Source organism: Hylobates moloch, unplaced genomic scaffold, assembly GCF_009828535.3.
Source record: "Hylobates moloch isolate HMO894 unplaced genomic scaffold, HMol_V3 SCAFFOLD_1, whole genome shotgun sequence".
Lineage (NCBI taxonomy): Eukaryota > Metazoa > Chordata > Mammalia > Primates > Hylobatidae > Hylobates > Hylobates moloch.
In genome coordinates this window covers 124,081,615-124,151,460 of record NW_026652276.1, presented here as the reverse complement: position 1 = coordinate 124,151,460, position 69,846 = coordinate 124,081,615, and the positions used below count along the sequence as shown (strand labels likewise).

The window sequence follows — 69,846 nt, the reverse complement described above, 5'->3', positions numbered from 1 at the left end:
AAACACTGGCTTTTCTCCAGGGAAATAATTTGCTTTTGAGTCAGAGAAGCTCCAACCCCTAAACTGTTCTCTATCAAACCAACCTTGCAGTTTCTGGCAATGTGAAAATTTCTTAGGAATGCAACTGCTGCAATAAGCAGGAGTCCCTGCAGAGCGTTAGGCAGTGAACCACCACCTTTACCCTCCAGGGACGTGGCACCCAAGCATGCCAGACCCTCAACTGCCTGCAAAGGGAGGAGCACCCCGGGCACAAAGGTTTGCAGGAAAGCCTTTGACATATGGGTAAAAAGACCCCCGGTATCACTAAGCCCTGCCCACTCCCAAATGCAGAGGCCTCCTGGGGATGACCAAGCTGCTGCTGCTACCAACAGCACCTCTGAACAGGCTCTTACTAAATGCCAGGCACCCTTTTGTGTGCATACCCCTATGAGACACCAACATCCTGTGAGAACCATCAGCCCCACTGTACAGGTAAACAAAGGTGAACTTATTTCTACATAGTTCTGAGTCCGGAACCTGCACCACAGCCCGCCCTCTGTGCTGGTGCCTGCTTTGTTTCTGAAGAGGGTAACTGCTATTCAGGTACTGTGTCCACAGGGCCCACAGTGTCAACATGGGTGGCTCTAGAGCCCTTTGGCCCTGAATCCAGCCTCACAGAAGAGAGCAGATGGTAAAACAAGTATGGCTCGGTCCTTTCCTGGGCCAAGTCTCTCAACACTGAACCCTCAGGTTCAGTCTCTTCGCTTATGAATGAGAAGCAGAAACCACACCTTCAAGGAAGTGAGCTGGGAACAGAGAAGCTGCTGTCTGAAGGGCTGGGGAGAAGGGAGAAAGTACTGGAGTAAATTCTAATCTTACAGAAGATCTGGGTGTCTACCTTCTGGTTTCATGGACAGCAGGAAAATCTTTGAAAAGAAAGCCGTTATTACATTACAGATACTTGCCTTATAATTTTGTTACAATGTTCAGTCTTGTATAAGACTTTCTTAAATCACGTGTGAGTAAAAAGAGTCAATAAATAGCAATTAGAATTATAGCTAAATAACAAGGGGGCCTAACTAAGTTCATTTTATGAATTATATCCCCAGCAAGAAATAATTATGTACTGTAACCCTAGTCCACACAACACATGCATACATATACATACTTAACTAGAAGAAAAGTTCCATGAGACATTAGTGAATCCCCTTACTATATGTGATGAATTCTGGTATTTTTTATACTACTCTACCTCATTAAGAATCAGCTGGCCACATCCCACTACACTGATTTTATAACCTGCAGCTTGAAAAGCACTCAGTTAGTGCAACTCCTTCCTTGGATAGTGCCTTTCTCTCCATTACACCTGACAACTGGAAACATGGTTTCAGTGCCCCAGCACTTCCCTTCCAAAGCAGACCAGGGAGTTAGGGCCAGTTCAGCCACAGCAGGAGTCTGTACTCCTTTTTTTGTACATGGAGCCCAGGGGAAGACTTTCTAAGAAGGGAGTCCCTCACAGTGAGCAGGAACTGGCTTCTGTAGTCTGAGTTCTGCCCTGCTCAGTGCCACACAAATGGGTCTTGTTGCTTCTCTCCATGGTCATCCTTGGAGGGTCTGAACATGGCTAGATCATGCCCACATCTGTCTCAAGTTTCAAGGACCTTCCATCAGTCATGCTGCATCTCCTTTGGCTTCAAGAACAGTGCCTTGCCATCAGCCAGACACTGGCAGAGAGCAATACAAGTCAAGACTATATGGTGAGGGGGAAAGCACCCAAAGAACTGAGAAGAACCAGGCTCACTTCCCATGCTTCTCTCACTATGCGTCTTGGCTGTCTGTAAGACGAGCATAGCAGTATTTACCTAACAGGGCTCTTGTAAGGATAAACAAAGAGAAAGCACGATAGAGCACTTTGAAATTTATAAAAAAATAAAAAATATCACAAGACACGCAGGGCCCCATCTATGCTTGGTAAGCACTGGCTGCTGCGGACCCCAGCATTTCTGGCTGTTTTCCTCTTGTCTATGCTCTCTCAGACAACACTCTGGCACCCACCTGACTGTTGAGCAGACACAGAAGTTGCTGAAAGTGGGCATCCTGTATGAGCAAGGCTTTATCTTCTGGCTTCTCAGACAGCAAGTGAGAGAGCCGGATAAGTATCATTGCTGCTTGATTGCTGTCCAAGTGGTGATTGCCACCAAGTAGCTCCAGGAGCTCCTCTGGACTTGTGGCCTTCTTGATGAGGTATTCCACCTGGTTCTCTACGTAAGAAGTAAATGCTCGTTCCTTCTCCACCGGCTCCATCAAGGAACCTGGGAAGTGGGAAATGGGTGAGGTGGCTGAGGAAGTCAGAGTCTTATGGGCTACCCTGGCAAGTCTCAGTCGGCCAACTGGAGCCATGGCAGGGGCCTGACGAGCAGCTTCTCTCAGGAGGCACGTGCATCGCTTTACCAGGTGAGCTGCCATGATGTCCTGGGTGGACAAGATTCCTAGCAAGTGATTCCAAACCCTGAAGAGAAAAAGAAGAGAGAAGGGGCTACTACAGGGGCAGTTCCTGACTCACAAACTTGACAAATGAAATATTCAAAGCCACCCTATCTGTAAAATCAGACCAAGTCTTTCTTGACAATCCATAGGTACGTGATAGTATTTTCTGAAGCAAAAATCTCACAGGATTTTTGTTTCAGTACAGAATGCCATCAAATATCAAAACTCAGGAGCATTACAGCCTGGGTGGGAGGGCTTTCATCCTGCTTGTAATTTGAAATCACCTAGGATGTGGTTCAACAATTCAGATTCCCAGGTCCTGCCCAAGGCCTCCTAAATGATGGCATCTCTGCAGACAGGACCTAGACAGCATTAATTTTTATTTTTTTTATTTCAAGGGTAACCAGGATTAAAAATTACGGGCTTGGCCAGGCATGGTGGCTCATGCCTGTAAATCCAGCGCTTTGGGAGGCCTAGGCGGGTGGATCACTTGAGGTCAGGAGTTTGAGACCAGCCTGGCCAACATGGTGAAACCCCATCTCTACTAAAAATACAAAAATTAGCTGGGCATCATGGTGCATGCCTGTAATCCCAGCTATTTGCGAGGCTAAGGCATGAGAACTGCTTGAACCTGAGAGGCGGAGGTTGCAGTAAGCTGAGATTGCACCACTGCACTCCAGCCTGGGTGACAGAGACTCCATCTCAAAAAAAAAAAAAAAAAAAAAAAAAAAATTCACATTCCCAAAGCCTCTGTGGATATATTTTAACACTGTAGACATAGGTGTGAGCCTCTCGAAACCAAGGTAGATTACATCACTAGCCTACTAAAAACCCCCCAGCAAATTTCTAACAGCAAAAATTCTGAACCACTAATAAGAAGCACTTCATAACATGGCCCAGAATGATTTTCTCAGTCTTTGCCTTTTCTGCCTCCCAGCAACACAAGGCCCCATTTTAAACAGGTCTTGCACTTCCACTTCACCTTACAGGGCTTGTTATTCGGGTCTCCTCCTCCCGCTATAAGACCCTTTAAAATACATCTCAGCCTTCCAAGGCCAAACTCAATGTTGCCATCTCCAGCAATGTGTTACATATCGCCATGACGTTGCTTTTAACAATTCTATCGGCCAGGCGCCGTGGCTCACGCCTGTAATCCCAGTACTTTGGGAGGCTGAGGCGGGCAGATTACGAGGTCAAGAGATCGAGACCATCCTGGCTAACACAGTGAAACCCCGTCTCTACTAAAAATACAAAAAAATTAGCTGGACGTGGTGGCAGGCGCCTGTAGTCCCAGCTACTTAGGAGGCTGAGGCAGAGCTTGAAGTGAGCCGAGATCGCGCCACTGCATTCCAGCCTGGGTGGCAGAGTGAGACTGTCTCAAAAAAAAAAAAAAAAAAAAAAAAGAAAAGAAAAGAAAAGAAAAAAAACTCTATCGGCTAGTCTAGCTCCCTACGGTGATTAAATGACCCAGGGAAGACACGTGACAAGGGCAAGCTAAACCGTTCACCTGGGCCTCATTTCTGCCAAAGCAGAACGTACGTTTGATCTTTCTCCACTTCCTGGAACTTGGTATATGGCCAGCACATTTTCTTTTTATATGAGGGGATTACTGCAGCTGTAAAAAGCTTAGTCTAACTCCACTTAAAGAAAAAAAAAAGAGAGAGGTCAGAGAGTCGGAGTATTTGCCCAAACGCAACATCTACCACTTCCTGAGCCTAAGCACAGTGGAGAAATCTTTCCGACCTATTTTATTTTTTTGAGACGGAGTCTCGCTCTGTCGCCCAGGCTGGAGTGCAATGGCGCGATCTCGACTCACTACCACCTCAGCCTCCCGGATTCAAGCGATTCTCCTGCCTCAGCCTCCGAAGTAGCTGGGACTACAGGCCCGCGCCACCACACCTGACTAATTTTTGTATTTTTAGTAGAGACGGGGATTTCACCATGACCTAAAGTGATCCACCCGCCTCGGCCTCCCAAAGTGCTGGGATTACAAGCGTGAGCCACCGCGCCCAGCCTCCTTTCCAATTTTTTTTAAGAGCCCTAAGAGCAGTTTAGCCGAGTAAACGAAAGCCCAGGAGCCAGACTTGGGTTTAGGCAAACAGCAATCCAAAACTTTAGTTCTAAAATGCAGAGAGAAAACAACTTGCACTAAGTCACGAAAACTGGCTCGCTGGGGTCATGGACGGTCAACAGGCGCGGCGTCCTCCAGGCCTGGCCGCGCGGGCTAGACGAGAGGGGAAGCGTACGCACTGGCAAGCCAGCACGGAAGGAGCAGACGGCCAGGCCCACCGCATCCCACCGCGTCCCAGCCTGCTCCCCAGTTTCACCGCATCCCAGGACCTTCTCAGCCACGCCTGTGTTGTGCACTCGAAACCCACGATCAGCCGCCCCTTCTCCCCGTGCCACAAGACCTACGCCGCGAGCACCACCGCTGACCTCCATCCACCGCCCTAGCTGTCCCCGGAACCATGAGGTGAGCGGCGCGCTTCCCTACGTCACTCGGAGCGCCGGCGGAAACGAGACGAGCCTCGCACCACCCTTCCGGAAGCCACGCCTCCAGCTTCCGGCCACACCTTTCGGCGGGTGACGTCTTTGCTGAGGGCTCAAGCGGAGCGTTAGGTGATGGGAAACCTAGAAAAGATGAAGAACCTAGGAAGAAAGGCTTCGGTTGCCCCCCGACCAGTACCCCATCCTCATACGGAGGGCGGGAGACGACCCTTTGTTGTCGGTGCTGTCCCCCCATCCCTCCCGGCTTGCGTAGGCGTAGGAGAAGTTCCTAGGGCGGTGAAAGACTGGGCTGGTGGAGTGGGATAGGCGACGTTGAGGCCTGTGGGGGCTGGGAGGACGAGTGAGTGGAGACTGGGGAACTCCAGAGCGCCCACTTGGAACTGGATTTTTATGTGCAATTTTCCTGATTTTTAAATAGTGGTGTTTAATTACAAAATAAAGTGCGGGATAGCCCAAACGAAATGTATCTGAGGTCTATATATGGACTTGATTAATTTTACTTCCTGCACAGCCTTTTATTTTCTGTGGAATTAATAATTACTTTGGCTACGCACGGTGGCTCACGCCTGTAATCTCAGGCCTCGGTGGGCGGATCACTTGATTTCAGGAGTTCGAGACCAGCCTGGCCAACATGGCGAAACCCCGTCTCTACTAAAAATACAAAAAAATTAGCCGGGCGTGGTGGCGCGCACCTGTAGTCCCAGCTACTGGGGAGGCTGAGGCATGAGAATCGCTTGAATCCGGGAGGTGGAGGTTGCAGTGAGCAGTGATCTTGCCACTGCACTCCAGCCTGGTTGACAGAGCAAGACTCTGTCTCAAAAAACAAAACAAAACATAAAAATAAATAATTACTTTGGTTTGTGTTTGTAAACTAAAAATAGAATTGTAAGCCCCCCAGCCACTGAACGGACCTCCTCTTAGCCAAGGAGACCCCAGAGAAACCTTAAAAACTGAGTTCCCAGCCATTCTGGAAAGGGAGGTTGAACACCCCTTGTTATAGTCCCTCCCTTTTGGCATTTAGACAACTGACCAACATTAATATTAAAGTAGAGATCATAAGACTAACAGACTTTGTGGTAGTGAGATACCAAATTATAAACAAGACCTAAGGCCATGCAAGGCAAGGGTTAAGTCAAGCTTGCAGACCATCAATCTTGCTGAAGAGGTCTTTTTTGACCCAGTGTTTTGTGGCTGATTCTGGCATACTATCTTAAACATTATTTTCTGCTGACTCCAAGTTTTACACAGAGCCTTACTCTTTTAACCAATTGCAAATTAAAGAATCTCTTGGTCAAGCTGGCTGAGGTGGGAGGATCACTTGAGGCCAAGAGTTCAAGACTAGCCTGGGCAACATAGGGAGACCCTATCTATCCCTACCAAAAGGTCTATCTATCAATCAATCAATCATATATCGTGTATATATCTATGTATTTGAGTCCACATATAACTTGTAAACCCCCCACATCAAGACATCCTGTCTTTTGGAGCCAAACCAGTGTATACCTTCCACACATTGATTTATGTCTTTGCCTGTAACCCCTGGCTCCCTGAAATGTATAAAACCAAACTAATCTGACTGCCTCGGGAACACTTAAGGCTTTTTGGGTTTGTATTTTCCTGGGGCTGTGGTCACTCATTGGCTCCGAATAAACCTCTTTAAGAAATTTACAGAGTTTGATTTTTCTGTTAACAGTTAATTAAGATTCCATGTATTTATCACACATTCTACTCCAAATCCTTCACAAGTTGTCTGTCAAAAGACAACATTACAACAGATTTATAGATCTGTTAAAAGAAAAGCTTTAGACAAATTAATGGAGTTTTGTTGAGGAAAGAACCTTGAAAACATGCTAAGGGAAAGAAGTTAGACACATGAGGCCACATATTGTATAGTTCCATTTATATTTGCAATGTCCAGAATGGGTGAATTGATAGAGTCACTTATGTGATGTTGAGGTGGGGAGAATAGGGAGTGACTTCTGATGGGTTTGAGGTTTCTTTTTGGGATGGTAAAAGTGTCCTGGAATTAGATAATAGGGATGGTTGCACAACACTGAATATACTAAAAGCCACCTGTGACGTAGGAAATATATATGTGGTCTCTGCATAGAGCTTCTAAAACCCTTGTAACTCTTTTTTTAGGTTTTCATTAAGGCATTTTATAAAGACGACATCATTTGTTTTCATAAAATGTTTGCTACATATACATAATATATATAGTGTATATATAAATTTAAATATGCTCAAGTTACAAAGCAGAATTATAAAAAGAAACCCGTGAACCCATTACTCTACTTAAGAAATAGAATATTACCAATATTGTTGCAATTTTCTGAGAGTTTCCTCTTCTTTCTTATCCCTCCACCCCAGCTAATTGCTATCCTGATGTTTTTCATTTGTGTATGTGTTTTTAAATTTAATTTAATTTAAAGTTCCAGGATACATGTGCAGGACGTGCAGGTTTGTTATATAGGTAAACGTGTGCCGTGGTGGTTTGCTGCACCTATCAACTCATCACCTAGGTATTAAGCCCTGCATGCATTGGCTACTTATCCTGGTGCTCTCCCTTTCCCCCACCCCATGGACAGGCCCCAGTGTGTGTTGTACCCCTCCCTGTGTCCATGTGTTCTCATTGTTCAGCTCCCACCTATAAGTGAGAACATGCAGTGTTTGGTTTTCTGTTCCTGTGTTAGTTTGCCAAGGATAATGGCTTCCAGCTCCATCCATGTCCCTGCAAAGGACGTGATCTAGTTCCTTTTTATGGTTGCATAGTAGTCCATGGTGTATATGTACCACATTTTCTTTATCCAGGCTATCATTGATGGGCATTTGTAAAACCCTTATAACTTCTTGAGTGATAGTGACATCTTTTGTTATTCATCATAAGCCCCTTTTAACCATACCTGAGTTTATGCCACTAATGGAGTGGCTTTTGGAAGATGGGAGCTGGTTATCAGGGAAACCAACTATGTGATTAGAGGGCTGAAACTTTTAGCCCCATCTCTCAACCTCCAGAGAGAGGAGAGAGGCCGGAGATAGATTTGATTACAGTTTATCTAAAAGAAGAAACTGAGGCAGAATTAATAAAAGTAGAGAGTTTACATTTGAACCAAAATGAAGACAGCTGCCCAGAAGACTCACATGCAAGTAACCTGGGATATGAGCTTCATTAAGCCTTTGTTACAAGCAGGTTTTTAAAGGCGAAAAAGGGGACTAGGCATGGGGCTGATAAAAAGTTGTTTGTCAGGAATTCTCATTGGTTTACAGAAATGACATTGATTAGTGACGGCTATACATTGTTGAATGATAGGGTATGCGTTATGTTGTGCAGCATGCAGTATTGTTAGGTTAATTTATAGCTACTTGGGCAGTCAGTCTAGCGTCCACATAGCAAGCAGCTTCAAGAGATGATTATTTAGCAAGAGGGAGGAAGTGAGATGTGACTGCTGTCTCTTTCTCATGCATTTTTTTGGGCCTAATAATTTAGAGGAAGCTCATATTCCTCATATAAAAACGTTTCTTTTGACTGTCATTACTAATGGCCAATGATTTTATCAGTTATACCTAGGTAATGAAACTTCATAAAAACTTATTAAACAATGGGGTTCAGAGAGCTTCCAAGTTAGTGAATGCATCCATATGCTGGGAAGGTGTCACCTCCCAAACTCCATGGGAACAGAAGCTCTGATGCTTGAGAGTCTTCCAGAAGTGTTGTGATTAGAGGAACAGTTTCCTTTGGGACCTGGCCCTAAGACTTTTTTTTTTTTTTTTTTGAGATGGAGTCTCGCTCTGTCGCCCAGGCTGGAGTGCAGTGGCGAGATCTCGGCTCACTGCAAGCTCCGCTTCTTGGGTTCATGCCATCCTCCTGCCTCAGCCTCCTGAGTAGCTGGGACTACAGGCACACGCCGCCATGCCTGGCTAATTTTTTGTATTTTTAGTAGAGACAGGGTTTCACCGTGGTAGCCAGGATGGTCTCGATTTCCTCACCTCGTGATCCGCCCGCCTCGGCCTCCCAAAGTGCTGGGATTACAGGTGTGAGTCATCGTGCCCGGCCCCTAAGACCCTTTTAATCTAGATGTTCATTTATATCCTTTAAAATATGCTTTGTAATAAACTGGTAAACATAGATGCTATGATCTGATTGTGTCCCTCCAAAATTTGTATGTTCAAGTCTAATCCGCAAAGTGTTGATATTAAGAGGTGGGGCCTTTGGGAGGTAATTACGTCATGAAGATGGAGCCCTCGTGAATGGAATTAGTGCCCTTATAAAAGAGGCCCGAGGGAGCATGTTTTTCCCTTTCTCCTTCTGCCGTGCGAGGACACAGTAACAAGTTACCCTCTATGAGGGAGAGAGCCCTTACCAGACGCTGAAGCTGCTGGTGTCTTGATCTTGGACTTCCCAATCTCCAGAACTGTGAGCAATACATTTCTATGGTTTATAAATTACTCAGTCTGTGGTATTTTGTTCCAGCAGCCCAGATGGAATAAGGCAGTAGATAAGATGTTTCTCTGACTTCTGTGAGCTGTTATAGCAAATTACTAAACCTGAAGAGGAGGTCATGGGAAACCTTGCTTTGTAGCCAAGTCAAACAGAAGTGTGGATAGTCTGGGACCCACTACTTGTGACTGGCACCTGAAGTGAAGGCAGTGTTGTGGGACTGAGCCCTTAACCTGTGAGTTCTGTGCTGACTCTAAGTAGTTAGTGTCTGTTGTGGTTTGAATACTTGACCCCTCCAAAACACACGTTGAAACTTCTCCACTTGCCATCCTGGTTTTAGCACAGAAAGTCTCATGTCCTGGGAAGCTTCCCCACCCTTCCTCGCCCCAAGTCCCAGGCAAGCTGGGATGCTTGACCACCCTGTTTCTGTCCTCTCCTGTCTATTCACCTTCCCTCCAGTTGGAATCAAACCACAGTTGCTATGAGCTCTGGAGTGCAGAAGCTGATACAGCACCTGAGACTGGCTTCTGACTGGCATCTGGAAACTTGGCTGGCAAACAGTTTCTTATACTGAAAATAACTTCTTGTAAAGGGTAGGGGTCTTCCCTGCACCTAAACTGTTTGTACAACAACATGGCTCATGCGAAGCACCTGCCTTTCTTCTGGGAGTTTGGAATTTTGGTGTGTGCTAGGCAGACACCAGCTCCTGATAAAAACCTTGAGCACCAAGTCTCTATGAGCTTCCCTGGTAGACAGCATTCAACACGTGTCATCACAACTAATTGTTGAAGGAATCCAGTAGTGACTCCCTCTTGTTTCCGCTGGGAGAGAACTCTTGAAAGCTCATGCCTGGTTTCTTCCAACTTCACCTCACATACCTTTTCCCTTTGCAGATTTTGCTCTGTATCCTTTTCTTATAATTATAAGTCTTAGCCAAGGGTATGACTATGTACTGAGTCCTGTGAGTTCCTCTGGAAAGTCACAAAACCTTGGGGTGGTCTTGGGGACCCGTGACAAACCTGTTGAGGGACTTTCTCAGAGAAGGGCCCTTCTTCAGGGCCTGACAGAATTGATGTCTCTTCAGATTCCTGCATAAGAGGAGGAATCAGACCCAAAGGCTAGTCTAAGTTCAGCCTGGCTCCCTGCTCTGGCCATACACAACCTGTCCTACCCTGCTATCTATGTGGCAAACTGAGACCCAGGGAGGGCAGGACATGCCCAAGGACACATGGAGAGTGAGGGTCCAGCTCTTCTGCCACCAGCCCCAGGCCTCCCCCTGCTTCTGTGCCTGCCAGGGGCTCTGTCCCAGCTGGACTCAGAGTGGTGGGTCTTTTGCACCCCCAGCAGGAAACCCTCAGCAGGGCCAACAGTCCTGACCTCTGCCAACCCTTCCAGAAATCCACAGAACATCTCATCCATCCTTCCTTCTCATCCACCAAGAAGGCCACAGCACGCTCCTCATGCAATGTGGTGAGAGGTGTGGTACAGTGTGCAGAGTGGGTCATGACAGCCACAGCCCAGTGGACCCAGCCCTGTCCTGCACCAGTAGGGCCCAGTTCATAGCCGTTCCTGGCTTTCAGTCAACCTGGGCTCCTGCTCTGGAGGCCATTGACATTGAGTACCCGTGCTAACAGATGTGCAGGTGAGAAGGCCTCTGGGGGTACGGGTGATGGAGCTGGGAAGGGGCCAAGGTGGTCCACCTTATCAGAGTCCTGGGAGCTCTGGTGGCAGCTGCCATGAGAATGCAGTGGGAGATGGTGGAGTGGCCCCATGGATCTCTCTGGCATGGATGCTCAGCCTCTAAAGGGGGCTGTTTTACTAGCTTGTAAAATCTACCCAAGTAGGATACAGGCTGGGCTGTCTTGGGGGAAAAAAACATTAAAACTTAAAGCAGTGTTTTATATGGAAAAATATGAAAGGGATTTTTTTTTTTTTTGAGACAGAGTCTCACTCTGTTGCCCAGGCTGGAATGCAGTGGTGCGATCTTGGCTCACTGCAACCTCTGCCTCCCAGGTTCAGGTGATTCTCCTGCCTCAGCCTCCCAAGTAGCTGGTATTACAGGTGTGTGCCACCATGCCTGGCTCATTTTTTGTATTTTTAGTAGAGACAGGGTTTTGCCATGTTGGCCAGGCTGGTCTTGAACTCCTGACCTCAGGTGATCCACCCGCCTTGGCGGCCTCCCAAAGTATTGGGATTATAGGCGTAAGCCACTGTGCCCGGCTGGGACTATTTTAAAATATCATGTATTAATAAAAAATTTGAGGCTCATGAAGACTGATAGATCAGGAGATGATTGCCAGTGACAGGCTAGTTTATTACTCTCAGTTCTGGAGAGAAGGGCACGTGCCACACCACAGGGGCCACATGGGAAAACGCTGGGGTTGTCCCCGAGGCAGAGGAATGAGGCAGGGAGTGGTGGGCAAGAGCCTTTACTGTGGTTTCTGTGGGAAAGAACAGGTAAGGCAGGGCGAGCAGGTTTAGGATTGGGTGGTTTGAGTAACTTCAGGGCCTGGAGCAGCGGGGCTGTCCATCGTTGTCTGATACCTGGGCCTGGAGTGATTAGGACAAGTCCATAGTGGCCAGAGTGTGAGAGCCCCATAGAGGAGGTGGTTGAGGGTGTGAGCATTGGATTGGTTGGTTTGTATTTGAAAAGTGCCCCCTGCCCAGAAGGAGGACTCTTCCTGAGAGGTGAGGAGCCGATGAGGGAGGCAGAAGGCCAAGGCAAGGTGATTCAGGCCCATCATCAGGGTGCAGAACCAAGTATGTCCAGCATTTACATACAAGGCAGATGTTAAAGCATTGTTTGCAGAAGCTGGAAACATAGTCAATACAGGGGCCAGGGCAGGGCAGGACTTCTCTGTAGGGGAGGAGCCCCCAGCATCAGGGGATGGATGTGTCTCCTGCAGCCTCACTCTGAGCTGCAGGCTAGACAAGGCTGGGTGGTTCCAGCTGCCCAGGCTGGCCTCAGGGCCCCAGCGTGAGCAGCAGCACATGGAGGTGGTGCGCTCCATTTCAGCCCTGCCTCTCCCCAGCACCTGACCAGCATGGGAGGCTGAGTGCTGCGCCTTGGTGGGCAGGGACAGACGGGGATGGGGAAAGGGTATGTCCGCTGGCCTCCAGCCTGCAGGACCTCCTGGTAGCTTCTCCTTGAGATGGTGGGGGGCGGGCCTGGTGCAGCAGTATGCAGCGGTCCTGGCCTGGGAGAGCAGGCTGCTGGCTTCCCACCAACCCATTGACAGGGCCTCCACGGGACCTGTTGACCCACCTTTCCCACACCTGTGTCTCAGGCTGCTGGGCCAGGTGCCACAAGGTGACCATGTTACCTGCTGGTCCTCCTTCCACATAGATCTGGCCTCCTTGTGGGGCCCCCTCAGCCCACCCGAGTCATTCCTCTGATGAGAAGTTCCCTTCTGTGCTACACTCCCACCTTGTGCTTTACCAAATCCAGGGCCTGCCCCTCTCCCACCAATCCTGGTCCCGAAACACTCCCTGGCCTGGAGGGCCAGTCTACAGGCCCTTTCTGGTTCCCCTCTTTTTATTTAGAGAATTTGCAAATTTTTTGAAAAGCTAAGAGCATAGTACGGTGACTATCCATAAACCTAGATTCACCTAGAGTCACCTAGATTCAGCAAGAATTTGGCCACACTTCGTCTTCCTTCTTTATCCCTACCCCTGCCTCACACCCGCTTGTTCTCACTGTACATATGTGTGTATGTATTTGTGTGTATGTGTGCATGCATGTATATATGTGTGTTGTGCATACATGTACATGTATTATACATGTGTATACATGTGTGGGTATATGTATGTCTTGTGTGTACATGTATATATGTGCATGTGTGTGTGTGTATGTATATCACAGTCTGCTCAGGCTGACAGAATATTATAGACTGCATGGCTTAAATGACAGAAATTTACTTCTCACATTCCTAGAGGCTGGAAGTCCAAGATCAAGGTGGCAGTAGATATGGTGTCTGGTAGGGGCTGTCTGGGCTGTCTTCCTGGTGTGCATGTGACCATCTTCTTATTGTATTCTCACATGGCCAAGAGCAGAGAGAGAGCTCTCCGTGGTCCCTTTCCACTCGTGAGGGCTCCATTCTCATGATCTAATTATCCCCCAAAGGCCCCACCTCTGAATGTTATACCTTCACCTCACCTTAGTGGTGAAGATTTTTTTTTTTTTTTTTTGAGACGGAGTCTCGCTCTGTCACCCAGGCGGGAGTGCAGTGGCGCGATCTCGGCTCACTGCAAGCTCCGCCTCCTGGGTTCACGCCATTCTCCTGCCTCAGCCTCTCCAAGTAGCTGGGACTACAGGCGCCCGCCACCACGCCCGGCTAATTTTTTTGTATTTTTAGTAGAGACGGGGTTTCACCGTGGTCTCGATCTCTTGACCTCGTGATCCGCCCGCCTCGGCCTCCCAAAGTGCTAGGATTACAAGCGTGAGCCACCGCGCCCGGCCGTGAAGATTTTAACATATGAATTTTGGAAGAGGAAGGACAAACATTCAGACCATGTAATGTAAGTGTTTATATTTGTGTATGTTTATAAGCATATGAATACAGGCATGCGTATGTGTGTGTGTATGTACTGTATATATACAGTTCAAAAGTTTTCTTGGTTTGTTTGCTTGCTGAATCCTTTGAAAGTGAGCTGTAGGCTGGCCGGGCACAGTGGTTCACACCTGTAATTCCAGCACTTTGGGAGGCCGAGGCAGGCGGATCATTAGATCAGAAGATGAAGACCATCCTGGCTAACACGGTGAAACCCCATCTCTACTAAAATTACAAAAAAAAAAAAAATTAGTTGGGCATGGTGGTGCATGCCTGTAGTCCCAGCTACTCAGGAGGCTGAGGCAAGAGAATCACTTGAACCCAAGAGGCGGAGGTTGCAGTGAGCCAAGATAGTGCCCCTGAGCTGCAGCCTGGGCGGCAGAGGGAGACTCCATCTCAAAAAAAAAAAAGAAAGAAAGAAAGAAAGTGAGCTGTAGGCATCACAAACTTCTCTCTTAAGCACTTTAGCAGCAAACATTGTTCATGTGACCCCAATATAATTATCCTACTAGGGAAATTAACATTGATCCAATAAGGCCATCTGATTCAGGTCCATATTCGAATGTCCCCAATTGACCTTTGTCTCCTTAATCTCTATGACTTTTCCTTGTTGTTGTTGTTATTTGTTTGTTTGTTTTTGAGACAGGGTCTCGCTTGGTAGCCCAGGCTGAGTGCAGTGGTGCAAACACAGCTCACTGCAGCCTTGACCTCCTGGGCTCAAGCTATCCTCCCACCTCAGCCCCCCCAGGTAGCTGGGTCCACAGGCATGCACCACCACACCTGGCTAATTTTTGTATTTTTGATAGAGATGGGTTTTGCCATGTTGCCAAGACTGGTCTCAAACTCCTGAGCTCAAGGCCTGCCTCAGCCTCCAAAAGTGTTAAGATTACAGGTGTGAGCCACCGTGCCTGGCCTATTTTAAATTTTTTTCACATGTAAGCCTTCCTGCACCACCTTTCTTCCATGTCTTAATATCACTCTCAACTCTGGGGTTTTTAGAAATTCAGCGTGCTGTACTCTGTCCTCGTCAGTACCCTCACGGCGCTCATGTGTGGCAGGCTCCCGTGTCCCTCCAGCAGATCACCATTGGTCAGGCGGATGCCAGCACTCCCCTTGTGCCTTCTTTGCCCATCTATTTCTCCAAGGAATCCTGCTGCCTTTCAGTGGAGGATTGTTCATGAACAAAATCCAGGCACTAGCTGAACCCCTTTATGTGTGGGATGGTTCATCCTATCTCCCAAGCCCCTGACATGTCATGTGAACTCAAAGATGTATTGAGTTATTGAGTGAACACAGAGAGGCAATGGTGGAGACAGCAAAGCTGAAGATGATGCAAAGACCTAGTATCTCAAACAGTCCTTGCACTCCCGGTCCCTGGTCCCTGACACCAGTGTCTTCTGAGATGGCCCCTGGTGCCCCAGACTCCCCACTTCACTGGTTGGGCCCTGCCTTTATGGCAGCTCTGGGTGCTCTGTTTTAGGGGGACCCTTCTTGTCCTTCTGCACATGGCTCTGGGGAACTCTTTTTGGGGGCCTTCCTCTCTTCCTGTACAAACCAGCAGTGAGCAGGCTTTTTCTTCTGGGAGGCCCCTGTGCACCTCAAGGGCAGCAGCTTGGCCAGGACAGCCTGGTCCCTCCGTGTGCAACACCCAGGAAGGCCTGACACTTATGGGTTAAAGGTCAGTCCTGCCTTCCTCCCCCATTCACTGACAGCATGATGATGGAGAGGTCTCTGTGGGTACTGAAGTGACCTTACCAGGTCACATAACCAGTGAGCGTGGGTCTCATGGATGTGGGCTCCTCGTGAGTGTGGGCTCCCGGAGAATCTAGGCTTGCTGTGAGTGTGGCTTGCTTGGGCCGGCCCTGTTGTTCTCCCTTGCAAGCTCTGAGGAGGCAGGGATGGAGGAAGCTGAGCAATATCTCCAGGTCCCACCTTCATCTCAGCCAGCCTGATGGTATGGGTCATCTCCTTGACCTTATGTGCTGGGTCAGTGAGCCAAATGGGGCTGACCTCAGGTCAGGCCTGGGCCTGGGGCCCCTGGGCTCCTGCAGAAACCTAGGCAGGTGAGGTAGTGGACCCCTCCCTCTAGCTTGACCAGGGCCCAGCCTGCCTCCTATGTCCTGCCGGAGCACACACAGAGAGGACCCCCATTCAAAATGTCTCTGCTTTATCACGGACTCTCCCAAGGCTGTGGCCTCGTGTTTTCGAGGCTGTCATCTGGACTTGATCCAATTCGAGCCACTCCTCAAATGCAGCCACAGAACACGGGGAGGCTGGTGGGTTTTTTGAGTACCGCTCCTTTCTTCTTGCTGCTTAAGCTCAATCATTTGATTTTCTTCTTTCTGCTGAGACCCTTGGACCCTGGTGAGTTAACTGGATTCCTCTCGACCCCCAAGCCAGGAGCACAGCCAGGGTGTAGAAAGTGTTTGGAGAAAGAAAATCCCACTAGAGGCGTTTTAGACAAATTTTCTCAAACATGTGAAAAAGCAGCCTAGAGTCGAGGCGAATAAAACCCCTTCTTTCAAGTTGCCTTGTGTATCATGTTCAGCTTTTTTGTTGCTAAAAGATAATTTTCAAAAAAGGGAAAAATCACGACTCTTCTATACAATAGATACAAAGTGAACAAGGGACAAGAGATTTAATTTAACTCTAGAGGGATCAGGCTCAAACCAGAGAGCAGACATAGGTACAGGTTAGGACGATGAAAGCGCCATACTAATGGAGACAGAACCGTTTCCTCTGTGTGAGAGTAAGTGTGCATCCTGTGTGCGACAGAGGGGCTGGAGCTGGGTGCCGACAGGCACTGGCCATTGGCGCTCCTCCCAGCCACTCAACAGGCCTGTGTCACTGCACAAGCCAAGTGCAGTTCCCTGGGGCCGCAGGGATCTGGCCAGGTGTGAGTTCCCACACAGCCATCTTCTTGGGTGCCTGATGGCCAACATTGTGGACCCTGAAATGACCAGCAGAGCTGCATGTCCTATTGTGTGAGGCAGCCGTGTGTGGACACAGCTCACTGCCTCTGTGGGGTGGCGACTGTCTTCCAGGGACATAATATTCTAAACACCCCTGACCTACAGCAGCATCCACACTTGCCCCACCCCTTCCTCTCACTTCCTTTGCACTTCCTGTAACCACACGTTTGCCCTTGCCACGCCACCAAAACTGGCCCAGGCCTAGGCAACCTCTGAGCTACCAGACCCCCACAGGCTCAGCTCCTGATCTTGTCCCCATGAGCAGGGCTAGCAACACCTCTGAAGGGGGTCAGCCCCAGGATATCTGGCCGGTGTCCCCGGAACCTAGTGGAGAGGCCTTTCCTGGCCCAGAGATGCCACCATGGCTGTGTATTCTCACCAGAGATCAGCCTCCTGTTGAGTGCACCTGGCTGGACTCCCCAACCCACCTGGACATGCTTATCGCCACGGGGTTTCCCTGTTCCCAGGAAGCTGCCTTGTCTGCCTGGAGCACCCAGGGATGAGGCCTGCGTTTGCTTCGTTCCACCCTCAGGAGCCCGGGACAGATACACAGAAAGACAGACACATGAAGCTGAGCGGATTTTTAAATTAGCAGCCGTAGAAGGCATCATGCACTCTCTGGATCCAAGAGAGATGGTTTCTGTCGAGGAGACTTGGGTGGGTCACTCCTGGCAGCAGGGGCTCCCAGGGGAAGGTCTCTCACTGAGGGGTGTTCTCTGCAGGGGGGCACGGGGAACTCAGATGCAGTACAGAGCCCGGCCAGGGCGGTGGTGGGGAGGAGGGAGGTCACCTGCTGTCCATTGTTCATGTGCTAATGTGTTCACACCCATAGGCCCAGGGACCTGAGCTGCTGGCCCCTTTCCTATTGTGCAGGGGAGCAAGCAGAGCCTTGCACCCCACTGGCTTTCCCCCAGCCCTCACCTCGCTTGCAGACAGGTGGATGAGGCCACCCTAATCTGCCAGAAAGGGAGTCCAGGTCATAGGTAGGCTTGGACGGTTAGCTCAGAACCCGTGTTTGGGACCCCTGACCTAGAGCTCTCCCAATATTTGGGAGACAAGCTGCTCTCTGCAGTGAAGTGGGAGAGGCACAGCTTTGCACACAGGTCGAGCAGCACTGGGCCTGCCAGTCATTTGCCTCCCTGGGCCACCTCACTCACTGACACTCACTCCCAGCCTGAGTGGCTTCCTTGAGTGCCTGGGGGCCTGCAGCTGGCATAGTCTGGGTTGGTGTGCCGAGCCCCATCTGCCCCCAGGGCCTGCTAATGGACTGCACCGACTTTCAAGGCCCCACTGAAGGCCCAAGCTGGCCAGGGGAAGCTCAGAGAGAAAGGGAACACATACCTATGACAGGGGCCAGGCACTTCATGGCACAGCGGCTGAAGCAGCACTTCTTTTCTCCCTAACACTTGCCGTCCATGGAGCACTCCCTCTGCTCCTTGCAGAGCTCTGGGCTCACTGCGGGCTGCACCCAGGGGCAGCTGCCAATCTTTGGGGCTGATACTAGGGGAGAGATGGGCCAGCCCTTCATCACCCAAAGCCCTTTTATACTTCCCAGCCTTGCTGGGTCCACCTCCCAGGGCCCCCGATGCCAAAAATACCCATTTTATAAATGAGGAAGTTGAGCTGGGCGCCGTGGCTCACGCCTGTAATCACAGCACTTTGGGAAGCCAAGGCGGGAGGATCACGAGGTCAGGAGTTCGAGACCAGCCTGGCCAACACGGTGAAACCCCGTCTCTACTAAAAAAAAAAAAATACAAAATTAGCTGGGTGTGGCAGATACTTGGGAGGCTGAGGCACAAGCATTGCTTGAACCTGGATGGCAGAGGTTGCAGTAAGCCGAGATCACTCCACTGCACTCCAGCCTGGGCAGCACAGCAAGACTCAGTCTCAAAAAGATAAAAAAAAAATAATAAAATAAAATAAAAAATAAATGGGGAAGTTGAGCCTCCGTTCTGCTCTGGGGTCAGATGTGTCCCTGGGGCCTCCTTTCTGCTGATCTCATGGCAGGAACCTCCACACCATCCTTGGAGGCCTGGACCACAGAACAGAGGTGGATGAGGGTGGGTCAGCCTCAGGCAGGTTCCGGCAGATGAAGGGGGCTCACATGTAGGGCTGAGTGTGTGGGGCAGTTGTGTGGGCACTAAGAGGGTGGTCCCAAGTGTCCAGCTCAGGAAGATCCTTGGGAAAGCTGGTTCCTCCCTCACCCAACAGATGGGAGCCAGGCTGTCACCATGGGGCACAGGGCCAGGTGGAGTGTTACCAATGGTGGGGGTTTTGCAGGAGCGGCCACAGGCGCTGGGGCAGCACTTGCTGTTGCCAAGACAGTCGTTGTTGGTGAGGCAGGTTTTGACTCAGGGCACCTCCTCGGAGGAGCTGGCCTCGGGGCACACGGCCTGCTCTGCACATAGGATGGGCAGGTGGGTGGGGGTCCAGGCCCCATCCCCAGGCTCCTCAAGGGAAAGCAAGGTAGGGGCAATGAGGAACGCAGCCCTTAACAGCTCAACACGCTGTTTCTTAGAAGGCCGAACTAATCTACCAGGAATGTGACAGCATTGACAAAAGCATGGGAAGTCAGCTGAGAAAATTAGGAAGCAAGACCACAGGCCCACTGCAGGTGGTGGGACGTTAAGACCCTGACCAGACTGGCTAGGGCCTGAGGACAGCCCCCATCCTCCGCTGCCACTTCCCCATCTCCCAGCTGCACTGCTTGCTCTCAGGCCCAGGCACTTCTCATCTGGGGACAGCTGCCTCCGCGTGGAAATACAGCCCTGCTTTTCTGCCATCCCTGGACTCCCCAGCACCCACCCCCAGGAGTGAGTCTCCTCCGTTTCTCTCTTCCCCATTCCTGTCACCAAACCATCAGGACCTGCGTTGCCTTGGGTCCCACCAGAAGCAGAGATCAGGCGGGAGGACCCTCCTGGGAGTGTCCCCTAGAGAGGTTACCTGGCGAGATGAACGCTGGGGCCACAGCGAGGGTCACTTCCAGAGCAAGCAGGGCCAGGGCCAGGCTGAGGAGACAGCGTATGGTGGCAGGTGGCAGGCAGGCGGCAGATGGTGGCCTGAGGACATGGGGTACATTTAAAGGACCTGGGTGGGAGGAGGGCCTTGGGGCGGGGGGCAGGGGGCAGGCTGGCAATGGTCCCAAGTGGACAGAGGCACTTCCTCCTTGGATGCCTGGAGAGGCCAGGCCCAGTCCTGGGGAAATGGCTGAGAGGCCTGGGGCGGCTGCTAGAATCAGGGTCAGGTTTCAAAACAAAAAAAAGTCCATAGTTAGGTTGACCAGTTTTTCCCCATTTTGAAAGTAATGCATGTTTATTACGAGAATTGATAAAATTAAGGACAGGGGAAGGAAGAAATAGGACCTATCCCAAACATGTGCTATAGCAGCTATTTTAAAATGGTTGCATAGGGGCCCCTCAGGGACAAAAGAAATGATGTGTCCCAAAGTTGTACGTTACCTAGGAAACAAAATAGGAGAGAGGTAGCAGATGCAGGGGCTCTCTCAGAGGGTGTTTTGCTTCTTTTTTTTTTTTTTTTTTGTAGTTTTCTGGGCTTTCGACAAGAAGGAGCTGCCTTCTGCTTATGAGCTGCAAGCTCCCTGTGGAGAATGCCGGGCACTGGATGAGGGACGAGCCAGGCTCTATGTTAGGGGCTGTCCATGCAGGGCAAACACCAGGAAGGCCTCTTCCCAGAAGGGACCCTTCTGTGCCAAGTGAGTGGGTGCCATGGAGCAGGGGTGGGTGCTGCCAGTGCACTGTGCCCCTTCTGCTCTGGAGCATTTCCTTGATCCTCTTGCCTGGAGGGCTTGGACAGGGAAGGGGCCCTGGGGACTGTGGAACCTGGACATCTGCCTTGAAGACCCCGCGGTGACCATGTGCTGGCTGACAGCTGGTGCTTAGTCCCCGGTCCAGGCTGCACTCCTGTCCAGCTGGGGACCCTCACTGCAGGCCTATGGCCTCTGGGCTTTGGACACAGAGTCCCTTAAAGCTTCCCCTGGGACCCTCTGCTACTGAACATCGGGATGTTCCAGCCCAGAATGTCCTGCTACTTCAGTGGAGCAGTAATGTGCCTCCTCTGTGTGCCCATGGCCTGACATGGCTCCATCACGGCCTTTATAGCCCCTCTGCAGAGCAATGGGCCTCAACCCAGGCCCCTTCTGGGGTGGCCAGCATGGACACACTGGCCATGGTGACTTGCCACCTCTTGTGCCTCTCCATGGCTTGAAGTTTACCCAATGCTTCACGTAGGCTCTTCCACCTTCCTGGGAAGGGAGCTATGCACAGACCGGAGACCTGGTGGGGTCCAGGGCTTGGGGAAGTAAAGGTGGTAAGGCCATGATCGCTTACTGGCAGGCCCTGGTGGCCCTTTTCTCTGTCTCTGTCCCTTCCTACCTACATCATGAGTGGATTTGGCTAGAAGATCTGAACCCTTCTGTCTCTGATGCTGGGTCTGAGGTGAGAGCTGACCCATCCATCCCAAGAACTCAGATCCCTGGCCACAGACTCACACTCTGAACGCCCTCCCCCTGCCCACCACCCCACACCTAGTCCCTTCTTCCTTGACAGCACAGAGGGGCACTTCCTTCACCAGCATCTCCCATCTCCACAGGGTGCCCTCAGAGCTAGCTATGCCATTTTCAGGGCACCTTGTTCAACAAATGGGAAAAAAGTACTGGTAAAGGTACCAGAATAAAAAAGTAGTTTTCTCTTCCACAGTCTCTCTGTACTTGTCATGATGCTTTTCACAATGTGTCAAGTTAAGTAAATAAAAATAAAAATTTCTTATTGTGAACATGAGTATCACCAGTCATTTTTATGTTGTGCAATGCCAATTCAAAGGCAAACACAAGAGCATTGAGCTCTTAGGCAGAATCACCCAATCGCACAATTCTTACCTCGTAGCTCACATGGGCACACGTACACAACAGTGCAAACGCTGCAGAAAACGAACTCAACTGGTTTTGTTCCACTGATTTTTTTCTCTTATTTCTTTTTATTTAATATTTTTGGATCCATCTCTTGTTCTGAGGAAGCAGCTTCCTCTTAAGCAGTTTTACTCTTCTGACACAAGGAACTGGTTGACTGAATGTGTCAGATTGAACTTTCCCTCCATTACATCAAAACTGCTGTAACCAATGTTGCGGCCAGACACTCTTAGCACCCCAGGTCTGCTTTGCTTCTTATGGCCATTCATATCTATATGAACTCGTATATTAATGAGGATAAAAAGTTGCATTCTTTATTTTATCTTATTTTAATAAGATAAAAATATTTTATTTTACTTAATTTTTTTTTTTGAGACAGAGTCTCGCTCTGTCACCCAGGCTGGAGTGCTGTGGCACGACTCCGGCTCACTGCAACCTCCACCTGCAGAGGCGTCCGGCCTCTGCAGTCCTCCTTCAAACTGCCCCTGCATCCCAGCTCCCCCAGCCTCCCTCCTCTTTCTCGTCCGTCTATAGTCCTCACTCCTCAGGGAATGTCTATGGCACCGCCACTGTCCCCTTTCTCTGCTCTCCCCTCCCCTCATCCTGTGGGAAGCATCTGCCCACGCTCCCTGAGCCCCCTGCCCTGGCCCCCACCCTGCACCCCCCGCAGCAGCTCCCAGGCACACCCTGCCTGGTCCCGAGCACGCCCATCTGTTCAACCTTCAGAAGCCTTGGACCCACATCTGCCCACTGTTGCCAATGCAGAACTTGGCCTCCTCCCACATCTCCTTTCCCTGGGAATGGTTCCCACAGCCAGAGACCTGGAGGGCCTCCCTTTTGTGCCTCTCCATCCAATCAGTCACCAAGAGGTTGGGCCATTGGTGGATGCCACTCCAAAACCCTCTTCAGTTTGTTCCTGTCAGCTATTCGGGGCTGCGGCCCCGGGATGGGCTGTCGTGGCACCGGCCACTGCAACAACCGCCTTAACACACTTGTCTGACTACAGACGATCTGGTTTGTTCATGAGATGTCCTGTTTACTGTCCTCCTCCAGAGCACAGGACCCCTCTCATCTTCTTGTTGAGCAGCACATTCCCAGGGATCTGGGTCATTAGCCTGTAATGGGAAAGAAGGGAGGGAAGAAAGGAGGAAGGGAGGCAGGAAGGAGGTGAGGGAGGGAGGGAAGGAGAGAGGGGAGGAGGGAGGGAGGAAGTGGGAGAGGGAGGGAAGGAAGGAGGGATGGAGGCAGAGATAGAGGGAGGGAAGACTATATTAGGCCTCCCCACTTTTCAGTTAGTTGTCAATGCTCTGTCCAGCGTGGCCTTTCATGCCTGGGCATGATCCTATCACAACCCCATCTGAAACTCTTTAGTGGTTTCCCATTACCTGGGGGGCGAAGTCCAAATGCTGGGGTGTGGCATTCATGCCCTTCATGACCCTGAATGAAGTGGCCTAGAGGAAGCGTTTGAGTGCATGCCTGTGTGAGTCTAATCTTGGCTGTGCTAGTTGTGTGACCTTGAGCAGCTTACTCCTTCCTCATTTGTAAAATGGGGTAATAATGAGACCTATTCCAACTACCAGAGGGAGCTGGGGCCCGGGGGGCCAGGAGGGAACACATGTTCTGAGTGGCTGGTGGGGGGCAGTGGGGAGGAGTGAGAGGTGTTGGCAGGACAAGGAGTTTGGGGTAGGTGCACAGCTGCCCTTAGAGCCCTGAGGGCCAAATGGAGAAGCCAGAGGGTTCCAGGAATGCTGTTCCTCCAGGCTTGCCAGCCCCGGAGGCAAGGAGTGTAGGCTTCTTCTTGTGCCCAGGGGAAGGCTGTTTGCCCCTGGCTTGCCTGGCTCCAGCCTATCATCTTCTAAGATGCACAAGCTCTTTCACTCTCCAGCAGCTTCTGTGTGCCCAGGATTGATGGGGAACTGAGGCCCCGGGTTGTGGTCATCTGGAGCACACTGTCCCCACTCCCGGTCCTATGGGGTCAGCTGGGTCAGGGTTTTCTCCAAAACTCTGAGTAGAGACAGGGATGGAGGAGGCCATGCTATTCCACAGGTGTGTCCTGGTCTTGTGACTGCCACAGGCCCTGGGTACATGACCTGCCTTCAGCCCTTGCAATCAGGGTCACGGCCTCTGATCACGTGAAGGTCTCATGCTTGTCATCAGGGTCACAACCCTGGTGCAAGTCCTCAGCCCTTGTCATCAGAGTCAGGACTCCTGGGTGAATGTCCTGTTCTTGTCATTGGGGTCATGACCCCTCGGTGAAGGTCCCACTCTCATCATAGAGGTCACGACCCTGGGAGTGGGTCCTGCCCTCAGCCCTCTGCCGTCATCATGGTCTGTCTGCTCTGACACCCTTCCCACATCTCCTGTCTCACCAAGTCATGTCCCTGCACACAGTGGCTGCACCTTCTGCCTCTAGCTCCTGCCTAGAAAGTTCTCTCCTCCCATCTTTCAAAGCTCTACTGCCACCTCCTACTCCAGGGCTGCAAGGCTGTGAGGCTGCAGTGGGCCCTCTGCCCCTTCTCCTGTACCCAGCAGAACCGTGGGCCTCATGGGCCGGTGGTCATTGGCAGGTGGGTTGGATGCCCCACTGGCTCTGCTTCTGCCCTGGACCACAGCAGGTAGAGCAGGGCTGCAGAGGATGCTGGGCGCAGCCCTGGTGGCTAAGGCCTCATGGTGTCATCTCTGTCCAGCTTGTTCACTTGTGGTCCATTTGCTAACACTTGTGTGTGGCCAGGGGCACAGGTGCATGAAATGCAGACCCCAGGTGCGCACCCACAGAGGCTCCTCCTCAGCTGCGAGGCTTCTGACAGGGAGTCGCCCCTGAGCTTTCAGAAGAGTCCAGTGCTGCACAAGGACGCAAGGAGCATGGATGGTCCTAGGCTGAGACATCATGTAGCCTGGCAGGTGCAGAGAAACAGGGTCCTTTTGGGGAGTCAATTTCCCCGACACTGAGGTGGGAGAGGGCTGGGGAGGCTGGCAGGGCTGTACCATGGAGAGCCATGGGGGCCAGGCCAGGCCAGGGGTCAGGGTGGCAAGGCAGGATCAGACATGTTTTAGAAAGGCCCTTTGCCAGCTGACAGGGAGGTGGGAGGAGAGGAGAGGGGGGCCTGGAAAAAGGTAGGCACTGGGCCTGGGAGGAAGGTATGTGGGACCGGGGCCTGGGTCTCCTGGGCTGAGAAGGGAAAGTCCAGCAAGGGTGAGGTTGTAGAAGGGAGGGCAGCAGGCCTGGCCTCTACATCTCCATAAACTCTTGATTCCCAGCTGACGCCCCTACTCTGCAGAAACACTGCCCCTGGGGAGATTCTGAGGCTCAGGTCAATGCCTTGGGTAGAGAATGAGGAGATAATGAGCTCTGAACGGAGTGGCTTTTCACCGTTCCAGCCGAGGGGCCCCCTCCTTTATAGCTGGGGGCCTTGAAGCCCAGCTTGGTCGGGGACTTGCCAGTATCACACTGGGATTGGGGAGTGGCCCTGGGACAACCTTGGCCTCTGGAGCCCTAGGGCCAGGCTGGGGGTCAGCGCACCACCCTGCTCCGTCTTCTTAGAAAAGTGGCCCAGACTGCTGTCCCACACTACTCATGTCGTACAGGGTCAGAGACCCACAGCGGGCCTAAGGCCCTACTGAGGCCTGGTTCTGAGATGAGGTGTCTGGGAGAAGCCCCTTGGACGTCCTTTCTCTAGCAGACGCAGATCTGGGGTGCTCTAGCCTACTAGAAAGATTTCAGTGGCTCCCACCATACTCAGCAGACATGGCGGTCCTTCAGCCTACTTACCCCCATGACATTTTACAATTTTATTTTCTTTGCTAACATTAGAGGACCATTAAAAGCTAGCTTTCTGGTGTGGGAATACAGAAAGACCACCCACATGAGAATAGGCAGAACCTCTTCATCTAGAGCTGCTCTAGCGAGGGGGCTGGCTGCCATCCTGCATTTGGCCAAGACTCACAGGCAGGCAGAGGGAAAGGGAGGGAAAGCTTCACAGTGGAAAAGGGAGGCTCAGGTGAGCCCTGAAGGAGGCAGCCGGCCTGGGGAAGCTGGGGCAGCTCACTAGAAAGGGGGCTGCCTATGTGATTGGTTAGAAGAGCATATTTGTTTTTTTCTGGCTGGTCCTAAGTTGGAAGCAGGGACAAAAATTAGGGAAGCTGCCAGTTATTAATCAAGTCCTGGCCATTTGGGGCCAACTGTTAGAGGTGTTGTTGTTTGGCCTCCCAGGATCGTTGCTAGAGAGAGTGGTCTGACTTCCTATGCATTTGGCTGCATAGGAATAGCAGGCTGGCATCCCGGCTGTTTGCTGCAGTCTATGGGTCAAGTTCTACTCATATGTATGGCCTGGCCATTGTCCCATTTGATATTCCAGTCTCTCTCTGGCTTCTCCTGAGGAATCAGAAGAAAGACCTTTGGCAGCTAGGCAATCCAGATCAACCTTCCCTCTGAGGTTGACTCAAGAAGCTGAACAATAACAGCCCCCAAAGTCTTACTGAAAGCATCAAAAAGCTAGCAAGATCTGGAAGAAGACAAGAACCCGGGGGGTGGGTGGGGGGCGGTGAGCCTAGACGTTCCAAACTGCTTTTGCTCTGGAGGCATTTCCAGTTCCAGGGAATTAGCCTGAAGATGACCTTTATTTCTGGCCCTGTCCTTGGACTGGAGGACTAGATGCCAAAGCCCAGTAAGATGTAAGAGGACATTTCACCCAATTTTTAATGCAGCTCTGCCAGTTTTCTTTTGGCAATATGTCTTCTTATTGCTGATATTAATCTTGATAAATTTTTGCCGAGTGTCTCCACTGTTCAGAAAGAGACAAGCAGCCCTGACATCCAGGTGCCATGCCTTGGGGTGCTCCTGCTAAACACGAACAATTACCCAAAACATCGACCTCAGAGAAGCCTGCTCCATAATCAAGTGCGACTCAGGAGACCATCAACTAACCCCAAAATGGCCCAACAGCTCCCTCTCCTGGGTCATGTGAGCAATTGCTGCTTCTTTACCAACCATGACTTTAGCTGAAGATACTTCATCACAGAATTACTCCTGCTGCCTGACAGCCTCCCACCCAGAAAGAAACCCTGTTTTCTTAAACCCTCCCCCAAAATCAAGGCCCAATCTCATGAGGCCTTTATAACACCCTCTCCCCAAGTCGCCTTATGGTTCTCCAAAGCCTATGTTCTCCCTTGTTACTGCAGCAAGAAATAAACCCAACTTGTTCAACCTGGTGGCCTTCGCCTGGAGGTCTTAACACTGAAGAGTGACTGTGTATCTCTCCCTTTGTAGTTAATAAATATCTTGCGGGGTGAATTTGAGATTATACTAATAACTTGTTCTTTTCAAACTCGTGCCCGCTAATTTTAACATTCGTTGGTGGATCTTGTCTGTACCACTTATTACTGTGGTGTTTGCCTGATGGTAGTTTTCTTTGTTCTCGTTCTTCTACATTTATTAACTGGAATTATTCTGTAAGGAAGGGCTGCCCTTTGCCCCATCATTTATTAGATTACTTAGCACTTTGTTCCAGCTTTGGCCATTGGGAATGCCTTGAGATTGGCTCCCATGTTCTTTTGACAACTGTTCTTTTTTTTGGGCACTTTCTCACTTTCTGGCATGAGAAGATGCTCCAAACTCGTCTTGTAGCCTCCCTGACTCAACCTGGGAATGAGCCATTTTTGTAAGGATCCTGGTGCCTTTTTACTGGAGAATGGTGCTTAGAAGCCGAGATTCTAGCAGAGCTGTCCATGCTCCTGGGGTGTCCCTTGTCGAGGCTGTCTCATCAGCAGACAGGCTAGGAAATATACGCATGTCTGCTAACCCATGCGTGGACATGCATGTGTATTTCTGTGTCTATCTGTTTGTATGCAGATTAAAGTCCTGAGTTTATACTGATACCTCTGATTCCAAACCAACACAATGGGGCTCACTTTAGCCTTTCCTCACTTGTAACTTCTTTTTCCAACAGTGAGAAACCCAGTTGTCATTATTATGATATTCTTACTAATTTTTTCAGTTCTAGTCCGTGCCTAAAGTAGTTTCAGAATTGCTTGCCACACCCTTGGAGGAAACACATTCACCAACTACATTACAGCATTTCTGTTTTTTTTTTTTTTGAGCTCTGTCACCCAGGCTGGAGTGCAGTGGCACGATTTCGGCTCACTGCAACCTCCGCCTCCTGGGTTCAAGTGATTCTCCCGCCTCAGCCTTCTGAGTAGCTGGGATTACAGGCACGCACCACCATACACAGCTAATTTTTGTATTTTTAGTAGAGACAGGGCTTCACTACGTTGGTCAGGCTCGTCTTGAACTCCTGACCTCAGGTGATCCACCCGTGTCAGCCTCCCAAAGTGCTGGGATTACAGGCGTGAGGCACCGTGCCTGGTCCATTGCAGGATTTCTGTGCGGTTCTTTTTGCCTTTAGCCATGCAGGATCCAGTCCCGGTACTGTTTTCCACAACGACTTAGGTGAGCTCTTTTCCTCCCTGCTCCCTTCAATGCAGCTGTGCTGTTCATTTGCAGTGCTGTTAAGCTCAGGTGCTATTGTCTGCATTCCATTTTGGGTTTTGCTTGTTTTTTGAGTGTGTGAACTCTACTTTAATTCTAAGAGTCACACAAAAGGCTAAAGATGCAGAGTGTACCCCTCCCCATCCTATCACTTTGTTCTCATCCCCCTGGGCACCCCTTTTCCACCCTTCTCTTAGGTGACCAATCTCTTTAGCTCCTCATTTATCCTTTTCTATATTTCTTTGGCACAAACGAGCACGTACATGTCTATTTTCTTTTCTCTTTTTGAGACAGAGTTTTGCTCTTGTCACCCAGGCTGGAGTGCAATGGCACTATCTTGGCTCACTGCAATCTCCACCTCCTGGGTTCAATGATTCTCCTGCCTCAGCCTCTCAAGTAGCTGGGACTACAGGCATGCGCCACCATGCCCAGCTAATTTTTGTATCTTTAGTAGATACGAGGTTTCACCATGTTGGCCAGGCTGGTCTGGAACTCCTGACCTCAGGTGATCCGCCCGCCTCGGCCTCCCAAAGTGCTGGGATTACAGGCCTGAGCCACCACACTGGCCCATAATCCACAAGTTTAATATGTGGTAGTTTCATTATTTTTCAGTTCAAATATTTTATCATTTCCATTTTTATTTCTTCTTTTGCTCATGGTTTATTAGAAGCATATTTCTTTAGCTGTTAAAAAGGAGGAAGAGCTCCACAATTGAGGTGAGGATATTTCTTTTTTTTTTTTTTGGTTTCAAAAAATATTTTATTTTCTGCAATAGCCATAATATCTCAGCTCTGTCTTTATGCCCTCTCTCCACACGGAGGAGGTAGAAGCTATCACGACACTGAGGTGCCACACATCACACCTGCAAAACAGAATAATGGTAGCATTTAGGAGACTGTAGAAAATGCTCACCAGGGTGCATACAGACAGGATGGGGGCTGGGCGTCTCTGGGCTGCTACTGTCTGTCAAGGACATTCAGAGAGATACACATGTCTCCTGGTGCGGGGCCCACCTCGATCTTCATCTCTTCACTCTCGTGTTAAATGAAGCAGAGGGAAAAGCAGCAGAGAGTCCTTCGCAGCTGCTGGACTAGGCAAGGCAACGCACAAGTGATGAGATTGAGAATGTGCCTTACACATCCCGTAGAGTCCGGTGGTCACGAATGCGAGATTTGCTTCTAGAAATTTCTGGGACTCTTGTTTCATGTGCAAAGTGTCTAGTCTGTATCTGTAGGGCGATGCTGTTCTTCCAAGACATGATTTTTCCTTTTTACAACAGACAGGATAGGAATATTTGGGGTCACTTGGCAACAATGATGATGGGGAATCCTCTGTGTCTCTTCTCTGGAGCATTTGCTCTGCACACAGAAGGAAGCCATTTGCACTGGATGGAGTCTGTATGAAGCTGGCAGCATGGATTGCATTGGAGAGTTAAGTAGGGCAAGCCCCCCAGTTGCACCTACTCTAACAACAATATAATCTGAAGCTGATTTGTCCTCTGGACGTCTCTAGCCAGTAATAAGAGTAAGCAGTTCCACTGGGCTTCCCTTGGGCATTGGAACCCCTGTGAATTCCGACTCTGCACAAGAGCAAGGCGGACGAAAGCTTCACAACAGAATGGGCCAGGCAAGGGGGCAGAGATGGCTGAGTGGGACCACAAGGATGGATGGAGGTTACAGATGCCAGCATGGCCCCGGAGGTGACACTGCCCGTGAGTCCTGGTTGCCCAGTGATGGCTTGGCAGAATGAGTGACGGGCGGGGAAGATGGCCTTTATCCTTAGTGACAGTCATCTCACCCTGAGGTAAGGGTATTTCTAAGACATACGTTAAGTGAAAAAGGCAAAACACAAACAAGTGTCCATAAAATATTATACTTCAGGTAGGAAAGAAGGGGATGTAAGAAAATAGACACGTCGGCTGGGTGTGGAGGAGGAGCATTTCTTCATTTGCTCTTTCCAGCGGCCATATGAGCAGTGTCATCTACGTTCTGCGGATAAGGAAATGGACTGGGAATTCATTTGCTCTTTCCAGCAGCCCCATGAACAGAGTCATCTATGTTCTGCAGATGAGGAAATGCACTGAGAACTTAGGCAGGGAGTGTGTCTTCTTTCTCTTTGCACCCCGGTGCCTGAAAATGTTGACTGGAAAACACCTAGGGCTGCAAGCCTGTGAGGGAAGTCAGGGGGTCCCAAGGGCTGCCTGCGGCCACCCTGACTTGGATCTGGAACACCTGCTCCTCCTTACTCATTGCTGCCTGGCGTGGCTCCACACTTACCCACTCCTCCAAAAAATGGCTCTGGCTAGGTTGGGTTTACAGTGGATTATTAATGCTTTGATAACTCTGCCTGCCCTCTCCCTCCACCCTCTCTCTGTCTCCCCAGCCTCCTGCTCCTCCTCTGGTCTTCCTGTCCAGTCATGCAGCCACTGTCCTGCCGCCACTGTCCTGCCTTTATTCTGTAGGCTGAAACATTCCTGCCTCCTGCTTCTAGTCTTCAAGTAAACTTTCAAGTAGCGTATGTTCCTCAAACATGGCTCTCAGTGGGCACATCTTACCAGGAGTGGAAAAGGCTTCCCACTGCCTGCCATGTGGTATATACACTTCTAGAAAGCCCTCCATAAATCCATTTCAGTAAAAGGGACATTTATCACTGCTAAGAAGGGATGGCTGAGCACACTAGTTCTTCACTTAACAATCAGAGTTATTTACAGAATCTCCTTCCTACACATGCTTTTGGGATTTCAAGTTTGAATTGTGACTTGAGTCTTACTCTGTCACCCAGACTGGAGTACAGTGGCCCAATCATGGTGCACTGCAGCCTCAACCTCCTGGGCTCAAGCAATTCCCTTAGTTCAGCCTCCCAAATAGCTGGGACTACAGGTGCACATGACCATGTCCATCTAATTTCTAAAACTTTTTTTCCTAGGGATAGGGTCTCACTATGTTGCCCAGGCTGGTCTTGAATTCCTGGCCTCCCAGATGAACTCTGACAATTTTTTATTTGTATTTTTTATTTTTTTATAGAGACAGGGTCTCACTAGGTTGCCCAGGCTGGTCTCGAACTCTTGGCCTCAAGTGATGCTCCTGCCTTGGCCTCTCAAAGTGTTGGGATTACAGGTGTGAGCTACCATACGTGGCTTCACTTAATTTTTAATGAAATGTGTGTTTCAGTAGGGTTTTCTCTGTCCTGCATGGCTAATTATTGTACTGAGCCACGTCTTCCCTGCCCAGGGGACATCTGTGTTCCCATCAATGGACCCCATTGCTCCCCATCCTTGCCCACAGGTGCTCAGGCTGCTCCTCCTCTCAAGCTCTTAGATTCATGCATCAAAACATCCAAACAAGGTCCCTCTGTTTTCCCGACATCTACCTCTTCTCCTACAGTGTCTCTTCCTGCCTGAGTTCACCCTGCCTCACTCTGTCCTCTGCTTGCCCGTGTGTATAAACCATACTCCTCAGAAGCATGAAAAGCTGCAGGCTGAGACCTTATTAGGCTGGGCCAACGTGGAGCGCACTGGGGCTGCCCTGCAGTAGCAGGAGTCATGGGGTGGCCACTGCTCCTGCCAGCTCAGGGGTGGAAGAGGAACATTTCTTCATTTGCTCTTTCCAGCAGCCCTATGAGCAGGTCATCTACGTTCTGCAGATAAGGAATGGGCTGAGAACTTTAGAAAAGTACCTGGGAGCCAGGGTCTGAAACAAAGTCTGTTTGACACCAGAGTGAGGACAATCATTCTGCCCCGGCCTTGATTATATTTTATGGTGAGGCTCAAAAGAGAAAATGGGAAAACTTCCTGTGGGCTGTGACATGCTCTATAATGTTGGGCATAGTGCTTACTAGAAGTCCTTGTAAGCACTGTGAGCCAAGGAGGCCAGGGGGGTTCAGTGCTACTAGAAGGTCAACAGGCTGTCTTCTAAGAGGCCTCACGAGGTGGGGATACCTCAGTGGTACTGTAGTATTGCCACAGCATCCAGGCATAGGTCCTTAACCTCACGGGCCCAGAAATGCACAGATAACTTCATTCACAAGGAAGGGCTGTGTATTAGTTTGTTCTCACACTGCTATAAAGAACTACCTGAGACTGGATAATTTATGAAGAAAAGAGGTTTAATTGACTCACAGTTCCACAGGCTGTTCAGGAGGCATGGTTGGGGAGGCCTCAGGAAACCTACAATCATACCGGAAGGGGAAGTGAGCACCTTCTTCTCATAGTGGCAGGAAAGAAGAGCTCTCAAGAGAGCATGAGAGAAGGGGGAGGTGCTACAGACTTTTAAATGATCAAGTCTTATGAAAGCTCACTCACTATCACGAGAACAACAAGGGGAGAAATCTGCCCCCGTGACCCAATCACCTTCTACCAGGCCCCTCCTCTGACACATGTAATCTCAGGTGTGAACATACGCCTCTGGCCTCCCAGGCTTTCTCGTTCCACCTATCTTCTGTTTCACCCAGAGTATGGCCATTCTCCAGGTCCTATGTCTGTCCTGATTGCTACACAGGTGACTCTTTAGCCATTTTAGGTGCTACTTGGGTCATGGGAACAGATGATCCAAGGGAAGTTTGGGAAAGGCAGTGCTATGGGATGAAAAGAGCCAACAGTTGACTGAGTCAACAAACTGGACCCCATGCTAGCTCTTTTGTGTGTGTGTGTGTTTCTTTTTTTTTTATTATTATACTTTAAGTTCTAGGGTACATGTGCACAACGTGCAGGTTTGTTACATATGTATACATGTGCCATGTTGGTGTGCTGCACCCATTAACTCGTCATTTACATTAGGTATTTCTCTTAATGCGATTCCTCCCCCCTCCCCCAACCTCACAACAGGCCCTGGTGTGTGATGTTCCTCACCCTGTGTCCAAGTGTTCTCATTGTTCAGTTCCCACCTATGAGTGAGAACATGTGGTGTTTGGTTTTCTGTCCTTGGGATAGTTTGTTCAGAATGATGGTTTCCAGCTTCATCCATGTCCCTAGAAAGGACATGAACTCATCCTTTTTTATGGCTGCATAGTATTCCATGGTGTATATGTGCCACGTTTTCTTAATCCAGTCTATCATTGATGGACATTTGGGTTGGTTCCAAGTCTTTGCTATTGTGAATAGTGCCGCAATAAACATACGTGTGCATGTGTCTTTATAGTAGCATGATTTATAAACCTTTGGGTATATACCCAGTAATGGGATCACTGGACATGAGTGCCCAGCATGGACAGAAACTTTCTCTCCATCCTTCTTGCCAGCTAACAGAGAGGATCTCACCTCGTCCTCCTCTGTAACAGTGGGGTGTGGAGAAAGATGGTGCCGAGTGGAGAGTGGTAGCAGGAGAAGTCACTGGCAGTAGTTTTAGGCTGACAGCATCTCTTTGAGTAGAATTACTCAAAAATGAAAAAGGGGTTTCCACCTAGAAAAAGGTGACTTGGGGCTTTTGTTGTGTGACTCCTTTGCAACCAGAGGGATTCTCTTCTCTCCTGACTTTGAAGGTTTTACACCTTAAGTCTGGGCTCCATAGACCTTTTGAAATTTGAAAATCACAGAGCCTGATTGTCGGCTGACAACGGCCAGCACCATCCATTGTTGCACTGCCTTCCCGTCCCCTGCGGCTTCCGTGTGGCTTTGTGGGAACCAAGCTGTTTGTGGAGAAAGCACACAGTTGAGCGTTCTTTTTTTTTTTTTTTTTTTTTTTTTGAGACAGAGTCTCGCTGTCGCCCAGGCTGGAGTGCAGTGGTGCGATCTCGGCTCACTGCAGGCTCCGCCCCCCGGGTTCACGCCATTCTCCTGCCTCAGCCTCCGGAGTAGCTGGGACTACAGGCGCCCGCCACCTCGCCCGGCTAATTTTTTGTGTTTTTTAGTAGAGACGGGGTTTCACTGTGTTAGCCAGGATGGTCTCCATCTCCTGACCTCGTGATCCGCCCGCCTCGGCCTCCCAAAGTGCTGGGATTACAGGCGTGAGCCACCGCGCCCGGCCAGTTGAGCGTTCTTTGGAGAGGGACTTGGCGGGTGGGTGATTGTCATCCAAGACCCAGGCATGAATAAAGGGTGACCAATGAGAATAAATAATAGCGCACATGAGGGGAGGATGGACTTGAGGACTGTCCGGCCGGGTTCCCTGGGGCAAAGCCTTCTCTCTGAGCCTCCATTTCCTTGGTATTACACACTGAAGTCCTGAGTCCTGGGGATGGGTTTTGAGGTTTGGAATTCAACATGAAGTGACTCAGGCAATAATTTAAATTCTTTTTCCATTATTGAGTATCCATCTCCTCTTTTAAGATACATTCTAATCCGATCCGTCATTCGCTAGATGATGCCATTATCATCCCCCTTTAATCGGGTTTGAGGCTGGATGGTAAACTGAGTGTCTGAAGTAGTCACACATTAAGACCAGTGAGGCCTAATTTCAAGGATGCAGTGCAGCAGAACAAGAGGAGTTTCGGGCTGTTCTAAGGGAGCTGATGGTTTCAGAATGTGTCCTTCGTAGTGGGGCATGCAGGACCCAGGGAGAGGATTCTATTGGCCTCTTTCCTGGGGAAGCTCAGAAGAGGAAGACCGTGGGGTCATCTACAGCTCTCACCACTGCTCTCACATCATTGCCCTCTACTCTCCCTCCTGGGTTCCCCTGACTCTTGGCTAGCATGTTGGACAGTCTCTCCCTGGTCTCACCAGCCCCTCCCAGGCCGTAGCTGCAGCACTTGCACATTTACTGTCAAAGCACAGCCAGTAAGGGCCCGGAGACCCCTAAGTGGACTGACTGCCTGGGTTTTCCATCTTCCTTCCTGGCCCCGGTGTGAAGCCGCAGCCCTTCCTTCCCCAATGATCAGGGTCAGCTCCTCCTATCAAAGTGGTCACTCCTGTTCTCCCCCTGGTGGGATCAGGACGTCCAAACTGCAGAGCCAGAGTTATGGGCATGGGCAACACGACTTCCCCACGTGGGCCACTGGAGTGATGGCGAGGGGCCTCCTGCTTCTTTGATATCCAGCCCTGTGGAGTCTGCACAGCAACATGGCAAATGTACACTACATTCTGGAGGATGGGACCTCACTCTCACAGGGCATCATCTCCAAGCTGGCTTTTCAACAGGGTGACCCGGTGCTCCAGCAGGAGGGCAGCTTCCAGGTGGAGCCGTGTGTGATGCGAGCACGGCTGCTGGTGCTGGGTGTTCCTCCCACACTGCGGGATTTGCCTGTGTGCTTTTTCCACCTCCCTTCCCGGTGTCAGGGGTTGCTCTGGGGGAGGCCCAACTAAGACGTGAAGTGTGTTAGTTGTATGAGTTTTAGGTTATATTAGGTGGTACGGTTTTCTAGGGCTGCCATAACATTTTATCACAAACTTAGCAGCTTAAGCTACACGAATGTATTATCCTACAGTTCTGACTTGGGTCTCCCGGGCTAAAGTCAAGGTTTTGGCAGGCTGTGTTCCTTCCTGGGGGCTCCAGGGCAGAGTCTGTGTTCTTGCTTTTTCAGGCAGTTGGCGGAGAGCGATTCTCTGTGGCTGTAGGCCCTGGGCCCCTGCTTCCTTGCTGGCCATCAGTGGGGGCTGTTCCCAGCTCTAGAGGCCACCCCGTTTCTTGACTGGTGACTCCTTCCTCCATCTTCAAAGCCAGCCATGGCAGGTCGAATCCTGTGACATCTCACCTCTCCTCCCCAGTCTCATCTCTCTGATCCAGCCAGGAAATGTTCTCTGATTTGAAGGGCTCATGTGATTAAATTGGCCTTCCCCCACCCCCCACCAGATAATCCAGGATCATCTCTTTGCCTCAAGGTCTGTGCACTTCATCACCTCTGTGTTCATATCAGTCAGGGTTCTCTAAAACAGAGCCAACAGGATGTGTGGATATACAGAAAGAGATTTATTTTAAGGAACTGGCTCATGGGTTTATGCAGGCTGGCAAGTCCAAAATCTGCAGGGCTGGCTGGCGGGCTGGGGACACAGGGGAGAGTCCACGCTTAAGTCCAGTGCCCATCTGTGGGGGGACTCCTTCCTTGGGGGAGGTCAGTCTTTTCATTACCTTCATGTCTTTACCTGACTGGATGAGGCTCACCCATATTAAAGAGGGCAATCTGCTTTGCTCAGAGGCCACCGATTTAAGTGTTAATCTCATCCAAAATACCCTCACAGCACACCCAGCATAGTGTCTGAGCACGTGTGTGGGCACCGTGGCCCAGCCAAGTTGACACATGAAATTAACTAATCCATCCACAAAGAACCTTTGACCACGTAAGGTGACAAAGGTTCTGGAGATTAGGTAAGCACATCTTTGGGGGCCATTATTCTGTGAACCATACTGATCTTTCCCTTTCTCTCTTCTACTAAAATCCAGAGCTTCATCTTTTCCTCAGGGATTCATGACACACAACCAAACCAATGGAGTGCGTGGCCCTGAGCTTTCCAAATCAACAGGGAGCACGTGGTACTGAGCTCCCTGGGGTAAGTGCTTCCTTAGGCCTTACCCTGAGACAGTCATCTTGGGCAGAGGAGCTGGCACCTTGGGGCCTCATGGTTTCTTGCTTCACCATGTCACGTAGGAAGGGGCTTCCTGCCTCCCTCCCTCTGTCACTGTGCTGTACTCCCTCAGAGGAGACGGCAAACATGTTCTTAAGAGAATGACCCTTAACATGTACTGTGCTCTCCAGTCTCCAAAGTACTTTTCCTTCTTAGCAGCCCAGGAACCCCCCTCCTAAATGACATTGTTTTTATTGTTGTGTGCAGACAATAAAACTCATAACTCACACCCCAAATAATCATAACAGGTGTTTTAAATTGTTGCAGTTAACTTTGAGCTCCCTGAGGTTCAAAGAAGCCAAGAGGTATGCTCAGGGCCCCAAACTTGCCCTGGCACCAGCTCTGAGTCTTTGCTCATGTCACCTGGTGGGAGCAGGGCAGAGGGGGATGGGGTCAGCATGCTTAGGGTCAGATGATGTGGTGGGAGAGGGGAGGTTGCGCTCCAGGAAATGACTGCGCTTATTTTGTCCAGCAGAGGCCAACAATGTTCTGCCTGAATACACTCCCACATTCCTCACGTGCGCACACACTTATGCCCCACACCACAGTCACAATCATGAGACACATAGATTCATATATGCTCCACACACAACACACATGAACACCCATTCACACACCACACACACACATACCATCACCGCACAGCATGTACACACACATCCCATACACACATGCCACACATTCGTGAACTGCACAACATACCCACACAGGTACATATACTCATCAGTGCACACACATAAACTCTCACAACACATGGATTATATAAAACCCACCACATGCCACAAAAAGCACTGCAGGAAAATGAGATAGCAGAGACCAGCAGAAGAGAATGTAAATTAAACACCACTTCAAATCTTTCCAGAGCCAGAAATGACCACAGATAACATTTTAATGTATTTTCCTCAAGACATTTTCTGATGGGTTTTTCAAAAATAAAATAAAATGAAAGTAAACTTGCTTCATTGACTTAAAAAAGGAAATGAATGGCAGATGAATGGATAAATGAAATGTAGTCTATCCATACAACAGAATATTATTCAGCCTTAAGAAGGAAGGAGGCCGGGCGCGGTGGTTCATACCTGTAATCCCAGCACTTCGGGAGGCTGAGGTGGGCGCATCACCTGAGGTCAGGAGTTCGAGACCAGCCTGGCAAACATGGTGAAAACCCATCTCTACTAAAAAGACAAAATTTAGCTGGGTGTGGTGGCAGGGCCTGTAATCCCAGCTACTTGTGAGGCTGGGGCAGAAGAATCGCTTGAATCCAGGAGGCGGAGGTTGCAGTGAGCCGAGATGGCACCATTGCACTCCTGGGTGACAAGAGCAAAACTATGTCTCAAAAAAAAAAAAAGAAAAAAAAAGGAAATTCATCTCAGCCTCCACAATATCTGGGACTACAGGCGCGCATCACCACACACGGCTAATTTTTGTATTTTTTTTTGTAGAGGTGGGGTTTCTCCATGTTGCCCAGGCTGGTTTAGAACTCCTAAGCTCAAGCAATTAGCCCACCTTGGCATCTCAAAGTGCTGGGATTACAGGCATAAGTCACCACACCCATCCTAAAATGCTTGATTTGATGTTAAGTGTTTTTTGTTGCAATTAAACAAATGAGCAAACAAACACAACAGGAGATGGAAGGCTGTGTCTTGATCCGTGGGAAGGTGGGAAACAGCTGAAGGTCAGAGGCATCCCTTCCTGGAATCTCCTTCATCACCCTTCTTTGAAGATAGGTCCTCTGCTTTGAAGACAGGTCCTCTGTGTCCCTGGAGAGGGGTCACCGAGGTGTTGCTGCTGTCTCAGGGACAGAGGCGCCTCATCGACGATGATACTGTTATTACAGTATCTGTCCAGCAGAGGGAGCCAGGTGTCCGGGAATGGCTCCCCTTGGTTCCTTCTCAACCCCGACCCTCCTGAAGTCTAGCCCCAGAACAAGCAGAACCAGATCCCAAACCTCACCTGGTTCTGTGCTCAGGCCCTCGCCTGGATACGTGGACACTGGGCAGAAGCATTACTTCCAGGGAGAGTGAAGGCCCAGTGGCCATGTGTTCCTCTGATCTGGTAGAAACACCAGGATGTTATTTCTTCCTCTTAGAAGAGACCACTTGAGTGTCAAGAAAATGTTCTCTTACAACTATTTAACAGTAAGAAGAATCACAGAATAAATATCAGGATAATGGTGAATCAGGGCTTGATCAGGAGAGAGACTACACCGCAATCTGAATGGGGAAGTTTGGTATAAAGAATTATGAACCGGCCGGGCGTGGTGACTCATGCCTGCAATCCCAGTACTGTGGGAGGCCCAGGCAGGAGGATCACCTGAGGTTGGGAGTTCGCGACCAGCCTGACCAACATGGAAAAACCCTGTCTCTACTGAAAATACAAAAATTAGCCGAGCGTAGTGGCACAAGCCTGTAATCCCAGCTACTCGGGAGGCTGAGGCAAGAGAATTTCTTGAGCCCCGGAGGCGGAGGTTGCAGTGGGCCAAGATCATGCCATTGCACTCCAGCCTGGGCAATAAGAACGAAATTCCTTCTCAAAAATAAATAAATAAATAAATAAATAAACTAAATAATTATGCACCATTAGAGGGGATTCCTGAGAGGACCCCAGGACACAGAGGATTGCAGACATAGGGAATGGCGCCTGGGCCAGCACCCACTGAGGGACAAGCAGGGAGTCAGGTGCTGTCCAGGGCACACCCCATGGTCAATCTCTTTTATGGCAGCAGCCCATCCACACGCAGGGTCGGGGGGATGCACCGTGGAAGGGGCAGGCCCCTCTCTCCCATGGCTCAGCTCCTCACAGCCTGTGTTAAACTCACCTGCCCTGCAGAGGCCATGGGCAGCACTGGGCACAGAGAGGAGAAGTGAGGGCCCTTCCTTAGAGGGACATAGGGGACAGTAGACACAAGTCCCCAGGAGTTTGTCGGGGCATGGTTGGTTCCATGGAGGGGAGGTGTTGGAAGCCAACTCTGTGGGATGGCCAGGGCTTCCCCACTGCAGATCCAGGGTGGGGTGTCCAGGAAAGGGAGCATTGCTCCCTGGTGCAGGCTTGGGGGAACTGGCTGCCTCCCTCTCGCCTGACAACCCCATCCTACTGCTCCAGCCTGCAAGCTGTGTGCAACCACCTCTGGGGCTGTGGGACTGAGTGGAGACTAAGACTCTCCTAGAGAGAGCTGTAGGGCCGAGTCTGTGCGGGATGTGGGTGGACACTTGGGCCTGGACCATCTTGTTGGTTTGTCTTGGCTGGTGTAGGGTGTGTGTGTGTGTGTGAGCCAGCCCCCTGCTGCCCTGGTCAGCTTGTTTTATGACCCCTGGTCGGTGGGCAGAAGACCTGGCTGTGGGCACCATCAGTCTCACTGGAGGCTCTGTGGCCACCCCTGCACCTGCTGCCCACCCCTCAGGCAGAAGGCAGGACAAATGATCAATTTTAATTAGTTTTGACTCCTTTGAATTAATTCTGGCTGTAATCAGAATTTCTTCAGTAAAAAAGCACAGAAAGTTCTGCTCTCGAATAAGGGTCTTGTTAAATAAAGTGGGTCTTTCTAAGCCAGGAGAAGGTCAGCTCAGCTCCTGGGAAGGTAGCAGTACCTACGGCTCAGAGGAGTGGAGGGCCCATCCATGTAGAAGCCTGGGCCTGTGCCCCAACCTCAGACCAGCATGTGCCCCCAGGGGTGGTGGGTGGGCCCTGGAGGGCAGAGAGGTGCCTCTAGTTGGCTCTCGGAAGTCCTGACCAGTGACAATTCTGAAGACACCATCAAGTGTCCACTGCAGCCAGGGCCTGTGCTAGGGGCTGAGGGTGACAGAGGCAACCCATCTGGCCAAGTGACGTGTGGCTGGAGAAACTGAGGCCCTCCTTCCCCTCAGGGACCCTGACACTCTTCAAGGCCAGGTCTTTGGTGGTGCCAGATACTCTCCTGTCCCTCGGTTTGCTTGTGGCTTGGTCCTTGGTGTGTGATATGTCTCTGTGTGTGTAGTTGCCACACCCTCCAGTCTCTCTCATACACACTGTTTCCCAAGCATACACTCACCAACACACCTTGTCTCAGACTCAAACACACACATGCCACACAAACACCATACATCACACATTCCATGCACACACATGCATCTACACATACCCCACATGCACATCACACACACATACTCGATGAACACTACACACACACACACACACACACACACACACTCCAACCTCCTTCATGCACTTTCCTGACCCTTGGAGACCTGACTCCTAGATGTGTCTCTGCTCAAAGGTCCTCTCCCTGCCTGGGGGCAGCTCTGGACTCTGGTCTACTTTCGGCCAGGGCACACCTAGCCCACCCCCAGGTCAACCTTCCTTCAGTCTACCCCCAGCCTCCTCTAGGCCATCATTAGCCCGCGCTTCATCCTCACCTCAGCTCCCTCCCCGGTCTACCCCCACCCTCTGCCCCCCAGCCTGGACAGAAGTTCCCCAAGTCCCTCCAGCCTGCATCCCAGCCCACCATCAGCCTGCCCCCACCCTCATCCCAGCTCATCTCCCAGTCTGCCCCTACAATCTGCTCCAAAAACGCTCCTTTGCAGCTCAGCACCCCAGCCCCGCCCTCAGAGCCCATTATCAGTCGGCACCCCACCTTACCCCAGCTCGTCCCCAGCTCGAAACCCAGCCCGCGCGCCACTCTCACCCCGCTGAGATTCCAGCCCAGACTCCAGCCGCCCCGGTCCCTCCCACCTGGCGCGCCTGCAGGGCCTGCACCCCACATTTGGAGGCAACGGGGCACGGCCGGAGGCGTGGTCTGGGGGGCGCGGCCTGAGGGAGGACCCCCTGAGGCCCCGCCCCACCCCAACCCCATCCGGGCGTCCCCCAGCCGCGCCCCCAGCGGGACGGAGCGTGACCCAGCTGCGGCGGGCCAGCCATGGAGACTGGAGCGCGGCGGCGCCCGCAACTTCTCCCGCTGCTGCTGCTGCTCTGCGGTAAGGGGGCGTCGGCCCGCACCCGGGGAGCCCCCACTCCTCGGGGTTCACAGGACCCGCGTGGACCCGCGCCTTCCCGCACCTGCGACGGGGTCCTTCCCTTGCCCCGGAGCTCGGGAGGGGCGCACAGTGACCCTGGCGGGATCTGCGGGAGGGTTCCACCCGAGAGAAGCTGAAGGCGAAGGACTCTGGCGGGCAAGGGAGGCACAGGGCCCCCTCCGGGGTCTTCCGACGGCGGGGTCCGGCAGCCCCCGCTCCTCCCAGTTGTGATGTCCCCCCACGCCCCGGTTCTGGGGTCGCCTCAGGGTGGGCGAGAGGAGGCGGACCAAGTCTGGCTCCTTCCTCCTTACCCCCCAGGGTGGTCTGTCTGTAAGGTAGTGAGCTCCCTGTCCTGGCATTGAGTGCCTGCCCACCACTCACAGGGGTGTGGGCGGGTGGACTCCGGACTGGGTAGCTGGTCCTCCCAGGGCCCTTCAGTGTGTGGACGCCTGTGTGTGTCCTGGAACTGGCTGAGAGGGAAGCGGGGCGACTCTCTGAGCCATCCTCTCCTAATGCCTTCTTCGGCAAGGAATCAGGACTCTAGGAAGAACCATTGCTCACAAAATGGAAATAGATTAAACTAAAAGCTTGTTTTGAAGTACCTTGCTAAAGAAATTATCCAAGAAAAAGTAAAAGATAGAGAGAGAGAGAATGTGTGTAAGGGCTGTTGGGGAAGAGTGCTTGCTGAGGGCTGGGGTCCACTAAGCGATGACTGAGCCTGGCCAGTTCTGGGGGGCCACTGGTGATGGAGGGCCCTGGCCTGGTGGTCCCCAGCTTCCCTGGCTGTAAGATGCAGAGTTGGGCCTGTTTTGATGATTGGGGATTTGGTAAGGGAGGTGGGAAAAGGGTGGACCAAACTCAGTGGTCATTTTCCTTCCATTGAAGAGGTCTTGGTATGCAGAACACGTGTGGCTGCATTTGGTGTTCCAGGGCTGGAGCCTAGGATGTGGTGGATTTTGTGTTGAAGTGCAAAGGTGCATGGCAGCTTCTGAAATCAGGAGCATGCTGATTTGGGGTTTCAGCAAAATCCCAGTGAGCGCCCCTTAGGTGGAGATCTTGGTCGCTATAGTGGAAGGAAGGTCCTCTGAATTCATTCTGGGAGAAGCTGAGGCTTTCCTGACCATCTCCAGTATCGAACTGAGAAGGACCACAGGCTTCCGCCTGCACAGAATCCCCCCTCTTAATAATCCTGTCTCTCGTGGACCCGGTTCCTGAGGGCCACTTCTTTGTCCTGTTGTGTTGGTCCTGACTGTCCCCCTCCAATGGGACATGGGTTCATGCTCCCTTGTCAGAATAGGGACCAGGCCCAGCTTCTCAGCAGACCCTCCCAGTGTTCGACTGGCCAGAGTGAGATTCAGAGAGAGGTAAAACTTGCTCATGGTCCCAGGCTGATGTGTCAGAGGTATCCAGGACTGGAGCCCACATCTGCCCTGGATGCTGCCGTGTCTGGAAGGAAGGAGCTGGGTGGGTTCCTCTTGAGTGAGGACTGGCTCAGGAGGACCAGCAGGGAGGGTGCTGGCCTCTGGGGCTTCTTTGAGAATTCCAGGCCTTTTTCCAGAAAGCATTTGATGCTGTGTGGGGCTGTGGGGATGCGAAGTCCAGCAGGTGTCTACTCAGCAGGACGCTTTGCTGTGGTGCCCAGCTCTTGACTGGACTCTTCTGGTCTGGGTGAAAATCCTGGCATGATCCCAAGATCATAAGGCACTCACTGGCCTCAGTTTCCCAGCTGCAATGTAGATGTAATAATAGCAACCTGTAAAGGGCTGCTGAGACTGTCAGTTTGATTCCATTCAGTTTAGTCCGTATCGCCTTGTGTTGGGCATGGGATTGTGGGGTGGAAGGGTTCATGCTTAAACAAGGGGAGGTATGGGAAGGCACCCACCAGTGACTGCACTGGGCCTCATGAGGCTCACTCACAGCACCCAAAGATGGAGCACCATAGTGTGTGTGTCTGTGTGTGCAAGCATATGAACATGGTACCACCATTTTTATCATTAAATGATGTCCTGCTTCCATGTTACCTGTGGTCACATTGATTCTACTGAATCAAGTGGGCCCAAAGGCCGTGGTTGGATAGCAGTAACTCTGGTGAATTAAAGACTTGGAGGTGGCTGGCCGGGCTCGGTGGCTCACGCCTGTAATCCCAGCACTTTGGGAGGCCAAGGCAGGCAGATCTTGAGGTCAGGAGATCTAGACCATCCTGGCCAACATGGTGAAACTCCGTCTCTCCTAAAAATACAAAAAATTAGCCGGGTGTGGTGGGGCATACCTGTAGTCTCAGCTACTCGGGAGGCTGAGGCAGGGGAATCGCTTGAACCTGGGAGGCGGAGATTGCAGTGAGCCGAGATCCGCGCCATTGTACTCCAGCCTGGTGACAAAGCGAGACTGCCTAAAAAAAAAAAAAAAAAAAGACTTGAAGGTGGTGATTGGCCAAGAAGAGGCCCATCGATTTTTGGCCCTGGAGGTTCCTTGGAGGTTATCTGACCTCCATGCTCTTACCTACTCTTCATAAGGAAACAGAAGTCTGGAGGGTAGAGAGGAAGTTGCCCAACCATAGAGACCAGGGGCAGAACCGCCCAGAATCCACAGCCTCCCAAGGTCGACTGACCGTGGCCCATGGCAGCCACTTGCCAGTCTGGTCGATGCTCTTTCTGTCAAGGAGAGGGAGAGTGCCTGTGTTTCATTTCCAAATGACTAGCCACAAAAGCCCTTTCTTGCGGAAATGCATCTGTTTGGCTGTTTATCATCTCTCGGTGGCGTCTGGAAGTCCCTGAGACAAAAGAAACACAGGCCGGCATGTTCTTTGTTTCCCAATGAAACCAACCAAAATGGATTTCTATTTTGATTCAGTTCCTGCGTCCTTTACTAATGCAGCCAGTAGCTTGATTGGCAATGGCCCTCTTTTGTGCTGTTGCCAGGAATCTGTCTTTACACCATTGTTCTAACATTGGGTGGGTTGTCAGGTTTTGCTGGGAGCCGCTCAAGCCTCATGTGCACTAGCAGTGAGCTCCCTGGGGAGGGCACTTGGTTTCTCAGGGTGCCTGCCTTGTGCAGGCCCAGGGCTGGTGCTGTCACAGGCATCCTCATAGCACCTCCGTGGACAGAGAAGTTATCCCAGAACACCTGCCTGAGGATGGCATGTGGTCCTCAAAGGCACATTTACAATCTGCCTGGGCCAGGTCCTTGCGATGGGGCATATGGAGATTCTGGAGTATGTAGAGATTTGGGGCATGCAGAGATTCAGGGAGGGGCATGTTGTCAGGGACCCCTCCTCTTTAGATAGCTGTGCCACCTGGGTGGGTATTTGTAGAGCCGTGGGGGAGGGGCTGGGCAATGCCCTGGCACTGGGGGTGGTGGGGAATTGATGCTATCTTTGCCTGGCTCAGTGAGAGAGATCAGGGGCTCAGGGAGAATAATAGTTGCCTGAGGGTAACGGATACTTATCAGGACCTTGTCCCAGAGCTGTGTTTCAGAGCATCATGGTTAATGTGAAAATGTGGCAGACACAGGGCCTGTGTAGGAAGGTGGGCTGTAGGAACAGCCATGACTTGGGCTGGCTGTGGCAAACACCTCCTAGGAATGGGCTGGGGAGGAGAAGGCAGTGGTTCAGATTCATTCTGACTTCCAGGACTAGGAGAAAGGAAGGAGAGGAGAGGAAACAGGGGAGGGGGATGAGGGTAAAGAGGGACAGGGGAAGGAGGAAGAGAGGAAGAAGGGGAAGGAGGGGGAGGCGGAGGAGGAAGAAGAACTGGGCTGGGTCTCGGTGGTCTGATAGGTGACAGAGCAGGCTTAGGGGGCACCAGGCCAAGGGGTCCAGGTCTAGGGGTTCAGATTTAGACCTAGGAGTCCAGGTGGACCAGGCTGCAGGTGTGGGCACTGGCCAGGAGGGACAGGGTGGGGCTAGCCTGGCTCGTGTCCATTGGGATGGTGGGCAGAGCTCAGGAGACCCACCCAAGGGTGCTGAGAGAATCTGTTAGGGAATGATGCCAGACCCAGGGTTGAGGACAGGAGCTGGATGAGGAGAGCAGCTAGGTGAACCTTCAGAGTCCAAGGCAGGGGCAGCTTCAGGGTGAAGGTGCACAGGCCGCCTTAGTCTTCGTGTGGCTGCATGTGGTCCCTGGGGCTGGCACCCCTTGGTCACTTATGCCAGGGCTGTCTTTTCGCCTGCAGGCAGGTGCAGTTGAGCAGGGTGGCGGAGGGAGGCCTTAGGAAAGTTGCTTTCTTTTGGGCCTCCATCGCCCCATCTCTAAACTGAGGGAGGTGGTGAAGGAGGCATGATGTTTTTCAGGCCCTTCCCAGGATCAATGCCGACCTGTACTCCAGAATCTTTTGCAGAGCCCAGGCTTGGCATGGGGCTTGGAAGTGCCCACTGGGAGAGAAGGAAAGGAAGGTGGGGATCGGGGACCTGGGCTAAGTGGGGCCACTCCAGCCAGGAGCCCTCAGGGCAAGGAAGTGAGCCTTGGATGCAGCCCTGCTTGGCAGACCAAGGGTGGGAATTGGAGTGAGGGTGTCAGTCTGAGGCAATGGTGACATGCCACCTGGAGACAGCTCTGTGGGCAGGTGGCCTGGCTTTGAACCTTGACTCCCCTGACTCGTCTAATTGAGCAGGCAGCTGACCCACCCTGCCACAGGGTTTCAGTCTTTAAGTACCTGCCCTGTCTGGCTGTTGTAGGGCTTGGTGGGTTGGGCCACACTTAGAACAGGGCATTCAGGGAGCACTGGTCAGTACTGAGGGAGGTGGAGAGCCTGGCTGAAGGGAAAGAGAAATGGGGCAAGGGTCTGCCAGGTAGGTGCCACTGGTTCTGTTTCTGAATGGGGACATTGAGGCTCAGAGGGGCAAGTGAGTGAGTGTCAGGGTCGGGGCAAAGCCGAGGTGAGCACCTAGAGCCTTCTGGCTCCTGCTTGCTGCTCTTCCATCCCCCATGCCCTTACTCCTTGGAGTGTGGTCCTCGGACCTGCAGAAGGGGCTTGCCTGGAGCTTGCAGAGATGAGTGCTTTGGACTCCAAGCCTGCTGAACTGGAATCTACATTGCTTGAGGTCTTCAGGTGATGGCCTGCACATCTGAGTGGAGACACGTTGCTTTCCATCTCTCAGTCTCAGCCTTGATCCCACGTCCAAATCACTTGGAGGTTTTAACAAACATGAATTCTTGGTTTCACACCCCAGAGGCTCCCATGCAATAGGCCTGGGCTGTGGCCTGGGTGAGCCTATTGTGCAGTTGACTCTGCTGGGTCTGTCCTATCTCTGGTGGCTGCCCTGAAAGATGACAGTGCCCAGAGGAACTAGGGATAGAGCCCCCAAGCCTCAGGGCTTTCTGGGTGGGTTCATGAATGGTGGTCCCTACCAGCCTTATAGAAGAATGGCTTCACTTTTGAGTCTCTTATTGCTTATTGGTTCCTTCAAAGCACTTCAGAGTCTAGAGCTGCGCTACAAGAGAACCTGGGGTCAACAACTTGGGACACACAGAAATGGGAGCTGCTGGTGTCCAGGAAGGAGGCTGTGGTGATGGGGGACAGTCTGATTGTGGAGGAGGAGGGGCAGGTGCTGCCAGCAGCCAGAGGGTCCTGGAGCAGCAGCTCATGGGTGGGGCAAGCTGGAGGCTGGGGTCAGCAGTGGTGGCAATAGGAAGTTGGGGCCCGATGGAGGCTAACCTTCACAGAGATTTTGTAGGTACACAATTATTAACCAATGAAAACACACAGATTCAGAATCACTCTTTTTTACAGACGGGGAGACAAAGGCCCAGAAAGGTGAAGGGCCCTGCTTGGAGTCACACAGCAAATCAGGAACCAAATGGGATGAGGTCTCTGCCTTCTGGCTGCATGCCAGTGGGGCATCTGGAGGGTGGCACGGTCAAGCTTCAGAAGGACATGGGCTTCCCTTCCTGCAGTGATGGTACAGGCTTCTCTTGAAGGGATGCCAGCTTCAGTCCTGGCTGGTGCTTGCCCAGGATTCCATGATGTGAAAGCTCAGAGGGCCTATTTGAGTTAAGTGGGAGAGTACTGTGGCTGAAAACCCACTTCTGCCTTTCTATTAGACTTTAAATAAACTCTGAAGACCTGTACATCCTGCTCCAACCTTGCCCTGGGTCTACCTTTCCAAAGTCACTTCTTCTTTCCTTTGTGCCCACAATGGTGTGTACCCCACCCCTCCACACACAGTATACCCAGCTCCACTGTGCTCCTCTCTGTGCCCTGGACACCTCTGTTCCTCCTCTGTTCATGTTTTCTAATAGCTTCCTGATGTTTATCTACTTGTTCTGTGAATTATTGAGAGAGGAGTATTCTCCAATTATCTGCTGGGTGTGGTGGCTCATGCCTGTAATTCCAGCACTTTGGGAGGCCAAGGCGAGAGGATCGCTGGAGTCTAGCCTGGGTGATATGAGATCTTGTCTCTACAAATAACAAAAAAAACTAGCTGAGTGTGGTGGCACCTGCCTGTGGTCCCAGCTACTCGGGAGGCTGGGGTGGGAGGATTGCTCAAGCCCAGGCAGTGAAGGCTGCAGTGAGTCATGATCGCACCACTGTGCTTCAGCCTCGGTGACAGAGTGAGACCTTGTCTCGAAAGAAAAAAGAAAAAAAAGAATTCTCCAATTGTAATTGAGAAATTGTGGATTTGTCATTTTCTTCTTGTAGTTCTGTTTTTGCCTTGTGTGTTCTGATGCTGTTATTAGGTGCATACATATTTAGGATTGCTATGTCATCTTGATGAACTGAGTCCTTTATTGTATTGAAAAGACCCTCTTTATCTCTAGTAATATTTTTTGCTCCAAAACATACTTTGTCTGATATTAATATAGCCACTCCATCTTTCTTTTGATTAGTGGTAGCAAGATGTGTCTTTTCCCACTCTTTTATTTTGAACCTATTTGAGTCTTCATTTAAAGTTGGATTCCTGTTGGCAGCCTACTGTTGGACCTTACTTTTTGTTCTTATTTGACAATCTTTGCTTCTTAGTTGAAGTGCTTAGACCATTTACTTTCAATCTGATTATTGATATGGTTAGATTTAAATCTACCATTGTACCATCAATTCTTTTCCTCCCTTTTCTCCTTTCCTGCCTTCTTTTGGACTTAGTATTTATTATTATTACTCCATTTCTTCTTCCTCTTGCCCTTCTCCTCCTCCTCCATCCTTGTTAATTGGATGTAATTCTTTTTTTGTTTTGTTTTGTTACTCCAGTGGTTGGTTCAGGGTTTATGGTATACATCTTTAACTTATCAATCTGTCTTCAGGTGACATTACACTGATTCATAGATAGCCTAAGAACCTTCCATTTCTCCTCTCCTGAACTTTATGCCATTGCTGTCATACATTTTACTTAAACCAAAGTTATAAATATCACAACACATGATTATTATCTTTTACAGAATTTAAACATTGAGAAAAATTCTATATATTTACTTACATAGTTAAAATTTCTGATGTCCTCCATTCCTTTGCATAGGCCCATATTGGCTTCTGATAGGCTTTCCTAAACATTTCTTATGGTTTGGGTGTGTAGGTGATATTTCCTTTCACCTTTTGTATGTTTGAAAAAGTTTTTATTATGCCTTAAAAAGCCAGCATTATTGAGATATAATTCACACGCCACACAATTCACCCATTTTAAGTATACATCAATATTTTTTAGTACATTCCTAGAATTTTGCAACCATCACCATAATCAATTATGGAACGTTGTTGTCACCACAAAAATAAACCTCCTACCCATTAGCAGTCACTCCCTATTTCCTCCAACCCCCTTAGCCTTAAGGAATCACTAATATGTTTTCTGTCTCTAGATTTGCTTATTCTGCACATTTAGTGTAAATGGCATCATATAATATGTGAGATTTTGTGACTGGCTTCTCTCACAGCAGAATGTTTTTAAGGTTCATTCATATAGTGGTATGTTTTAGCACTTCACTCTTTTATGTACAAATAATATTCTATTGCATGGATATACCACATTCTAGCCATTCATCAGCTGATGGACAGTGTTTTGTCTTTTGGCTATTATGAATAATGCCTTTATGAACCTTCTTGTAAAAATTTGTGTGTGAACATGTGCGGTATAAATTTAGGAGTGGAACTGTGTAGTCATATGGTAACTCTATGTTTAACATTTTGAGAAACTGCTAGACTAGTTTCCAACGTGGCTGCTTCATTTTACATTCCAATCAGCAGTAGTATATAAAGGTTCCAATTTCTGCATGTCCTCACTAACACTTTTTTTTTTTTTTTTCGAGACAGGGTCTCATTCTGTTGCCCAGTCTGGAGTGCAGTGGTGCAATCATAGCTCACTGCAACCCCAGACTCCTCAAGCCATCCTCCCACTTCAACCTCCCAAATGTGTGGGGTTACAAGTGTGTGCTATCACGTCTGACTGCCTTTTTGATGATAGCCATTCTGGTGGGTGTGAGTGGTATCTGATTGTGGTTTGATTTGCATTTCCCTGATGGTTGATGATGTTGATTGTCTTTTCATGTGCTTATTGATCATTTATATATATTTTTGTAGAAATGACTATTCATATCCTTTGCCCATTTTTAATTGGTTTTTCCCTTTATTATGGAGTTGTAAGAATTCTTTGTGTAACCTGGATACAAGTCTTTTATTAGATATACGTCTTGCATATATTTTCTTTCACTCTGTGGGTTGTCTTTTCACTCTCTTGATGCTATCCTTTGAAGTACAGAAGTTTTAAAATTTGATGTGTCTAGTTTATCTATTTTTCTTTTGTTTCTTGGGTTTTTGGTGTCATGTATAAGAAGGCTTTTTCTCACACAAGGGCACAAAGATTTTCTCCTGTATTTTTCTTAAAGTTTTATTTATTTATATTTTTATTTATTTATTTTTTGAGACAGAGGCTTGCTTTGTTGCCCAGACTGGAGTGCAGTGGCACAATCTCAGCTCACTGCAACCTTGGCCTCCCAGGTTCAAGCGATTCTTGTGCCTCAGCCTCCCCAATAGCTGGGTAATCTAAGAGTTTCATAATTTAGCTTTATAATAAAGCTAATTTAGTTTTATAATAAAGGGATAATGTAGGTCTGTGTTCCATTTTTTTTTTTTTTGAGACAGAGTCTTGCATTGTTGCCCAGGCTGGAGTGCAGTGGTACGGATCTCGGCTCACTGCAAGCTCTGCCTCCTGGGTTCACGCCATTCTCCTGCCTCAGCCTCCCGAGTAGCTGGGACTACAGGTGCCCGCTACCACGCCCGGCTAATTTTTTGTACTTTTAGTAGAGACGGGGTTTCACCGTGTTAGCCAGGAAGGTCTCGATCTCCTGACCTCGTGATCCGCCTGCCACGGCCTCCCAAAGTGCTGGGATTACAGGCGTGAGCCACGGCACCCGGCCTGTGATCCATTTTGAGTTAATTTTCGTGTATGAGGTGAGAAGGGTCCGACTATTCTTTTGCAAGTGTATATCCAGTTGTCCCAGTACCATTTGTTGAAAAGAGTATTCTTTCTCTGGTGAATTGTCTTGGTACTTTTGTAGAAAATCAATTTATCATAAGCGTGAGGGTGTATTCCTGGACCCTGAATTCTATTCCATTGGTCTATTTATCTAAACTTATGCCAGTACCATGCTATCTTGATTACTGTTGCCACGTTGTAAGTTGTAAGATTGGGATGTGTGAGTCCTACAACTTTGTTCTTTTTTTTTTTTGAGACGGAGTTTCACTCTTGTTGCGCAGGCTGGAGTGCAATGGCGAGATCTCGGCTCACCGCAACCTCCGCCTCCCAGGTTCAAGCGATTCTCCTGCCTCAACCTCCCGAGTAGCTGGGATTACAGGCATGCACCACCATGCCCGGCTAATTTTGTATTTTTAGTAGAGACGGGGTTTCACCCTGTTGATCAGGCTGGTCTCCAACTCCCGACCTCAGGTGATCCACCCGCCTTGGCCTCCCAAAGTGCTGGGATTACAGGCGTGAGCCACAGCGCCTGGCCAACTTTGTTCTTTCTCATGATTGTTTTGGCTATTTTGTGTCCCTTGCTTTTCCATAGAAACTTTAGGATCAGCTCATCAATTACTGCAATGGGCCAGCTGCGATTTTGATAGGGATCGCATTGAGTTTGTATATCACTTTAGGTAGTACTGATATCTTAACAATTAAGTGTTCCAATGTGTTAACATAGGATGTCTTTCTATTTATGTAGGTCTTTTAAAATTTCTTTCAATAGGCCTGGCATGGTGGTTCATGCCTGTAATCCCAGCACTTTGGGAGGCCGAGGCTGGTGGATCACCTGAGGTCAGGAGTTCGAGACCAGCCTGGCCTACATGGTGAAACCCTGTCTCTACTAAAAAGACAAAAAATTAGCTGGGCATGGTGGCAGGTGCCTGTAATCCCAACTACTCAGGAGGCTGAGTGAGGCATGAGAATCCCTCGAACCTGGGAGGCAGAGGTTCCAGTGAGCCGAAATGGCGCCACTGTACTCTAGCTTGGGTGACAGAGTGAGACTCTGTTTCCAAAAAAGGAAAAAAAAAAAATTCTTTCAACAATGTTTTATACTTTTCGGAGTACAAGTTTTGTACTTTTTAATTATACTTGTTACTAAGAATTTTATTGTTTTTGATTGTATTGGAATTGGAATTGTTTTCTTTGTTTCCTTTTTGGATTATTCATTGCTAGTGCACAGAAATACAACTTTTTTTTTGGGTTAATTTTGTACCCTGCAACTTTGCTGAGTTAGTTTATTACCTGTAACAGTCTCTCTCTGTGTGTGTGTGTCTGTATGTTGATTCTTTTAGATTTTCTACATATAAAATCGTGTCATCTGTGAATAGAGATAGTTTTACTTCTTCCTATCTGACTTGGATGCCTTTTATTTCACTTCTTGCTTAATTGCTCTGGCTAGAACTTCCAGTACTTATGTTGAATAGAAGTGGTGAAACCAGGCATCCTTGTTTTGTTCCTGATCTTAAAGGATAGCTTTGTCTTTCATCATTGGTTATGTTAACTCTGGGCATTTCATATATGGTCATTATCATGTTGAGGAAATTCCATTCCATTCCATTCCTAATATATTGAGTGTTTTTTAATCATGAAAAGACATTGGATTTTGTCAAATGCTTTTTCTGCATCAATTGAGATGATCATGTGGTTCCCCCCCTTCATTTATTAATGTGATATATTACATGAATTGACGTTCTTATGTTGAACCACCCTTGCATTCCTGAGATAAAACCTTCTTGGTCATGGTGTATAATCCTTTTTATATGTTGCTGGATTAAGTTTGCTAGTATTGAAGGTTTTTACATATATATTCAGAAGCAATATTGGCCTATAGATTTCTTTTCTTATGATGTTTTTGGTTTTGCTGTCAAGATTATACTGGCTTCAGAGAATGAGTTGGAAGATGGGGAAGTGCTGCTTGTTCTATTTTCTGGAAGAGTTTGTGAATGATTTCTGTTAATTCTTCTTTCAGTGTTTGGTAGAATTTGCCAGAGAAGCCATCTATACCTGGGATTATCTTTGGGAGAAATTTTAAAATTAAGAATTCAATCTCTTTACTTAGTATAGACCTATTCAGATTTTTGATGTCTTCTTGAACCAATTTCAGTAGTTTATGTCTTTAATAGTTTCCTAGGTTGTAACAAAGTACCATAATCTGGGTGACTTAAAACCTGTTCTGGAGGCCAGAAGAACCCAGGTGCTGGGCAGTCCTTTCCAGGCTTTCCCGAACTTCTGGTGGCCCCAGGCGTTCCTTGGCTTGTAGTAGCATCACTCTCATCTCTGCCTCCATCTTCACACTGTTGTCTTCTCCCTGAATGTCTTCACGTCATCTTCTTTCTGTGTGTGTCTTTTTCTGTGTCCATATTTCTCCTTTTTATAAGAATATACCAGTCATGTTGGATTAGGTCTACCCAAATGACCTAGTTTTAATTTGATTACCTCTGTTGAGACCCTATTTCCAAGTAAGGTCAGAATCTGAGGTGTACTAGGGGTTAGGACTTCAGTATATCTTTTTTAGGGGAGACACAATTCATTCCATAACAATGTCTTACTAGGAATTTGTCCGTTTTATTGACATTATCTAATTTGTTGGCATATAGCAGTTAATAGTATTTGCATATAATCTTTTTTATTTCTCTAACACAGGTAGTGATGTAGTGATGTCTCCTCTTTCATCCCTGATTTAGTAATTTGAGTCTCTCTCTTTCTTCCTGGTAAGTCTAGTTAAAGATTTGTCAATTTGTTGATCTTTTAAAAGCTTTTTTATGTTTTTAATGAGCTTTTGGTTTTGTTGATTTTTTTCTACTTTGTAGTTCATTAATTTCTCCTCTAATCTTAATTTCTTCCTTTCTTCTGCTGTCTTTAAGCTTAGTTTGATCTTCTTTGCCTGGTGCCTTAGGGTGGAAGGCTAGGTAATTGATTTGAGATCTTTCTTCTTTATTCTTTTTATTTTATTTTATTTTTTATTTATTTATTTTTGAGACAGAGTCTTGCTCTGTCACCTAAGCTGGAGTGCAATGGCACAATCTCGGCTCACTGCAACCTCTGCCTCCTGGGTTCAAGCGATTCTCCTGCCTCAGCCTCTTGAGTAGCTAGGACTACAGGTGCATGCCACCACGCTTGGCTAATTTTTTGTATTTTTACTAGAGATGGGGTTTCACTGTGTTAGCCAGGATGATCTCGATCTCCTGACCTCATGATCTGCCCGCCTCAGCCTCCCAAAGTGCTGGGGTTACAGGCGTGAGCCTCTGCGCCCGGCCTTATTTTATTTATTTATTTTTTTAGAGACAGAGTCTTGCTCTGTCACCCAGGCTGGAGTGCAATGGTGTGATCATGGCTCATTGCAGCCTTGAACTCTTAGGCTCAGGTGATCCTCCCACCTCAGTCTCCCTGTTGGCTGGGACTGCAGGTGTGCCACTATGCCTGGCTAATTAAAAAAATTTTATTTTGTAGAGATGAAGGTTTCGCAATGGTGCCCAGGCTGGTCAGGAACTTCCAGCCACAAGCCATCCCACCTGGGATTCTAAGAGTGAGTGACCATGTCCAGCTTTTTTTTTTTTAAATATAAGTTTTTACAACTAAAAATTTTTCTCTAAGTACTGTTTTAGCCGCATCCCTCTAAGTTTTGGTATGTTGTGTCTTTTATTTTTATTCATCTCAAAACCATATCTAATTTCCCTTGTGAAATTTTCTTTGGCCCATTGGTTATTTAGGAATGTTGTTTATTTTCTACATATTTGTGAATTTCCCCAAATTCTTTCCATCTTTGATTTCCTTCTTTCTTTTTTTTTTTTTTTGAGACAGAGTTTCACTCTGTTGCCCAGGCTGGAGTACAATGGTGTGATCTCGGCTCACTGCAACCTCTGCCTCCTGGGTTCAAGCGATTCTCCTGCCTCAGCCTCCTGAGTAGCTGGGTCTACAGGTGTGCACCACCGTGCCCTGCTAATGTTTGTATTTTTAGTAGAGATGGGGTTTTGCCATGTTGTCCAGGTTGGTCTCGAACTCTGGATCTCAGGTGACCTGCCCACCTCAGCCTCCGAAAGTGCTGGGATTACAGGTGTGAGCCACCATGCTCAGCCCTATGTTTGATTTCTAATTTTATTCCACTGTGGTCAGAGGACATTTATATAATCCTTTAAAATCTATTCAGGCTTTAATAAAGTCTCATGTCTTTTTTGATTTTTTTTTAAAAATTATTTTAGTCTAATAAAAAATTATTTTATTTATTGTTATTATTTTTTGAGACAAGGTCTTGCTCTGTCACCCAGGCTGTAGTGCAGTGGCATGATCATGGCTCACTGTAGCCTCAAACTCCTGGGTTTGAGCAATCCTTCCACCTCAGCCTCCCAAAGTGATGGGATTACAGGTGTGGGATGCCACGCCTGCCTCCATTGTTTTTGATAACACCCTCAGGCATGGACTTCTGTCCTGTTCCAAATATAGTCAGTCCCTTCTGCAAGAGCTATGGAAATATCTGTCTCTTCTTACAGCCTGCCTCTTCCCCTGTGCAGGACCTGGCACTGCATTGGACTTGGAGATAGGACAGTGGCCTGCTTCTACCAGAATGACATCTCTGCCCCACAAGCAGGCACCCATGAGGGAGACTGTAGTACCTGATTTTGGCTTTGCTCCTCCCAGTGTGGAGCCTCCATCCTACCCGTGAGCTGGGGTGGGGTGGTTGGGGCCCCAGTACTCTTGGCCTGCCATGCCTGGCGCAGAACCTCCACCTTAGAAGTGGGGACTGGGAGGGGCAGCGAGCCTCAGTCCTCTAGGCCTCATCTGCCCAAAATGAAGAGACCTCCTACAACATGGAGCTGGGAGGGACATGCCTGCTTGTCCCAGGATGAAACTGTAGCCCAGGACTGGGAGCTGGGGTAGAGAGAACCTCCACTTGTGGTTGCACCCGCTGGAGTAGAGAGAGGCTCTACAACCAGAGCTGGGGTGTGGAGTGAGAGCAGGTTGTAGCTCAAATGTCACAGATTCTCACTATTCTTCCTGATATGTGGTAGATTTTCTTGAATAACCTTCTTCATTTGATGTGTGCCCTTAGGATGAGCTTCTCACACCACCATCCCCGAAGGCTGTATCCCCTTGTTGGGTTTCTTTTCTTTTCTTTCGACAGAGTCTAACTCTGTCACCCAGGCTAGAGTGCAGTGGCACGATCTTGGCTCACTGCAACCTCTGCCTCCTTGGTTCAAGCGATTCTCATACCTCAGCTTCCCGAGTAGCTGGGACCACAGGTGCATGCCTCCTCTACTGGCTAATTTTTGTATTTTTAGTAGAGACAGGGTTTCACCTTGTTGGGTCGTTCTATTGAGGTTATACTTAGTTGATTTTTGATTGTGAGCTGCTCATTTTCCTTGGGAAGTTAATTATGGCAGCTTTCTGAGGGCTGCAATGATGGTGCCTCCCTCTAGAGAGGGTTTGGGTTTATTTGCTCCTGCGGGGGCCTGTCCATGATGATCAGTTTAAACTTGGGGTTTCCCTGGGTCCATCCAGGTCGTGTGAATTTGGGCTGTGAATCCACAAGAAGGTCAGCTTGTGCTTATGACCTCTCAGAGAGGGGTCCCCCTCCCTGCTCAGTGGCTGGTCCCATTCCTCCTACTTGGACGAGGGTGAAGAGTTATTTCTGGTTCACCTACCTCTGATTGTCAGTTTATGGGGCCTTTCATTAGACTTGTCATCTTGGCCTTTATCCGCCCCCAGTTTTCCAGGCTGGGAAGACGCCTCCAGGGCAACAAATCCATGGCCCTCTGGGTTCCACTCCGTCTAGTCTTTAGCTTGATAATTTCTTGCCATCTCGTCAGCTTCTTGATGATTTTGTAAATGTATGGTTTATATTTTATCCAGGCTTTCAGTTGTTTTCAGTAGAAAGTTTGTCCAGACATCTGCCATATGACTGGACATGGAAGTATGTCTGCTTATCTTCTCTACAAGGATATAGTGAGGCTTGTATAAGGCTTTTACAAAATCCACACTATAGCTGCAGGCGGTGTCCATCAGAAGCTGTGGGTGGTGCCCAGGTGTCAGGACCCTGGGCTATTGTCCAGGCTGCTGCTAACAAACTGGGATTTTGGGTGAAGGATGTGGCCTCTCTAATACTGCTTTTATGTAAGGAAGGACACGTGCCTTGAGGTGGTTGTGGGGACCAAGTGGGCTTCTCCCTGTGAAGGTCCCAGCTGTGTCTGTGGACAGCTGAGCAGGAGGTGGTGGGCAGTGGTTTTTACATCCAAGTTACCCAGTGCCCAGTGAGCCCTGATGGACTTTGGGAAATGGAGGAAACCCCAGCATGGAGCTGACTGCCCACTGGGGGAAACCTGTAGCTTTCCCTGTAGCCTCTGTAGGCTTCTGCCACTTCTGATAGTGTGGGGAGGACCACAAGGAGCAGAGCTGATTGTCCAGGGCACCTGCTTTCCCTTGGGGACTGTCAGCAACTTTGCCCACAGCTCACACTTCTTCAACTGCTACCATCCTGGGGTCCTCGCATTCATGGCACAAATGCTGCCGTGGACCTCCTGACACCAGGCTTGAGCTGGGAGGAGGACAGACACACATAGCAGAGCCTCAACAGCAGGGGCGCAGTGGGGCCCAGTCGCCAAGGAGAGGGGTGAGGTGGGGGTGTTGGTGGGGGCTGTGGATTTCCTCCTAGGGAGATGGGAGTGGGCACTCCCAGCTGAGGAAATGGACAAGGCCCAGTGAGAGCAGACGGGATGGGGAGCACTGTGCTTTGGCTGGAGGAGTGAGCCAGGAGGGTCTTGAGTACTGTGGGTGAAGACAGCAGGCCCGGCATGCACAGATGACTACCCCAAAGCTGTGTGACCCTGGGAGACACTTAATCTTTCTGGGCATCAGCCTCTCCATCTGTGTAGTGGGTGTTATAGTGCCCTTGGGGGCCGCTGTGAAGCCTGGGACAGATGACAGGGGCCTAGGGGCCAGGGAAATTACAGGCTGGGTCCTCAGAGACCTCCTGACTCCCATGGCCTCAGCAAGCCCTCACGTGTGCGGCTGGCCACTGTCCCCACACTGGCTGCTGTTCTTGGCCCATCTCTGGGCCATTGACTGGTATTTGCTGAAGCCATGTTGCTTTGGGCACCTGGACCCATCTTGCTCCACGCTCCTCCTGCTACCCGGGCAGCTCAAGTCCTCTTAGGTGATCCCAATGGGGCCTGTGCATTTTTTAGCCCCCTATAGCCACTGCACCATCCCCTTCAGTGGTCCTGATGCAGCCCTGGTCATGCCCCCTTCCCACCACTGACATCGGAGCTCAGGTCTCCTTCTGTCTGTGGCTGCCTGTATGCGCAGCCCCTATATGGCCTGTGCATCTTGCTGAGACTTCCTGACACTCTGTCCTGGGTTCTGCCCCATCTATTATATGCTCTATCTTCAATCACTCCCCTAGTTGGACTGAGATCCCTGTGTCTTCCTCTTGCCCCCTGGACCCCAGATGGCAGGTCCTCTGAAGACAGGAACCACACCCTCTCCATCTCCCCTTGTCCAAGGATCCAACACAGTCCGCAACACATGATAGTGGTGGTCCAGCATGTTTTGCTAAATCTTTGGATAAATTTCACTGGGGTGACAGTGGGTACTGAGCCACCATCTCCATGTGCAGGCCCTGTGGGACCATGTGGGGGACCTGTGCTACATGCGGGGATGGGACAGACACAGAATGAGCACATGGCTTTTCTGTGAAGAGAGGTGAGCACCCCAGAGGCTCACTCAGGGGTTGGGGCCCTAAGTGGGATGTGTGGCCTTTCAGAGAAGCCAGGCCTGCAGCTGTGCTGATGAGACAAGCGAACATGGGGGTCAGGGACATTCCAGTTGCTGGAAACCATGCAGAGTGGCCAGAAGGCCCTGAAACACCTGTTCTGGGAGAGCCAGTCACTGACACTGTGTCCAGGGGCTATGGTGGTGACTTCACCCAGCCTGTGTCCTTGCCATCTGCTTACACATGGCAGCAGGCCGACCACTGAGCCACAGCCTGTGTGCTTCCCATCCCCAGGGTTCCCTGGGGCCTCAAGATGCCCTGGGTCCTGGGGAAGCTTGCATGGACAGAAGGGGAGATGCGAGTGCCTACACAGGCTTCTCAGACCACCTGCTGGGACCTGCGAGTCCCCTGTCCAACTTTACCAGCTGTGACCCCCAAGGGCCCTTCTCAGTGCTGTCAGCACTGAGGTATAGATTTGGGCAGTCACAAAGGGAAGAAGAGGCCTTGAGTCTGGGAACCCACGACACTGAACAGCTGGCAAGCCCTTTTGTGTTCTCCTCTGTGGGGTTCCAGTTAACCCTTGTCCTCCGTATGTGCTCCAGGTGTCCTGCTGCAGGGGGGTGGGGTGGGCTGAGCATGCCAGTTCTCTTAACCCTGGGATCTGGACCCCTCCAGCCTTCCTTTGGCCTCAGGCAAGCCACTCACTTTTGCTGGCATCAGGCCCTTGTTCAACCAAGGGGCTCCCAGGGTCTTCCCTAATGTTAGGATTAAGCAGGCTATGCCTCTTGAGGAGTGTCTGGGATGCTGTGGTCTGGTGGAGCAGGTCATCGCACCAGAAGGTGGTCCTGTCTAAATGTGCCATTTCCATATTAAAGTGACTTATTCAGCACTTGCTCAGTGCCCAGGGTGAGCCGCACACAGAAGAAGATCAGACTCTGAAATGCTCACTGCTTTCCCTGTCATTCAGCCAAGACTTACTGAGGGAATGAATGAATGATACATTCCTAGAGGTGGCACTGAGCATTTCAGACCTAAGTTAGCCAGCTCAACCTCCTTGTGAGGTGGGGCCTGTATCCCTCATCTTGCAGATGGGGAAACTGAGGTTGAGCTGGTAACCAGTGAAGTATGGGTGTGAGCCAGGTCTGTCCTATGTCAATCTGGAACCATTTTCTTATCTGCTTCTTCGTGGTATTTCCTCTAGCCCAGCACCGGTCACTGGAACACAGATGACAGGGCTGTGTACACACATGCACATGTATACATACACATACACACTAAGATGTAGATGGCAGGGCTGTGTACCTACACACACACATACACACACACCAAGACACAGACAGCAGGGCTGTGCACACACACACACACACACACACACACACACCAGACACATATGCCTGGGCTCTGTCTTGAGTATATGATGAGCACCAAAGCAGAGGTCAGGTGAGGGAAGTTTAGGAGCAGGGAGGTCCTGTCATCTGGAAATGGGATGACCGTGGAGACAGGCCCTGAAGGACAGGGGGCATTGCTCAGTGGGAGGGAGGATGTTCTCCATGGGGAAATGTGTGGAGCAAAGGCGTGAGGAGGAAGGGGAGGGAATGTTTTGGTGGGCAGAGGTTGGGAAGGGCAGTGGGGAAATCCTGGGACAAGCAGCTTGTGTCAGACCCCGAGAAAGTCCAAAGGACTCATTCCCATTGCTGGGAACATGAGTCCCTGCAGTGGCCTCAGCCCCTGGTTTCCCAGAATCGGAGGGGGGCTTTGACCCGGAGGGGGTGGTGCCCTCCTCTGGCCTGGAGCCCTCCTCTGCCACCCCTGCAGGCAATGGGATGGTCCCCAGGTCTTAGAGTCCTCAGGATGTTCCCAGGCCCTGGGACTCCTAAGCTGGAACTGGAGCCTCTTTACCAGCCCTGATCTGCCTGACACCCTCTCACCACCTCCCAAGGAGTTTGGCCCAGGGTCTCACTGCTTGATCCCTCCCTGTGTCACTGCCTGTGAGGCGGTGAAGTGAAAAGGTGGACTTGTCCTGTCTTGGGGACAGGTACCGGTGTGGAGCCTCCTTTCTGCACTGACAGGTAGGTCAGGGTGGAGGGTGAAGGACTCCGCTGGAAAGGTCTCAGGCTTGCAAACGGAGCCTTGCTAGTGAGTACTCAAGTTATGGCCCCTCGGGCCTCCCCTGTTCTGGCACCCCCAGTGTGAACTGCAGTGGAATTCTTATGGCTGTCCCCTCTCCAGGTGGATGTCCCAGAGCCGGCGGCTGCAACGAGACAGGCATGTTGGAGAGGCTGCCCCTGTGTGGCAAGGCTTTCGCAGACATGATGGGCAAGGTGGACGTCTGGAAGTGGTGCAACCTGTCCGAGTTCATCGTGTGAGTGCCACTGCTGGGCATGGGATTTGCTCTGACCACAGCGCTGCCCACTGCCCAACCACTGCCTGACCACAGCCTGACCGCACTCTACCCAAGGCCTCACCCATGCCCCACCCACAACCCACCGTAGGCCGCCCACAGCCCTTTTATGTGCTGCCCCGCACTTTGCCCAGGGCCCAAACCACGCTCCTATTCATACTCTGCTCTTGGCTCTGGCCACCCCACCCATATCCCACTGGCACATCACTCACAGCCCTGCCCATGCCCCGCCCCTGCCCACGGCATTTGTGCTCCCCATACCCACAGCGGGTTCCCAGCTTCCTATCCCCCATTCCGCATCCTCACTCTGATGTTCTAGCAATTCTACACTGTGCCTCTGCTTCTCCCTCTCCTCTGTTATTTGGGAATCTTCCCCATGCCTGCTTTTCCTCCTGATCCAGATTAGTGCCCTGCCCTGGGAGTGTCCAGTTCGGGGGTTCCCTGGCCTGGGGGTGCCCTGTCTGCAGGGTGCTCTGCCTGGAGGTCCCCTGCCCGGGGAGTGTCCAGTTTGTGGGTGGCCTGGCCTGGGGGGTGCACTCTCCCAGGGGCGGGTGCTGCCCTACCCCAGGGGGTGCCCTGGCCTGGGGGATGCCTTGCCTGGAGGGTGCTCCGCCTCTCCTTAACAGCTAGAGCTGGGTGGACATTGTCATGTGTGTCTTTCTTATAGCACCAGTCATGGCTGGGTCTGTCCTCAGTGGTCAGAGGACTGAGAGGAATTGGGTTCCATTGGTTTATACCAGGTGTAATTGTGGACCACACCTTGTGGTGAAGGGAGGGCCCTTTGTTCTAGAAGCTTCTTAGGTTTTTTATCTCCTTACCTCCTTGGAAATCGCTCATGGCTTCACAGTCCTCTGCCCCACCCCACTCCACCTCTGGCTTTGCAGTCTTGTGCCACCCCCTGGTGGCTGCTGCCAGACCCAAAATGTGCTGGCCTCATGCTTTGGCATGTTAGCACCCCAGCCCCTGCCTTCTGTAGAGACACTGACCATGGCCCTGCCCCAGGAAGCCTCCCTGGCCCTGGCCATTCTGGTGGCCCAGCAGATGGGGGCTCCTTGAGGCTGTCACATCTGCAGCCCCACTGTGTGGGGGAACTGCTTGCTGAACCAAGTGGAATGGAATTCTGAGTCTGCTGGGAAGGGGTGCTGGGATTCAGGAAAGGGTTTTGCAGGCTCCTCCTGGTCCTTAGTGAGCCTGGACACAGGCCTGGAATGGACCCACGGGTGGCGGTGGAGTCAGGGAAGAGGAGGTCATAGCTTCATAGCTTCTGGTCTCGCTCCTCTCTGTAACCTGCTAAAGCCTCGGTAAATAGACTAAATAGAGACGTCCAGCCCTGGTTTGGGAGGACAGGAGTGGAGGCAACCCAGTGGGCATTTAGGAGTCAGCGAGTGAGTGGGCAAGAGCCACTGACTGAGTGCCCTTCGTGAAGTCAGACCTGATGCTGGAAAAGGGGAGCTGGGAACAGCCAGGTTAACATTGTGGAGGCCTCCCGAGACCCGGCCGGTAGCACCAGCTCCCAAGAGAGGGGCAAGAGTGGCTGATTAGCAGTGAGGTGTCCAGAGCCCTCCTCCACCCCAGCTGGACACTAGAGGTGTATTCTTGGAGCTGGTGACACCAGGGTTTCTGGGCCTCCCCACGTAACTGAGAACGTGGCACAGTGTCCCAGAGAGGGAGGCTGGAGAAAGCGGCTGATATGCATTATCTTTTGCCACTGGGTCCAGGAGAGTGGTCTAGGGTAGGATTGGAGCTGTCCTTTCTGAGGAGTGAGACCAGCCAAGAGGAAGGGCCTAGAAGCAGTGACGCCCTCCAACCCCTGTAAGCTCTGGGGACGAGCTCTTCTGCAGGGTCCCAGTGTCTCATCAGCTCTCAGTCCCCACTCCCAGTCACGAGTGTCCAAGCAGGGTCCCTGGAAATCTGATCTAAGGCTCTGACCCTGAAGGACAGAGACCAGAGAGATGGAATCAAGCAACCCCGGGGGCCATGCACCAAGAAGAAAACTCCAAACGTCACGACTGATATCTTCAGAGGGCAAACAACTATCTCTCATGTGATCAGTGAGAACAAAGAAAGAGCTTTAGAAATGGAGGACACGATAGAAGTGAAATGGAATAGAAAGGTTGGAAGGGAGATGTTGAGGAAATCTCCCAGGAATAGGAGAGATAGAGAGAAGATGATTAGGAGGTCAGTGGTCAGTCCAGGCATAACACCAAGATAGGAATTCTAGAAAGAGAACAGGAGAATGGAGGGATAAAGGGCTCTCACCAGGGGCTGAGGGCATGAGCTTGCAGCTGGTGAGGGCTTGCCCAGTACTGGCAGAAGGGAGGAAAATGTCCCATATGGACCCTGGAATATCAGAGCTGTGGAAACAAAGGAAAACTTCTACAGCTATCCAGAAGGAGGAAAAAAATGAGCTCCAGGTTGGAGATGAAGGGATCAGAGGCCTTCAGGCTCCCCCACCGCAGTCCTGGAAACCGAGGACTGTGGGATGCAATGACCTGAGGATTTTGGACTGTGATTTCTCAGCTAGTGTGCTATTTCCCGCCAATTTGTCCACTAATTAGGGAGAAACGAAAATACTGTCAGACATGTGGCACCTCCAGCATCTTATTCCCACGTACCTTTCTCAAGCTCTGGTGGCTGTGCGCCAAGGTGTGGAGCAAACCACGACAAAGGAAGCTGTGAGACTTGGGGAGCAGAGCCAAGGCAGGAGAGGGAAGCCCCAGGGAGGGTGGTGCCCCAGTGTGGCAGCACGCCCTGGGTGGAGGCAGCCTGGCCCACGTGGAGGTCACCTGATGCTTATCTGACATGGCGACTGCCTGCCCAAGCCCTGCAGCCCAGCTCAGTCGAGAACAAAGGACACCCCTCTCTTTCCCCTGAATGTTCGTTCTGCTTTGGTCCCCACTGAAGCAGGGTGGGCCTTGGTGAGCTTAGAGGAGAGGTGGCTTGCTCCCCTCAATAGGACTGGTCCACATGACGGCCCCATCAGGAGTCATGGCTGGGAAGACCCTATTCCCCAAACTCGCCCATGGCCTGCCTGTGGCCTTCCCTGGGGAGGGGTCTCATTGCCCCTCGGGGCAACCAAAGTGTGTCCTCTCCTGGGAACCTCCCTCCAACAGCAGCAATGGGCTCCTTCTGCTCCCAGTTAAGGAGCATTGCTATGGGATTTCCAAATGCAACACTATATTGCCTGGGAACACACACTCAGGTGGTGAAACAAAGCAAGGTGGGCAAACACCCCAGAGGTGGGTGGGGGGAGAGGGAGTCTGACTGGGGGTTTGCCCGGCTTCCAGCCTGCTGGGCTCCTCTCCTTCCCATCCTGGGTTGTGGTGCATCTTTTTTAGGGAGAGTGCTCTGGGGAGCCTGACTGAAGGAGGAGTGGGGAGGCCCCAGATTATCCAGGGGATGAATAAATCATAAGTAGTTCCCGGTTTTCTAGAGAAGCACTGAATGTGGACCTCTCTAGATATGTGACAAAAATGTAGATTTTGTGGATCCACAGAGATGGGTGCTGTGCTCAGCTCTGCCCCAAACCTAACAGCTGGGGTGGGCTCACTCCATGACCTACGCTGTGCCAGGCACTTGCTGGGCCACATGGACCTCAACTCATTTGGTTCTCTCAACCACCTGATTGGATAAGTGTTATTAAACCCACTTACAGATGAGGAAACTGAGGTCCAGGGAGGATAAATGACATGGCCCATATCACAAAGATGGTGAGTGGCTGAGCTGGAGTTGGAGAGGCCCTGCCACGTTGGCTCTGCAACCTGAGCCTGAAGCCACTGTCCATGCTGTCTTCTGGGATTACCTCTGCTCCGTGGGCTTCTCCATGTGGCCTAGCTTTGGCCGGGAGTGGGGCTTTCAGCCCTGCCTCACCTCCTCTTGGGACGGTTCTGGGGCTGCACATCACTCCTCTTGCCCTGTAGACCCACTGTCCACAGAGGGTCTTCTCCAGGGTCTGTCTGACTCATCTCAGCCCTGGGGATGGTTGTTGGGGGTGGCATTCCTGGGTAGCAGTTCAGTGGAATGACTGGAGACACAGAGGTTACCGCATGTGATTCTCATCACACACATAGATGCTGGGAACTTCTGAAGGTGAAGGCTGTTGCAGTGTTGTTAGACGGCTCCCCAGCTCCTGGATCAGCTGGCGGGGGGTTGGGGTGGACAGCAGGCCACTGAATCTGAGGCCCTGTGGGAGAAGCAGGTCAGGGGAGATGAGGGTTTGTCCATGGACCTAGCTGTTGAGGTGTCTCTAATGCCTGGGCATGTCTCAGGCACTGCATTGTGGCTGAGGCCCAGGAGAGCCAACAGCTCTGTACTTGGATTCGAGGCTGTTCCTTTTGCTCTGGCTGTTCTCTGCTGACACTACCTGGAAAGGCACAGGTGTGTGTCTGACCTACATTTCAAGGTGCTGAGAGCCAGCCTTGGATCAGTCAGGAACTGGGCTGAGTGACTGTACCTGGGCATCCCAGACCCTTCCTGGGGCATGGGGTTGGGAGACCAGGAGAACCCTGGGTGGAGTAGGTCAGAGTCCCTGTTTCCTACCCCTTTCTGATGCTTTGGGAAATCTACACCCAGATGATGTTCCATGCAGGAAGCAGCTCTTTCCTGTGGATGGGCCAGATCAGTGGCTCCCTCCTGGGACAGCGCAGGAAGGAGGAGATGGGCTACTTTCCCATGGAGAAGCCAAGGCAGGACCCTTCACACTCCTGCATCTGTCCTCATGCAGCACAGACGTGGGGAAGTGCTAGCCCTGCACAGAGGGGGTGGCATCTGGGCAGGAGTCCATCTAGCTTTGTCTAGAACATCCTGAATGAGTGGCTGCCACTCTAGGCCTTGCAGACCCCAATGACAGGGAGGTCATCACCTCCACAGGCTGCCCATTGGACCAGGTGGTGGCTGGGAAGTCCGTTATGCTGAATTGACCTCTGGGTCTTGGTGGCTGTAGCCCTTGGTCAGCATGAGGACTGTCCAGAGCCTGTGCTTGGCGGGCATGGAGCATCATGGGTGGTTTGCTGAGTGCCCTTCCCATCTTTAATCTCATGGACAGGGGGCCCCACAGGAGGAGGCTCCACATGTCCTGCTAGATGGGGCCAAAGGAGGCAACTTCTGAGTAGGAGATGAAGAGGCAGGGACTGGGGCTCACAGGTCTGACTCTCACTTGGCCACCACCTGGCACATGAGGGCAGGCTGACTTGATTAGGAGGTGGCTGGCCCCTGGCCTCAGAGAGACCCTCCTCTCGGGCTCTTAGGGTATCTTGGATGATGAAGGCTTTGCAGGTTCAAGTGGCCGTGATCCAGGCACCCTTTGGCCCTGCAGAAGCATGGCTTGGTGTGTACTCTGGGCAGACCTGTGTAGTGCTTGGAGGTCCAGGGAAGCTGGGCTGAGACCCTGGATCCTGGGAGCTCATGGCCTCAAAGGCAGCAAGTCATGGTCATTGTGATGCAAATGTGGGCAGGGGACACAGGGAGTGGGTCATGGGCACAGATGACCCTGTGGCCAGAATGGGGATTTTCCAAGGCTGGGCTGTGAGTAGGTGGCCAAATGGGACTGTACCCAAACCACCCCACCCATCTTCCTGGCCTCAGGTCAGGGTAGGTGTGAGGGGAGATGGCGAGAGCCTGGCTTTCACCTCCTCTGCTTTTGCAGGTACTACGAGAGTTTCACCAACTGCACCGAGATGGAGGCCAACATCGTGGGCTGCTACTGGCCCAACCCCCTGGCCCAGGGCTTCATCACTGGCATCCACAGGCAGTTCTTCTCCAACTGCACCGTGGACAGGGTCCACTTGGAGGACCCCCCAGATGAAGTTCTCATCCCGCTGATCGTTATACCCGTCGTTCTGACTGTCGCCATGGCTGGCCTGGTGGTGTGGCGCAGCAAACGCACCGACACGCTGCTGTGAGGGTCCGGGTGAGATGGAGTGGGTCACACCTGGCAAGCTGGAAGAAAGTTCCCTGGGGATGGGAGAGCGGGTGGGTGCTGCCAATCTCCAGCTACTGTGGCCACACCCCACCTGGTCATGGGCAGAACCCTCCCTTCCTGGGCTGACCTGCTCCCTTGAGGCCAGCCTGCTCCCTGGCTGAGGCTCAGGCTATCCGCCCAAGCTCTTTGCTCGTTCTAGGGCCAGTGGAGGAAAATGTGATAAGGCCAGAGCTTGTGTGCTGGGCACAGAAATCACCTGCTGCATCCTGTGCTCCGCAGGCTGGGCCGGAGCCTCTGCCCGGAGGTGTCTATGCTATTTCTTAGCACAGAATCCAGCCTAGCCTTAGCCGCAGTCTAGGCCCTGCTTGGACTAGGACTCCTGGCTTGACCCCATCTCTGGTTCCTGCCCTGGCTCCTGCACCAGCCCCAGCTCCTGCCTACATCCAGGCAGAAAGACAGGCAGGGGCTCTTGGAAGACGTTCCATGCTGTGACCTCCGAGCCCTCCTGGTGGGAAGACAGCTGGAAAGGCTGGGAGGAGAAGGGAGGGGCTGGGGGTTCCCAGGAGCCATGCATGGCCTGCAGAGTCCATTCCATCACGATGCTGTGCCCACTATGGGCTGTGTCCATGACGAGAGGCTGGAGTGGGGGTGTGTTAGAGCCCCTCACCTGGGCTTGCTGCGCGGATGGGGCCTGGGCCTCCTTCCTACAGGGGCCCCTCTGTGGGTGAGGAGCCCTCTGGAATGGCATCCCATGAGCTTGTGGCCTTTATCTGCTACCATCTGTGTTTTATCTGAGTAAAGTTACCTTACTTCTGGAATTTCTTGTTTTGTTTCATGTTATTCAGAGAGATGGTGCATCTCTTGGGACTGATGAGTTCCCTGTACATATTGTACAGATAGGGAACAGCTGAGGTTCCAGAATCCCAGAATGTCAGCCCTCAGGGTGCTCAGAGAGTGTTGCAATAAGAGAGGGGCCTGACAGGAGGAAGGACTTGCCTAGCTACTCGCAGCCCCTTGGGCACTTCCCACCCCTGACCCATCGGTTTGAGGATGACAGGGATTTCTCTCTCTTCTGTTTTCCCTTTGCAACTGCCTTGGGCTTGCTAGGACCCCTGCCTGGGTTTTCTGGGGTCCGAGAGGCCCTGGTCAGGTCTGGCTGGGGGCAGATGCTGGTCCTGGGGGGGTCCCTAGAGCAGGCGGAGGGGCTTTATCTCCAGGCCTCTGGCCAGGCCCTTGTCCAGGCTCCAGTTCTGTGGACCTGCGTCTTTTGCATGTGGGCTGTTGGATACAGTGTCTTCTTGCTGAATCCCAGGACCCCTGTGAGTGGAGGCAGGCACGACCCTGGTAGTTCCTCTGCCTTTAGAGGCCCAGCTCCCCTTCAATGCCCAGGCAGGCAGGTTCTGGCACTGGGGACCTGCATGGTGGATGCCACTGGACCGGAGGTCTGGGTGGGTGGCCTGAGCCTGACCCCGTTGGGGGCACAGTGTAGGGGACAGAATCTGAGTCTACTCCATGTTCTTGGGGCAGCCTTGGCTGGGCATGAAAGGTTGTGATCCCCACCACCTGAGCCTTGGCCAGCTATCTCTGAGATGGGGCACCATCTACCCGATGAGGTGACTGTGTGGAGACAGGGAGGTCAGCGTGCCCACAAGTGTCAGGCCATCTGGCCTGCAGTGGTGGCTCTGTGTTCAATGGATCCTGGAGTCTCTCATGGGGCCTCTGTGTAACTTGCTCCCTCCAGCCCATTCTGATTCCAGAACCACTCTGCACTGGGGTCGGGGCTGCTATGGTAGAGGTGCAGCCTTGCCCCTTGGCTCGCATTAGGCACCCCCTGGTTGTGCATTCCTGAAGAAATGCTTGAAATGTGCGGCTGGAACCCCCCAACAGGGGGCTGGGACACCTGCAGCTACCTCCTGGGTCCCCTGGAACCCAAGCCCTGGAAGCTGCTCCGAGTAGGGAGTGAGCCTGGAGTCACACTCTGGCCTCCTCCCAAGCTCTTGGGCACTGTCTTCTGATCTGCTACCTCCTCCCTGGGGACAGGGGTCCTGGGGGGCCCGGTGAGATTTCTGTGAGGGTTTGGATTCCTGGGGATGGAGTCCAATGAGGGGTGTTCTGGAGGCTGGGAGGTCCCAGGGCAGGGCCCTCAAACACTGTTTCCAGGCTAGGTAAATCGTCAGGCTCTAATTCAGCCAGATGCTGCTCTTGCTGAGTGCACTCTGGAGACAGCTTGAGTTTTTCTGCGATGCAAACTCCAAACTCGGCAGGAGTTTCGAGCTCCCTCACCGGGGACAGGGCCAGTGGGTGCAGCTACACTGCTGTGTGGGCAGATTGAGGAGTTGGGTAGGGAGCCAGGAGGCCTGTCCACATAACCCTGCAGAGGCTCACAAGGCAGGAAGGGACATCAACATTTATTCAGCCTTGATCAGGTGAAAGAGAAGTAATTATTCAGGGAGTAAGAGGATATCTATTCATGTTTCCTATTTGAATCTTCTTTCAATTTTTACTTCTCCATGTGTTTTCTCCAGGGCACCAAGGGTCTAGGGTGCCAGGCCCACAA

At 50.8% G+C, this 69,846-nt stretch overlaps 2 protein-coding genes across 6 annotated transcripts in view; one reads left to right on the top strand and one right to left on the bottom strand.

Annotated features, from left to right (window-relative positions):
* TBRG4 (transforming growth factor beta regulator 4) overlaps positions 1 to 4,968 on the bottom strand; it is an 11,652-nt gene extending 6,684 nt beyond the window's left edge. Inside the window, exons 1-2 of one of the 4 annotated variants that reach the window (XM_032758148.2) lie at positions 4,903 to 4,968; positions 2,035 to 2,488 (exon numbers count right to left, since the gene is read on the bottom strand). In XM_032758148.2, the coding sequence (XP_032614039.1) occupies positions 2,035 to 2,445 (411 nt within the window). In that variant the 5' untranslated portion in view covers positions 2,446 to 2,488; positions 4,903 to 4,968. Of the gene's footprint in view, positions 1 to 2,034; positions 2,489 to 4,806 lie in introns of all 4 variants that reach the window. The other 3 variants (XM_032758147.2, XM_032758150.2, XM_058445087.1) reach the window with 3 other exon arrangements.
* A 36,713-nt stretch (positions 4,969 to 41,681) lies between these two features.
* On the top strand, positions 41,682 to 68,107 carry RAMP3 (receptor activity modifying protein 3). 2 transcript variants are annotated; one of them, XM_058432153.1, is made up of 4 exons: positions 41,682 to 41,782; positions 61,198 to 61,330; positions 67,014 to 67,277; positions 67,489 to 68,072. In XM_058432153.1, the coding sequence occupies exons 1-3, from the start codon at positions 41,725 to 41,727 to the stop codon at positions 67,267 to 67,269; spliced, it is 447 nt and encodes a 148-aa protein (XP_058288136.1). In that variant the 5' UTR covers positions 41,682 to 41,724; the 3' UTR covers positions 67,270 to 67,277; positions 67,489 to 68,072. The 2 variants fall into 2 exon arrangements, with proteins under 2 accessions (XP_058288136.1, XP_032614037.1); XM_032758146.2 differs by having other exon boundaries at positions 67,014 to 68,107.
* Positions 68,108 to 69,846: the final 1,739 nt, after the last annotated feature.

Coding starts and splice junctions, on each gene's coding strand:
- RAMP3 (XM_032758146.2), top strand. CDS start 41,725: ATGGAGACTGGAGCGCGGCGGCGCCCGCAACTTCTCCCGCTGCTGCTG. Junction 41,783..61,197: donor GCTGCTGCTGCTGCTCTGCG/GTAAGGGGGCGT, acceptor TCCCCTCTCCAG/GTGGATGTCCCAGAGCCGGC. Junction 61,331..67,013: donor AACCTGTCCGAGTTCATCGT/GTGAGTGCCACT, acceptor CTGCTTTTGCAG/GTACTACGAGAGTTTCACCA.